Source organism: Neltuma alba, unplaced genomic scaffold (genome assembly GCF_004799145.2).
Source record: "Neltuma alba isolate B1F8T4 unplaced genomic scaffold, ASM479914v2 tig00012092_pilon, whole genome shotgun sequence".
NCBI classification, from domain to species: domain Eukaryota; kingdom Viridiplantae; phylum Streptophyta; class Magnoliopsida; order Fabales; family Fabaceae; genus Neltuma; species Neltuma alba.
This window is the reverse complement of record NW_021636649.1, coordinates 271,142-342,477: the sequence shown is the minus strand read 5'-3', so window position 1 is coordinate 342,477 and position 71,336 is coordinate 271,142. Positions and strand designations below refer to the sequence as shown.

General features: G+C 35.8%; 8 protein-coding genes across 9 annotated transcripts in view; 6 read left to right on the top strand and 2 right to left on the bottom strand.

The window, feature by feature from the left end:
- Positions 1-1,087: 1,087 nt before the first annotated feature.
- Positions 1,088-2,729, bottom strand: LOC114722393 (AT-hook motif nuclear-localized protein 23-like). Its single transcript, XM_028908422.1, has one exon. The coding sequence runs from the start codon at positions 2,329-2,331 to the stop codon at positions 1,510-1,512; it is 822 nt and encodes a 273-aa protein (XP_028764255.1). The 5' UTR covers positions 2,332-2,729; the 3' UTR covers positions 1,088-1,509.
- A 17,015-nt stretch (positions 2,730-19,744) lies between these two features.
- Positions 19,745-22,329, top strand: LOC114722415 (transcriptional regulator SUPERMAN). The gene is made up of 2 exons (XM_028908448.1): positions 19,745-19,781; positions 21,461-22,329. Exons 1-2 carry the CDS (start codon positions 19,745-19,747, stop codon positions 22,084-22,086), a joined length of 663 nt encoding a protein of 220 aa, XP_028764281.1. The 3' UTR covers positions 22,087-22,329.
- Positions 22,330-29,731: 7,402 nt separating this feature from the next.
- LOC114722425 (acetylornithine deacetylase) lies at positions 29,732-34,002 on the top strand. The gene is given in 11 exon segments (XM_028908459.1): positions 29,732-30,216; positions 30,219-30,328; positions 30,777-31,021; positions 31,176-31,284; positions 32,355-32,493; positions 32,583-32,640; positions 32,725-32,742; positions 32,898-33,020; positions 33,220-33,373; positions 33,467-33,500; positions 33,626-34,002. Coding segments are annotated over 11 exon segments (1,314 nt in total). The 5' UTR covers positions 29,732-29,996; the 3' UTR covers positions 33,730-34,002.
- A 504-nt stretch (positions 34,003-34,506) lies between these two features.
- Positions 34,507-37,722, bottom strand: LOC114722426 (uncharacterized). Its single transcript, XM_028908460.1, has 9 exons — positions 37,284-37,722; positions 36,821-36,972; positions 36,469-36,564; positions 36,320-36,382; positions 35,553-35,621; positions 35,322-35,424; positions 35,112-35,183; positions 34,909-34,997; positions 34,507-34,809 (listed from the first exon to the last, which is right to left on the bottom strand). The coding sequence occupies exons 1-9, from the start codon at positions 37,657-37,659 to the stop codon at positions 34,663-34,665; spliced, it is 1,167 nt and encodes a 388-aa protein (XP_028764293.1). The 5' UTR covers positions 37,660-37,722; the 3' UTR covers positions 34,507-34,662.
- Positions 37,723-41,080: 3,358 nt separating this feature from the next.
- On the top strand, positions 41,081-50,987 carry LOC114722423 (uncharacterized). Of its 2 annotated transcripts, none has more exons than XM_028908457.1 (12): positions 41,081-41,366; positions 43,563-44,055; positions 44,185-44,285; positions 44,379-44,657; positions 46,001-46,086; positions 46,600-47,456; positions 47,879-47,944; positions 48,071-48,620; positions 48,756-48,986; positions 49,061-49,185; positions 49,310-49,392; positions 50,173-50,987. In XM_028908457.1, the coding sequence occupies exons 1-12, from the start codon at positions 41,250-41,252 to the stop codon at positions 50,665-50,667; spliced, it is 3,483 nt and encodes a 1,160-aa protein (XP_028764290.1). In that variant the 5' UTR covers positions 41,081-41,249; the 3' UTR covers positions 50,668-50,987. The 2 variants fall into 2 exon arrangements, with proteins under 2 accessions (XP_028764290.1, XP_028764289.1); XM_028908456.1 differs by having other exon boundaries at positions 41,082-41,366; positions 48,035-48,620.
- Positions 50,988-51,197: 210 nt separating this feature from the next.
- LOC114722427 (COMPASS-like H3K4 histone methylase component WDR5A) lies at positions 51,198-54,145 on the top strand. The gene is made up of 2 exons (XM_028908461.1): positions 51,198-52,063; positions 53,473-54,145. Exons 1-2 carry the CDS (start codon positions 51,389-51,391, stop codon positions 53,764-53,766), a joined length of 969 nt encoding a protein of 322 aa, XP_028764294.1. The 5' UTR covers positions 51,198-51,388; the 3' UTR covers positions 53,767-54,145.
- Positions 54,146-61,257: 7,112 nt separating this feature from the next.
- Positions 61,258-63,554, top strand: LOC114722385 (transcription factor bHLH18-like). Its single transcript, XM_028908416.1, has 5 exons — positions 61,258-61,313; positions 61,608-61,682; positions 61,786-62,388; positions 62,497-62,868; positions 62,971-63,554. The coding sequence occupies exons 2-5, from the start codon at positions 61,650-61,652 to the stop codon at positions 63,043-63,045; spliced, it is 1,083 nt and encodes a 360-aa protein (XP_028764249.1). The 5' UTR covers positions 61,258-61,313; positions 61,608-61,649; the 3' UTR covers positions 63,046-63,554.
- Positions 63,555-71,307: 7,753 nt separating this feature from the next.
- The window catches only part of LOC114722403 (transcription factor bHLH18-like), a 2,072-nt gene continuing 2,043 nt past the window's right edge, over positions 71,308-71,336 (top strand). Inside the window, exon 1 of the mRNA XM_028908437.1 lies at positions 71,308-71,336. This exon is cut by the window's right edge and continues 14 nt beyond it. The gene's annotated coding sequence lies outside the window, so the exon portion shown is untranslated.

Here is a 71,336-nt window from a genome sequence, read left to right as displayed (position 1 = left end):
TTCAAGCCACCGAAAATCATTCAGATAAACCAACTTATCGTAATTTTAAATATAGAGTTATGTCTCCAGTGTCACTACATAATTCATTTCAGATTCGTTCACCACTCTATCTACAGATGACAGATATTTTTATGTATGTGTTTGGAGTCTGATCATGAGCAGATTAATTAACAGAATAATTCAACCAAATACCAACATTCTACTAGCTAATTAATAAGCAAACTGGACTACCAATAGAAGTTCGATAATTGATTCTGACCTGACGCTTTCCAAACAACATATTAATTTGACCTTGATTATCATAATTCAGTGTTTATTAGCTAGCACTGAACAGATATTGCTTCGTGGACAGGTGTGTGTTATATATATATAGCCACCAAAGAAAAAATGATGGGGTAGCTTAGCATTCAGCAGGAGATGTGTGTATATGATGTGTTTTGTGTGTGGCTCTAAAGATTTTTAAACAAGGTGTTATATTATTCCATTTTCGTTTCCTCGGACCTCTAAATATATGTATTCGGAAGAGAGCCAGCATATCAGCATCCCTGTTAATGGAAGAATTACTAGTTTGATGAAGAAGATATATATAGGCTGAAATAAACCCTTTTGCCAGTTCATATTCGTTTTCACTGTTTTATATATATATGGGACTCATAATAAAAGAACCCAGAAAAGGACCACACTCAGTTCTAAAATCCCTACACAAATATATACATATATATGTAGACACACACTTAACATAAACACATTTAATTATATAACCCATTATAATAACCTAGTGAAACTAGACCTTTCATGTCATCGTGAAGAAGGGGGAAATTATATTAGATTGTACTATTATATATAGAGAACAGAAACTTGTACTCCTGTAATGAATATGAAATGGGTAAGATAAACGAGGGGAAATCTAAGGAATCAAATAAAAATGGGTAACTTGCTACTCGTTATACTAATTATATTGAGGCTTTATGGCTATCAACAACTATAAGGAGTTGTTTAAAACGTGCAGCTAGCACTAGTGATCTGATGTGTGTGATGCGGGCAAAGCTGCAAGTACGCCTAAATTAAATCCTTAAACACCAATTTTAGAAGAAGAAACCCATTAGCAAATTAAACATGAGTAATAGCAGAGTTACAGGATGATAAACCCAAAAAAAAAACCAATGAGGAGAGACACTAATTAAGTAGAAGTACAAGTGTACAATGTAACTCAAACGCACCCGACGGACAAGTGAACTACATCAACAGCACAAGCACATATAAAGTGGAAAATAAAGACGAGAGGAAGATAGGGAGAAGGAGGAGGAGGAAGAAGAAGAAACACGGAGAAAGCTAAGGTCATATCTAAATCATAGCCCATGAATTTTCTGACCTCTTGAGCTATATAAAGGTATATATACGCATCCAATGCAGTTGGCCATTGCTTCAAGGAGACCAATTTGAGGTACGTATAAGATGAGAGAACTGTGTTGAGGTGAATTGAGGTTTGACCCGTGGATGAATTGGAGGTCAAAATGGAGGACGAGGGGCTGCGTTGCCGGCCCAGCCTTCCACGGGAACCTGCATATTAAGGGGCAAATTGAAGAAGGGTAGACCGGAGGATGGGTCCGAGAAAGTCGCCGCCGCCGCCGATCCTTGAGAAGCAGCCGCAGGTGGTTGCATCTGGAGTTGCTCCTCCTGCTCATCCAGCGGCAACCTCTCATACGCCACGTTCGTAAACGAAGACGCGATCACCATGACCGGTCCTGCTGCCATCAACTCTCCCACCACGCATCCTCCCACAACTTGCCCTTGCCCTCCCGCCAAGTACACAGTCAGGCTCGTCGCACCTGGCGGGGCCGGCGGTGGCAGGAACGACCCCGACAGTGACAATATCTCGAACCTTCCGTGAAGGGTGACCACGGCTCCTGCGGCAGCCGGCTGCCTCAAGGTCACATTGGTGACGGTGCCACTGCCGCTCAGAATACAGATCCCACGCTGTCGGCGACGTGCGTAGGTGGCGACGGAGTCAAAGACATCAGAGCCACTGGCGACTTCTAGAATATGAGCGCGGAGGGTGTTGGCGCTTTCTCTGGTGATGATGACGGGTGGTTTCGGCTTGTTCTTTGAACCAGGAGGACGGCCCCGTGGACGGCGAGCGACGATGTCGCCGGGACCTCCGGAGGCTGAGGCGAGCTCGAGGCCTTGGTGGGGACCATCTTCGGAAGAAAAGGGGGCAGCCCGATTGCCATCTTCTTCGGAATCGGGTTGGTGGGACTGCTGCTGAAGGTGCAAGTCGGGTCTGTGAAGATTTTGAACAAAGCGAGCAGTGCCTAAATCCAGACCAGCCATATACACATCAAAGAGGGAGACAGAAAAATTATTACAAGAAAATGAAAACAAGGGGGAATAATTAATTTTATTACGGATATATTAAATTCTATCTAGGATTAAGAAGGAGCAGTGTTTTTAAAAAAGAAGGATATAAAACCGATCTGAGCCGCTTTTGTTTATTTTAAGAGGAGTGGGAAAATTTTATGCGAAGAAAATGAGGAAGAAAGGAAAGCGAGAGAGGAAGGAGAGAGAAGGGAGGGGTGGGGGAAGTTGAAGAAGGTTGGAACTGAAAAAGAGACGAAGATTTAAGAAAAGATATAAAACAAGAACACAGGAGTGGCGGAGGATGGAGTGCAGAGAAAGAAAAGGAAGAAGAAGGTCAGACTCAGAGAGAGAAGGGAAGGGAATGGAAGGGGGGAGCGAGAGAGAATTAGAGAAGAGAAGACGGAGACAAATGACTCTGCGCTCTCTCTTTTTTTTTTTTTATGCAGCCAAAAGCTTTAGATAAGAGCACATTAAATAATGATTAGTTCTCGTTAACCAAGCATATTTATTATAATTATCGCCAAAATCTCTACCCCTTCCTCTTCCTACTTTTCCATCCCATCCTTAATCCAACAATCATAATTATAACCATTGTGTTCATTTTGTGCTTCAAAGTAGTATGACCTAATTATACAAATCAGCTAGACCTATCCGTTAAATTTATAATTAAAAAGATTGATGAACTGGTTGTGAAATCGATTTATTTGACCCTAAATTTTAACTTATAAACAATTAATTTATGTTTAAACATTCTTAATCCAAACAATAGAAAGGTGTCATATCTAACAGGAGAATGATGCATTTGTTTGAAAAGTTGTCTACTGGTCATTAATTACTGTAAGATTGTTAGAGAGATTAAAATCCCCATGCAAGCATCGTATAAAACTAAGGGGGGAAAAAGCTATAATATTCAAAGTTTGCGGACACTACTATTTATTATAGATTCTATATTTTATATGAATTATATATATAGTTGAATGATGTTATTGTAATATATTAAATAAGCCCCTGTTCGCAAACTTGATTCTAAATATAAAAGATATATACATGTAAAGTTTTTCATAATAATAAAAAACAAGTAAAAGAACAGGATAATTTGATATCGAAATAATAAAAATATATTTTTCATTTTTATTATTTGAAAAGGGCCTTAATGTTACTCTTCTGGTCCTTAATACAGTACCTAATTATTGAGTTAATTTTTGTCCTAAATATAAGACCCATTTCTCATATTTATCAATTTTCTCTAAATTACCTTTATGGATACTCCCTCAACCATAATCAAATATAAGAGGGAGAGGGGGTATTAAGAAAAATGATTATAGTCTTTTTGAAAAAAATGTGTCACTTTTCTTATAATTAACTAACTTACCTAACTTCCTTAATCTAATCAAATTAGTTAAATGAGTCTTATATTAAGGATCAGATAAGTATTATTCAGGTGGGCGCAGAACAGGGGATGAGCAAGTTGGGAGGGGTAATTACTGCGATGCGTGAAGCTTGCACTGAACGCGACGTTGAAATAAATTAATCACTCCTGAGCTCAACCTCAACCCCCCACGTCTATGAGTATTTTACTAACACATCTTTGGAAGGAGAAAAAGAAAACATACATATGAAAAAATATTATTTTCATTATACTACCGGAGCGCTCAAGGTTTTGGTTGAAATCTTGCTTTGTTTTTAATATCATTCACAGCTTTGTACCTCCCATCATACACATACAACTGTTCGGTGGTTAATATAGGAGTAGTTAGTTAAATATTCAATTTGATTATAAATATAAAATTTTAAATTATTTTATCTCAAATATTTATTCATTTTGCCTTCAAGTAATCTTTTATCAATTGTACATATTACGGAGTTTTCATGAAAGAGTAACTTCGGCGCACATTATTGTATGGAAGAGTATATATATTTATTATCAATAACAATTTAATTAATTTTTTTAATATCTGTAAATTAGTTATCTAAATTTTATATTAAAAATGGAAGGTATACATGCATGTTGACATGTTGACATGTAAGCATTTTTTAACGGATTAAGATATACATTGTCTAATTTAATTTATTCAGGCAGGTTCATTATTCTCGTCATGGAAATTGCTTCTGTTATGTCCTATAATGGTGTCTATCATGTTAGAATTTTTGCCTTTATATTATTTTAATTTCAATTTGTTTTGTGGGCAATGGGATCTTGCTAGATCTGGGACATTGCTTTGTTTTGTGACTTGTTCTTTATGGTTTGTCAAATACTACACAATATATATATGTGTATATATATATATATATAGTAATCTGTGTATGTCCACTCGGGCGGAGCCAAAAAAATATTATAAATTTGGGATTCACAACTTCATCTCACAAATATTGTTTAGTTTGAAACCAGTTCAGCTTTTCTATTAAATTTGTCAAAAATTTATATTTTTTAAAAAATATTATTATTAAATTTAAGAATAGTGACTACGTACTCATAGTATTTAATTGCAAATAGAGGCAAATCAGGAAAAAATAATGAATGCTTTAAATATTATCAAGCGAGATTTATATTTTAAATAAAAAGTAGAAAATATAAGTTGATATTCTGAACAACAGAGAGTACGCCAAGATGAATGAAAGCACTCTATAATAATATTAAGAAAAACGGCAAATAGAATCACTCTCAGCTGTCCCTCTGAGACGCTGGTATGAGATCTTTGTATAGATTCCAGTGCTTTTCTCCTGAATTATATAGTTGCCTACAAAGTCAAACGTAATTAAGAACGCATAAATAATTTGTTGGATCCAAAGATATAAGTATTTATTACTGGTTTTGTTGGACATCGTTGCTATTTAAGAAGTCAATATATACTACATGTGTGCCTATAATAAACAAGAAAGGAGCAAATAAGAAGAATAATAGTCGAAAACTAAAAATAAAACAAACTGGTGCTTTTAAAACAGCCGGAGAGGGAAAGAAAGATCGAGGAAAGTCACTGTTGTTCTGTTTTGTTGTCGGAGGAATACAAAATAATATATATAAAAAAAAAAGTAACATTATGATTGTATCCATTATAAGTAATAATCCAACAAGGATATCTTTTCCTTAACTATAAATAGACTGAGAGTTAAAAATTAAAAAAAAAAAAAAAGAGTTCTCTCAGCTCATGTTATTACATGTACGTACATTTTGAGAGAATCAAATTGAAAAAAGAATACCCAAGTGCCACTCTTCCTCAATATTTATATATGTGAATCAGTGTTGTGTCCTCAAGAGTTCAAAAAAAAAAAAACCCAGAGAAATTAAAGCAGATAAGTGATAATAATCAAAACTTTTATTTTATTAAATTTTAGGATGAGGATGGAGGTGGGGAGAGAGAGATATAATGACACAATAATTGAGTGACATGAAGGAGTGGGTGAGTGGGACAAAGGATTAAGGGAGATGCTTTTAATTTGCTGCTCTCTCGGTCCTATACCAAAAAATGTTTATTACCAAAATGTTATATACTTGATTAATTATAACTATTTACCATATATTTATAACTCAATCTGCATGATATCAATGCTATAATACTTTACATACATACGTATATATATGATGTTGATTATAAGTTGATTTATATTATATAAAGATCGATATAAATATAATTGTTTCGATATATAAATGCTGCATGTATTGAAATTAAAATATACATAATTAGGTTTGTATTTTAATTATTTTAATTTAAAATATATACTTTTCATAAGCTTACGGCCATCTTAACCAAGTATCCTAAACTATTTCAGTGATATGGATAAATTCAAATGTATGCCGTTACAAAAACTTAGCACTTAAAAGCCTAATGTTTGTAGGTTATTGATGGTTTGTTTGAGTTATTGATGGTTTATATATAGACAAACCCGGATTTAAGTTAATATACTGCCTCTACTCAGAGCTAGATAACTTCTTTTTTTTAACCTGAAGAGCTACATAACTAAATTAAAAATATTAAAAAAATTAGTTAACTAATTATTTATAATAAATACATGTTGTTTTTTCAAACTACCATATTTAGTCATATATGCATTGGGATAACTACCATTGGAGAGAATCCACACATTCATTTTGTTGAAAAAATTATAAATTTGAGAATCAAAATGGATTGAAATTTTATATTTAAAACTAAATTTAACTTTCTAACTCACTAGTATATTAAGGACAGAAGGTAATAATAACCAAATAGATATGTCTTCCCATTCTATTTTACAGCCAGCATCTCTTCAACTTTATTTATTTTTAAATATTACTACCTCCGGTCCTAATTAATTATAAGACCTCGTTTGACTTTTATTTTGATCCTAATTATAAGACCTCAATCCACTTTGTCTCTTATATTTATTCATTTTTTTCAAAGTAGTTCTTGTAATAATGGTAGTTCTAGCCAATATACTTGATTAGCAAGAATGTTTTAGGGAACACAACACCTATTTATTACAAATAACTAATTTAATTAGTTTTCTTAATTTATTCAAATTAGTTAACTAGCTCTTAGATTAAGAACTGGAGGTAGTAATTTGCAAAGAAGATGTGGCTTGCCTAACCCATGTATGAGCCACTAATTTAATCAACACACACAAATATAAAATATAGGGGTTAGAGAGAAGTCTCATACCACAAAGTCTCTTTAGGTATCAATTAGCTAGCCACTTTTTTCATACTTTGGTTGCAACCAAAAGTTGAATCTGCTTACCTCATTACTCCATTTAATCTGCGTATATAAATGAAAGTTCAACCATAAGTGTGCTTTACCCTGTGGAAGTGTTCAAATATTAAATTGAAAACTTCCAACTTTTCCTCCTTCTATGTTGTGTCACCAAAATTAACCAGACTTATTATAACATGGTTTGAGGCAGTACTGCTTTAATTAGTGGAGCACTGACTAGGTGATATATTAGTTAAGTGAATCTTAAATAATTTAATTCGCATGAAGTTACTAAGATAACTACTTTATGTGGCTGCCTCTGACTTATACTTTTGGGCTGCCGTCTTAATCTATCCAAGGAAATGAATTAAGTATGATGCACTGATTAATTAGTTTGTTGCTCTGATTAAATTATCAGATAAGCAATGGGGGGAACATGAATAAGTTTGGAACTTTGATAACATGGCTTCTTAGCTAGCAGTTTCGTAAAGGCAGACCAAAAAACAAATAGACATTAATTTGTGCCATCACCCATCAGGATTATTCTCTAGTTAGGTAGCAGTTTGATGTGTTTTGATACTATAGGACGCCTGGCAATTTCGGCCATTCCTTTTTATTAAACCCAAATATGGAAGATATGACCAATTTTTAGGGAGATTAATTATAGTATGAGAATTCAATAATAATCACCCCTTAGCTTCAAGGAGCACCTTATTTTGCTATATTCTTATAGTAAAATGTTATTGTAGCTCATTAATTTGTTCAAATCTTTGCGGAGGTATACCTTTTAATTAATTTGTTCAGGATTATATTTTTTAAAGAAAATTGTGATAATCAGTTCATATAGTCTCAATATTTAAAAGGTATGTTGCTTTTATTTCTTAGGTTAAACCAACTAACCCACACCAAATTGGTGGCAATTCCGGATAATCTCATCAGCAATTAGGCAGGTCCTTTACAGAGTGTACGAGGTTGTCAGAATAATATGGTGCGAGGAAATAAAAATCATAGTAGGCCCCGTGATAAGGATAAGTAGCCAGGAACGCGAGGTGTTTTTAATTAAAACACGGAATACAGAGGCTTAGAACACTAGCTAGAAATTTTGGAGATTAAATCAACTATAAATTTTATATTAATTTTTGTTTAGAAATACAAGAGATATTTGTCATGCATTCTTTTAAAAAAAAAAAAAAAAGAAGAGGAGTAGGCTTAGTTTTGTTCCCCCATAAGTCCATAACAGTGGTTTAAGGACTGACGAGAATAAACCATTATGGTTTTATGGTTTTCTTTTAAAGTTTCACAAAATTTGGAAAGAAGGGAGACATCACGTGCGGTGTGTGTTCATCTTGATCAGCGACCTCCACCGTCTGGCTGTATGTTAAGAGACGACACAGAATTTGAGAGGGATGGGTGGCTACTGGACGGCTCATCTGAAGTCTCTGGAATTGGGGGGCGCCTTTCTCTCATCACTCGCGCACAACATAACTGATTGGTAATTAGTAATCACTGCACGAGACAGCACGGATGTCATGTCATATGAAGACAAACCCACGAGGCCTCCCTCTTACCCTAACAAATCACCCATTTGTTACACAGCATATCCTGTTTGATACGAAATATTAAAAATAAAATATAAAAATTATGATAGTAACTGAGAAAAATTATTAAAATAATATTTAATATGAGTAATCACTTGTTACATAGGATTAGGCAAACTCATAGAAGTAAGATTAAAGACTACCACTTCCCTCTAAGGTATTTCTCAATCCCACATTTATGGGTTTGCCTAATCTCATCTAATAAGTAATTACTCATGTTAAATACTCTTTTAATGACTTTTCTCAATCTTAATCTCAATCTCTATCCCTAATTTTTAATATTTCTTATCAAACATGACCTAAATCTATACAACTTACACCTCACATCGCTTATTTGTGTAAAACAAACAACTGTTTTTGTACAATAATTAAAAATGAATTTCTATACCTCTCTTGCAATCAATATATATCGAGGACCATTATAGAAAATCAATGCTTTGCATCAATGCAAAAATTAATTTATTTTGAAAAAATAAGTTCAATTTTACCTTTTTACACCGGGAGGAATAAGTACAGCCTATGCATGCGCAGACTGTTTTTGTAACAAATGTAAATTAAATACTCCTCCGGTCTTTAATATAGGACCCAATTCTTGAGTTGGTTTTGGTCCTAAATATAAGACTCATTTCTCATATTTTTCAATTTTCTCTAAATTACCCCTATGGATACTCCCTCAACCATAATCAAGTAAAAGAGGGAGATGTGGTATTAAGAAAGATGATTATGGTGTTTTAGGAAAAATGTGTCATTTTTCTTATAATTAACTAATTTACCTAACTTCCTTAATCTAATCAAATTAGTTAAATGGGTCTTATATTAAGGACCGGAAGAGTAATTATTTATATCGTATGTTGTTTTAACCAGTGTAGATATTATTTTTAACACTGATTGCTAATGAAATCGATCAATATCAAGAGTCAACAATCTCATGTTTCATTTGTATAAATATTATCGATCTATCGGTTACACTTTTCACACAATCTCTACAGTAATACTGCTGAAATTCTAAGGTAGGAATGCTTTTATTACTGATGGCTTTATCTTCGTCTTCCTTTAATCCGTTTTGTTCATTTCTCCAGCCCTATGTATGGATAATTAATAAGTCAACGCAACCTCAATTCTATTCGCACCTTCCGCTTGTGATCACTTGATATTTTATATCTACAGGTGTGTGTACATCAATTGCTCTAACTTATTTTATCTCGTTGATTTAGTACGCGCAAACCTGGTGTCTAGTTATGCTTAGATTCATCTTTTTTTTTTTAAACAGAAGTTTATGTGAATTGGTTTCTATAACTCATAGGACCAGGGCTTACCTTTAGGTTCAAAGAGTGTTTAAAGATTACTTACTTCAAGATCATCACATAGGCAGCAAGATTTAAATTTACAACCTTGTGGGTTCTTCATCTTAATCCCATCGGCCACCCTATTGTTGAAATTAAATTTATATTTTTGTCCGTCTCTATTGGCGTACCCCTACAAAAAGGTTACCTTCTTTAATTTCCTTGGAATTCTTTCTTAAATAACAGCAAAATTAATCTCGAAGCTAAGTTGATCAATTCCCTGATCATCAACGATGTGCCTATATTAACCCTTTGGTAAGCTTCGTCTTTTCTGGTCAATTCATTCGACTTCATCATTTTGGCCGACATATATACGTACGTTGCCCTCTGCAACAAGAAACTCCAAGCATATCAACTCCGTTTCTTCACACACACACATATTATATTTTGCACCACTATATGCATTAACCATGGTCTAATTCATGCTTACATAATTCCTCCTTTTTTTAATTCCTGGCCACTATCACACCAAATATATAATAACTCTATATATATATATATATATATATATATCATGACCCAGAAATCATGGTTACCATCGTCTTTAATTGACCGGGGCGATAAACTATTAAATGCACATTTCGAGCTAGAGGACTATTATGTGACTCCAACATAACAATACAATCAACAACTAACGTAAGTTCATTATTATTTTATTAAAAGTTAACATCGGCTTTTGACATTAGCACTTAATTAATTCGGACACCAAACATCTGGTTAACTTAACCTCATAACACGCTCACATCCGAGGGCCCACCCATTCGCTTTAATCCATCTGCTTCAAAGTAAAATGTTTGATCATGTGATTATTTTAATTGATCTTATTTATGCATGTATTATAACGAAGACCCCGACTTTCAGGTTATTATCATTTGACTCGTCCCATATAAGATGAAACTTTTTGTTAATCAGCACCTTTCTATATAGTTCTGCGCCCAAAATATTATTATTTTAAAGTGCTAAAAGCACAGTTTTTTTAATTAAAAAAAAGGACATTTAAACCATAAAATATATGCAAAATTCAATTAATTAGTTAAATTAAATTAATTAATTACTTTCTCGTGGTTGCTCGGAGAAAATAATATGATATTATGATACCCCAATGGAATTCTATATCTGTATAGTTTAGAATGACTAGCTAGTTCCACACTGTCCACCATTGTCTTATTTGATTTTGAAATATTGGGGAACAGAAGCGCTTGTGGAAACTTAGAATATTTCCCACTCTCGGATCAATCATTGTATAATGATCTATTCCTTAAATAGACGGAAGTATCCAATGTGATTGCAATAATAAATAGAAAAACCTCATGCCTATATGCTGGGATCTCTACATGGCGAAAGTATTTTATGAAATTTGTTTTTAATTTGTCTATGTTGCTTCCAAATATAGTAGCTGCAATTTAATTAGTACCGCACCATAATATATTTTTACCTTTCATAAAAGCAGTTAATTATGACATTGATCATTGACGAAAAGGACGGATGGATTAAAGGTAAAAACTCACAGGTCAAATACATCAAGAATATTATGGGCTAATTAATTAAAGGTTAACCTATACTTTTACTCTTCTAACTTTATACAAGGTTTTAATTTAGTCCCTTAATTTTAAAAAGTACTTGTATACTTTTAGTCCTTTAAAATATTAATACAGAATGATGATATTCAGATTTTAAATGTTAATAAAACATTATCAAATGTTCTAATTTATATATTAATTTTAATTTTTAAAATAACTATATTTATTACAGAAGATTGTTATTTAACATTAACAATTTTAGGGTTAAAGGATTAAAATTAATATACTTTTTAAAGTTAAAAAACTAAACTGAAATTTCGTATAAAAATAAATAATCAAATGTATACTTAAATTTTAATTAAATATGAAACAATAACTAGTGGAATGAGCATCAGGGAAAGTAAAGCATAAAAATCCCCCCTCATTACCCACTCATACCCGAACTCAAAGGATTTTTATTTACTTTCCGTATATAATTTTAACTAGTTTGTCTTGTTCATGCTCTTCAAGTTAAGATTCATTACCTTATATCCAGAAGTAAATATTAGGTTACTATCTACTTGAGTTCTTACGAAAACGGCTGAGTGAAAATATTTATGTTATAATATTAAATCAATTAAAGCTTTCAACACATTGTTTTTCGGATCAGAAATGAAGTCAATTGAACGAGTTGGTGCAATCATTATACCGAGAGTTTCTAACTTAAATAACCGAAATAAAATAATATAAACCAGAAAGATATAAATAAAATAACCGCTATGGAACACTATATAACTGAAAGATAAAGGTGTGTTTCTTGTTAAGCTGCCAAAATCAAATCAGATGCATTGTTTAAACCCGTTTAGATAACCAAATTATAAAAGAGAGAACAAAAGAGGCAAAAAGTGATACTTTCGCTTCATAAAACTTGGTTGTTTCAAGGTGCTTGATCAATAAGCAAGATAAAAGGGATATGCCCTCTTTAGCAAAACCACATGGACCAAATGACTATCTCTATATAAAGCATCCAGCAATGCACTCTTAGTTCCAATCTTTTTTAAAACCGCATGACTATACTATTCATATTACAATTCAATTCACTGCTCCCTTTATCTCCTCGATTGACTACAATACTTCAGCCACTTGCTGATGTAGATTAATCAGTGCTTATATAATTATTATCGAGACTTGCCGGCACAATTTTAATTAGCTCCTTCCAAAAATCTGCCGTCTTATCATGAAACCTGTGTTTTTGCTTTCCCTTTCCCACTTTTTGGAATTTGGGAATTTCCTCCTGTCATCATAATATCTCTCTCCCCCTTCGTCCGACTCACTGAGAAGAAAAAATGGCGGCTAAGATGTGCGTGCAAGTGTTGGCATTGAAGAGGTTTGATTTGATTTTCGAGGATAGTTTCACAGATGGATGGGTATCTCTGAACTACATGAAGGGGTGGCCTTTTGAAGATGTAAAGTGTCATAAACTTCAGCGGCTAAATACATGGCTAGGTTAATCCAACCGAAGGGGCAAAGATACCTAGTATTGGTCGGAGAGGGGCAAAGAGAAAACCTAGCGCAAGGTAATATTAGCTGTACCAAGTTGTAAAAGGGCTTCAAATCCTGCAACCCAGCATCTCATTGACAAACACAGGGCCATTCTAGACCATCATTTCAAAGAAAAGGCAGCTTAGTTATGCTAAAGGCCACCTCGTGAACAAAATATATTTAATAGTCAACTTCGACAATTGCAAATTATGTGTTTCTTGTTCTTTTCGAGAAAGCCTACTGTTTAAAAAATTGGGTTTGTCTAAATACGCCCGTTCCAAGCATAGATTCTCCTTTTGTTTTTCAATTTATTTATTTTTAAATGAAAGCTCATTAATGAAAAAGGCTAAAGTTAAAGGAAAATCATGGGTTCCTTAATAGTGGACCATGTGGTGATAATGACCACATTGTCGTTTTATTATGTCTAGGGTGGTCTTTATCTTTTCCACTTGCAGGGTTCTTACAGCAATGGTTATCTGTTTGCACATGCATCTATACAAATTACCATATTTAATTTGATCACTTTAATTATGCTCAACAAACTCTCTGGTCCTTCTTATGCGGTGTTTTAGTTGCTCTCACACATAAAATATCAATCAATGATTACTCTCATGTAACAGTAAGAAAAAGAACTTGACATATAAATTTAAATTCCACACATAATAAAGAACATTACACAAATGAATCAGAACTTAGAAGATAAAGATTTGAGCACATAGAGATACTCATAAAATTACAAGTTGAGAGAGATGGTGAGCATGAAGTAAGGGGATATTGTCAGTTGTCACCCATCTGGGGGAACAATCTATAATTATAAGAGGTCCTAAAAAAGAGACAGGATAAATGGTTTGAAGCTTCAATTAAATAAAATAAAAGTTGTCACTGAACAAATTTCCTGGCTTCACATGCTGCTGCTCTTTCAGATTCATGCACCGCAATTCAACTTTGTGTGCCACTGACACTTCATTTCCTTAAACTTTTAGTCCAAATCTAAGAAACCCCATATCATTCATTTATATATATATAGTCTAAATACCCTTTTTGAATGTTTTGTTTCTCTTTTTAGGTTTGTGTATCTTTATTTTATGCTATTTTTCTTGCGATGAATTGGTTAAATTCTAGTACTTGTTTTGTGAAGTGTGTTGTTGTGTAATACATTGGAGAGGCCCATTGTTCACTGATACTCTCATATGCATGGCCTGTGAGACCTGTGAGTAGATCATGTGCAATCCAATTTTGACCAAAAGGAGCCACGTGATCACGTGCTCTTCCCGAAGCTCAAAAATCAAGGGGGCCTTATTCATCATTATCTTATTATTATTTACTACTTAATCATTTAATTCCTTCCACGCTCCCACGTGACGGACGCATGGCTCTATTCTATATTCTTATCTCTCCCCGATCCATTCTTCTTCTCCTCAATCCTCAAGTCCCCAACTTTTCTGAAACCAGACTTAGCCCAGAAAAAGTTTGAATCTGTTCACAATATTGGGCTATTATTCTTTTCACATATCTCTGTTTACTTTTCCCACTGCAACTCTCAACAGTTTTTCGAGCTTGGCAGAACTATTTTCTTCTTCATACCACCGTTTACGGGTTCTCTGAATCAAACAGTAACCTGCCCCATAAATGTGTGTGTACTATGATAAAAAAAACAAGTGTAGGTCGTATTAATTTATCATAATCGAATGAAAAAAAGTGGGTTTCATTTTTTTAATTTGGTCAACGAGATAAAGAAGTGGGTTGGAGGCAAATTGCGGAAGGAAGCATTCCTATTGGGCCGCAAGAATCCAAAGGCGGCCTATTTTTGTGATGTGAATGCAATACAAGTGGGGGGGTCGGTGCGGACCCAACAGCCAATAGTGGTTAGCACATTGCTGGAAGCACAACTTCTGCTCCAAAATTTACGTTTAGCGGTGATTTTGGGATGCTTTTGCAGACACACAACCTTTTCATGCAACCTAAAGCACATATACAAAATCTTGTAAAGTCAACTCTCACCTTGGCCAACACACTTAACCAAAAACTTATGCGCGACATGTGTGACCAAGTTGATAATTAATAAATACTAGAGCCATTCAAATTGGAATCATTAGGTCGAATAGGCACGGCCATGATCATTTTCGATCCAAGAGATGGAATGATCATACCTACTATGATTAGTTCGTCAAACGATTACTTGGTCGTTGTTTTGAACAAGCACCGATCTCTGATCTTATATCTAAGGGTTGGAAAATGCAAGATAATATCAAATCGGTGCCAGTTGCTCAGATAAGCCATCGGCGTTATCAGTTTCTTTCATCGTACGTCAGCTCTATATCCTAGTACAGTTTACCAACTAACATGTCTCTAGTTTGAGAAGATATATAATAATACACTCCTCCAGAGCTAGTTCAATTCCTCTTCTTGTTTTTCGACGTTGTTGTTGTTTTGAAATACACAGGCGGCAGAAGTCTCTCACATGACATTGTTGGGAGTAAACACCTCAAAAGCATCCTCATCCACGGTACGCACAGACTGCTGCGTAGGGTCAATCGAAGTCTTCCCTTCTCTGGGGAGTTGGAATCCGACAAAAATGCATGAATATCCAATAAAGACTCATCTCTCAGTTGCATATATATCTTAGTCAGTTCAGTTTTCAATTACATGGTATATGGAAGTGTCATGGAATAGATCGGTTAAGAAATCCAGAGGTTGGGCACAAATCACACACTCTTTTGTTTCTATTTATAAGTCACTTCCAACATATTTCATACAGATTAAGAAAAACCTTAAATTTTATTAATTCTCATTTAAAATCCAATAACTTTATAATTTTATCCCTATTTAATATATATTATACCTTGTGATAACAAAGTTAGCACAATAATACATGAAGGGTAAAATTGCACATCTATGTCAAAAGTTTCTCTCCCTACCCTATAAACAGAACAAAAAAAAAACTATTTTCTCTCTATCTTATAAATAGGACCACATGAGTATTTCAGGTTTACACCATTGAACATAAATCCAAGGGCTACGGGACCCATGCTCTGTGTGCCACCATCCAGTTCATAATGCATCCCCAGGTGTAGGTCATTGGCAATATACTCTCTTTACTCTCTGGCGTGAACTAATTATGCCGATCAAATCTTGTTTGAACACCAGCCATGGACAGAAGGCAAAGGAGTTCAACTTCCAAATGTTAAATCATTGTATGCAGAAAAGTGTACCAAACTAGCTACATTTTGCCATCCTCTTCATCAGATATAAGTTGAAAACTAATTAAACACTTCTAAATAAAACCCAAAAGATCAAATGCACATAGTTGAAGTCTCCAAGTAAAGCTTCACGGTGCTTATCTTTGCTTGGAATTGATTCACATGCTCTATATCTGCATATCAGAGTTTACTTAGATTAGAGGTTTAGACTTTGGACAACTTGCTGAAGAAATTTATGACAGTTTGGGGCTTTTTTCCGTTTAGAAACACTGATATTGGGAATAGCAAATATAATGCCTCATAATCTGCCCAAGAATTCACAACCATTGTGAAAAAAAACAGACATTAGCTAATGAAAGATTCGAGTATGTACCACCACATGAAGTTAAAAAATTCTCACAAAAAAATTTCAATCTGGATAGACCATTTTTGCTAGCAATTGTTGAACTATTTTGTGCTCGCAACAAATTTTGGCACAAGATCATTTCGCATGTCATTTTTTTTTATATCCGTTTGGCTGTTGCTCTGTCGGCATATCTGAGCACAAAAAGAAACATCTGCAGTAAGCAGATACTTCATGAGCCTTTTGTATTCAAGTAGCAGCGTAAAATGACTGCTAGTGTGTGCTGACTTCATATCCTTAGAACATTACTCCAAGCTTCAGCAGACATAAACAATACTTCTGGGATCGTACATAACCTGAAACCATGCCATTAAGCAACGCATGTTCAACGCTAACACCATACTTGGCAATAAATTAAATCATGCACTTATGGTTCAGAGTTTTATGAAAAGGAGTAGATTTCGTGAATCAAGCACTACAAAAAAACAGACTTTAGGTGATGATTTTCGGCAGCGACTTTTATAAGTCGCCGCTGAAAGTCAATTTTTTTGTAGTGAAGATACCTTACATTGGAAATGCAAGAAAATTTAGTTCTTCAAAATAGATTCAAAAACTCCCCTTGTCAGTTCTAAAAATTTGTTTTTTTCCCAATTTTTTCCTTAACCAGAATAAGGGTTGCCCCTACCTTCTCCTGGTAATCATCACATCCCCCATGCGATAGTTCTCTTCAGACTTAATAGATATAATTCACAGCAGCAAGTGAATCAAATAATTGACATTGGAGATCCCATAATCTAGGAATTGATTATTTCCTTTTCAAAACTCTACCCTATAGGGATAATGCTAGCTTCACCGTTATATTAGCTAGTAGACACCACAGCATTAATATGGACAATCTACCTCTTGGAAAGGAGACGAGATCGGCAGAACAAGAGGAAGAGTTGCAAACTTCCGGTTTCCCATTCAGAGTACTAGCAATTTCAACACAGAAAAATCAGCTCCTACAAAAAAGGAAAACTTTAAAAACAAATATAGCTATGTAGTTCAAAACGAAGCCAGGAACTAACAGAAAATGGTAAAGGGGGTTTTACAGCCCATGCAAACAAAAATATCAGCTTTTGTTTTCATTCAGCAGGTTAGTCATACGTGCACTTACCTTTGTCTGCAATCTGTAGTTTGCCTGTGGTGGAAAAGTGGAATATAAAGCTTGCAGAAATTAGAAATGAGATTTATAAGAACAGTTCCTCGGTTCGTTGTCTTTCAAGCGCTCATCAGAAGGTCATTTTAGAACGTTCACAATCACCCTGTTTCTCGCGGGTGCCTATAGTGAAAACAACTTAACTTCATTCTTCAATAAATAATAATGATAATGATGATGATATATCATATCATCCTCCTCCTCCTAAGCCGTAAAGTCCAAACTGGCTCCTAAAGCCCAAAATGAACCCAATGTCAATATAAGTCTTATATGTAGCCCAGTTTTTTGTTCCTCCAAGGCCTGCAACTGGGCGCATCTCACAGATTGTCTAATTGCTTCACTAATTTATTTGATGGACCCCTTTCCCCAAAAAAGTCATTACTTTTAATAGTTTTCTATCCAGTAATTAGGAGAAAACTATTATTTTTTAAAAAATCAATCTAATTTTTTAAAAAATTAATCCAGTCATTAAATTGTAAAAATGAGTGATTTATGACTTAAAAAATCTGATTACGGTTGGATCAAGCAAATTTTTTGAATTACAAATTTAAGCATGTGTACTAGCGCAGGTGTTCTAGTTATTATAAACCGTGTGAGAACAATACATGGAGATAAATGTTGTGAGCGAGTCTCGTCCAATCAGCTTGCAATCAGACACGCATATATTTGCACAGTTGATCAAGTTTCAGATTGTCCCCCTTAATTGTCTCACTCTTGTCATTTCTGGTTTTCGAGGGAGGAAGAGACAAAATAGAGGTTCGTTTACCAGTTTATTACGCAGGCGAAAGGAATTGTTTTGCTTCAGCAGGTGAGTATTTTTCTGTCTTTTACTATATTTTGAACATAGCTGCATTAAATGGCTTGCGTGTAACAATTAAGAAAGGGAGAACCCGAATACTCCTGGCCTAGTGGTGACTGGCTAGGTCACAAGTGAGGCGAGTCTCTACTCTTTGAGGGCAGGGGTTCGAATCCTCACTTGTTAAAAAGGGTACCGGGGAGGGCTTTACTTGTCATCCGGCCCGAATTCGGACTAGTCGATCGCTCGGGTATAACTGGCCCAAAGAGGCTGGGGTCCAGAAAAGGCGCGGTTGGATACCGGATGGTTTATACCAAAAAAAAAAACAATTAAGAAAGGGAGAATTACATCTCAGGAAGGAAAAATAATAATAAAAAAAAATCTCAGAAGCTCTTGTTTCTTATTTTAGAACTTGTCATTACAGGCTAATTAAGTTGTTATTAGGACTTTTTAGTAATTATTTTTTTTTGGATCTCATGGTAATTCTCCATTAAAAAACCTTTTTATATTACCGAGAACAATGATACATATAATTAGAGCTTAAAGTCAAACAATTGTATTTACACTACTCATTTTTCTTTATCTAGCTATACGATGACTCAGGTGTTCAACATCGCACGCACCTATATTTTTCTTTAATTAAATAATTTATTGAAGATTTGGGTAGATTTCATTGTCTGGTATATTATTTATAATTTATATATCACTTCTGATACATGCATACAACCTATAAAAGTTTATTAAAATTAGTAGATATCCTTAAAATTAACTATCTTTAAAAAATATTAATTAAATGCAATTATTACGTACTTACAAAATCTTGCCCATCATCTCTACCAATTCCTCTCTTTGTTGTCATGATTACTCAATAATATTCATAATAATAAGAGTATTGTTGAAAAATGCTTCCTTAATATTTTGCAAAATAACTTGCAGGAATATAAAAAGCTCAGGAAATATTACTTTTTTTTTTTTGCCAGCAGAAAAGATGAGTTATACACAGAGAAATAGAAATAGGGAAAATGTCTTTTCTTTCTCGATTGACACCATATGTACCTTCTTTTTTATACATTGTATTTTATTAATTTACACTAACCATGCTAACTATAAGACACTTGTGCATGATTTTTTTTTTCTGCCACCATGAATTGAAGAATGTACCTGCGATCGTAATTGCAAGACTTTATCTCATATCCGCTGGCTATGACTGGGACAGATATTGGCTTAATTAGTGATCTGATTCCAAACTTCGTTACCAACTAGACTTAGAGATAATGAAAAGGGAATAAAAGCTATATCCTAATTATTCACCGCTAGTAAAAAATCCATCTAATCACAGAGTAGATGTTTTTCTTGTTCAACGACTAGGATATACAATTTAACATTTAGATACTAACCTTGGCTTTCCAACAGAAGAGTAAGGTATTAATTAATTAACTGTAAGAACTCCGATGTCCTGGAACTTGATGGTGTGAGACCCCGGCGTATATATGACGACATGAACTATGATGGAACGAGGATGTATATATGGTTGTTCCTGTCTTGGTTTGTTCGTTGGCGAAGAATGCTATGTCATCCAACAGTATGTCTCTTGTTGCACGAGCTCACTTTTTTCGGTTCTGCTAGCTGTTGAAGGGAAAAGGCCAAAAGGAAGTAATTATTTTCGCACTTTCAATCCCTTGAACGCGATAGCTCCTCTCTGCAGGGGATTTGGCATCTCGACAAGAGGAAATAACTTGAGAGAGACTTGAAGGGCTAATTAAGCAACATTGTGAACCTAAATGCTCATAAAGAATCGAAGTTTCAAACTATAATTTGACTCACGGCCAACATCAACAAGAGGAGCATGTCATATGCCTGACACCTATATTTGTGTCGCAAAAGGAATATATTCGAGTTTGTTTATTTTTTGGTCGCTTCCTCTCCTGAGTAATTTACGAGGAAGATGTATTCGATTTTGGTTTCTTTAGTGATCTGTGGCTGTGTTTCTAAAGGCATAGTAGCCCTTGTGACCAAGGAACAGAAGACGATTCATCAACTCTGTATATGTGTTAATAATTATCTGTCCACTTTAAAACAACGTAGTCATGCGTTTTCTGTCAATCTGTCGCTTATTTCTTGTTTGTGCGTGGGGGAGGGGCGGAATGAATAAATATTGTTAAACAGCCAGTACGGGCACACGTCACTCACAACTCGCAGGTAACGTAACGTACGCCTGTGTACACCAATAAAAAAGGTTTTTGTTGTAAAGTATGTTGATCTCTGTGCTGCTCAATGCTGTAAAGTATAGTAATCCTAGAAAGATGAACTTGTGAGAGGTTAAAGTTACTTACAATTAAAATATGATTTTTATATCCCAGTTTTGCTGCTCAATGTGAATTAAATCAACATGTGTTTTAATCAATAATTAATAAGGCCACAGGACAAGGTAATTAAAAAAATGGGCTATTTTATCTCATCTGTACGGGGATTTTATATGCCCTGATATAATCTGTTTTTCATATTCTGCATTGTGAAGCGTCTTGAAAGAGCTGTGGAAAAGATAAAAGGGGGAAGAGATATTTATTATAACAAAGGGAGGCGTGGAAGCCAAAGAGAGGAATTGTCGGGGCATGTACAACACAGAGAGAGAGAGAGAGGCAAGCTCTCGCTGGTAGCGTCGTGTGGGGTAAAGCTATTAAAATGTCAAGCTTACTGAGATCTAACTGCTTAGCTTCATCAAGCTTTTGGGTGATGCACTCGGTGTTGTAAGTAGGGCTACATTTTGTCCTCACTTTCTCCCTTTCCTTCTAGACCATCCCTATTTAACCTTTCTCTCCAATTTCATCATCAGGTGTATCTATCTATCCATCTATCTCTATCTATCTAATCTTTCTATCTTCTATATCTTGAAAGTAAGTAACAGAACCATGGCTCCTCCAGAGATTGCCGTCGCGTCTATGACCCAAAACCCACCAAATCAGCCAAACCCTGACGCCTCTACCTCTTCCTCCTCCATGTGGAATCCTGAAGAAGATGACTCATGGGAGGTCAGAGCTTTTGCAGAAGATACACGAAACATCATGGGCACCACTTGGCCTCCCAGGTCCTACACCTGCACCTTCTGCAGAAGGGAGTTCCGTTCTGCCCAAGCTCTCGGCGGTCACATGAACGTCCACCGCCGCGACCGGGCTCGTCTGCACCAAGTCCACCCCAACTCTTCCTTCACAGTCCCAGCACAAGACCTTGTTCCTAATAATGGATTGCGCCTTCTCTATCGTTTACCCGCAGCCCCTAATAATCCCACCTTTGCCTTCAGTAACACTACTGGTCCTACTCTCACTGATCCGAATGCATGTGCAGAATCACCTTCCACACTGCTCTCCATCTCGCCTTATCCAGCGAACAAGTTGGATTTTTCGGTGCTACGATCTGGCTGTAATATTTCGTCTTACTCTAATCAGTCCAGTGCCAAAGTGGAACTGCCCGCCAACGACTCCTCCAATGTTGGCCACGAAGAGCTTGATCTAGAGCTCCGGTTAGGCCACAGGCCAACACCGACCTGACAAAGCCCAATAAATTTTTGATCGTCGAGTCGCGCGCCTGAGATAATACACGAAGAATGAGACAATTTATTATAAATTGAAATATATTGCTCCTTAATTTGCAGCGTGTGGAGAAGACTTGCTTCTGCCTGCCTCTCGTAGGCTTTTCTAGGTATTTTTTGATTCAATTTCTCATTTTTGTTGGCTGGATGGTTACCATTATTAGGCTGTGATTAATTATATTTGTTTCTTGCGAAAAGGTGCTTGTGGAAGAGATTAAATTTGGAGTAGAAGAAGAAGATGAAAACGGCTGAGGAAAGGAAATGGCACAATGTGTAAATTTTTAGGATTAAAAGAACGAAGAGGTGTGAGAAGTGTTAAGTTTTAAAAAACAATAATAAGAAAAGAAGATTAGGGTTTTGAAGCTAAGGATGGACTGATAATGGTTGCAGTGAGTGTCATTTTCCATTTCAGACGTCTCAGTACACATATATGCAAGTCGGTCTGAATATTCATTTCGGTGAGAGTTATATGCTTTCTAGCAAACCGGTAATTAGGTAAATCATGTGTGTTCACATCCTCTCCTTCAAAGGAATCACAACTCCACCATCTTTCGTTTCGCTTTCTTGCGGTTTATTTTCACTCGAGTATACATTTGCACCGGGCACAAGAGAGAAGAACATTTATGGCAGGCACGGAGAAGAATGAGTCTTTTATTTATTTACCTTTCCGACCGAAGAGCTAGAAAAGAAGGAGAAATTATCATCTAATTCATCATAATCCTTGGAGAACCGTTATTTTATTCATATTATAGGGTGGAGAAATTAACCCTTAATGATCTTATTACCTGTTGATCACTAATTAATATTATATATTAAGGATGTGAGCTATGCTAAGCTCTGGACTGAAATGCGGTTTCATAATTGGGCATGTTCTTGTAATCATACTGTAATTTATCTTTACCCATTTCCACAAACTTTCATCATTTCGCCTTCTGTTTTTGGTTTATAAGAAACAATAGTTTAAATGAATCAGGACTTTTTACTCTAAACCAAACATTTTGAAGTGATTGCCCTAACGTACTTTCATCTGTGATCTGAAACTTCCGACTGATCAGTCCATATACCATCTAATTCCTCTTTGCAACTAATCAACTTTGTAATGAATAATTCTTGAAACTCTGCATGATCGATGGTAGTCACGTAAAACATATACTACCTCCAATTCTTAATATAAAAGTTAGTTGACTAGTTTAAATAGATTAAAAAATTTAATTTAGTTAGTTATTTGTACTAAATATGTGTTTTTTAAAAATATCTTTGCTAGGTCAGAACTATCATTATTACAAAAACTACTATAAAAAAAAAAGTAGATAAATATAAGAGATAAAATAGATTTGAATTTTATATTTAGAACCAAAATAAAAATCAGGTAATGTTTTATATTAAAGATCGGAAGTAGTATCATACAGTACAACATGTATTTGATTTATAGTTCTTGTCCTTGGTTAATCTATGATATATTAATGTTCATGTCGAACTATGCAAGTGTGAGCACGAGAGAAGTTCTACACTAAATAGAACTTAGTTTATTAATAAGTAATTAACATATGATAAAGTGAAAAAAAACTCGTAAACTTGAATATTAAAGTTTTGATTTAAAATGTGATCTACTTTTCTGCTCATTGCCCATTTGAGTTCTCTCTACTTTTTGAGCGAGTCTTGATTGCGAAAGGAAGGGACTTAACATTTGTGGTATCTCAAGTCCCAATAGAAGTTAGCTAGACTCATAAGTAACATATAATAAACCAGTAAACTTAAGCGTAGGGGTTTTGAATTACTCATGTTTTATAAATCAGAAAGAAAAAAGCTTCTTTATCCCATTTATAACCTCATTAAATTTTTTATATGAATATAAAATTTTATTCTTTATTTTTATAAATTATTTTTAAAAAAAGTGTATATATTAATTAAATATGGGTAAAATTGAAAAGTTATTAAATTTTGAAATGGAGTTGACATTAAATCTTTTTTTAATTCCAGTAAAACATGTTGAATAAGATGATTTATAAATAAAATCATATAAGAAAAAGGGAGTATATCCTCCTCTGCTCATCATCCATTTGTTCTCTCTACACAGCGATGCGATGATCCCCATGTTTCTGTATTACACACTAACATTTTAGTTTTAGTATTGTGTGTGTAAATTGATGCTCAAACCGGTCCCCATCTCCAAAAAATTGAAAACAACGTATGTACAGTACTCACAGCAAACACTCAAGTAACTGCTGCTGAAAAGCCAAAATGGAATATTATCTCCTTGCAACATGTGCAATATGTGGAATCCAATACACATATACATGAGCAGGAAATTAATTCAATGGCGGGAGAATATGTAATTTCTTCCCAAATATCTACATTCAATTCAATTTCCATTAATTTTGTCTTTTTCTGTTCTGTTTTTGTTTAGTTTTTCATATGGCAGATATAACATGCAAGAATTTCTCTGTGGTATAGGCTAGCCTAAATAGTGTTGAGGATTCAAGCCTTCATTATAGAGTAACGTACGTTGGGAGGATTGTTTGTATAATAATTTTAGTGTGCATTTTTTACATGGAGATGGCGTATATGTAATTATGTGTATTTTAGTGGGGTGTTTCCGTACAGTATGATGGCGAGGTAATGGTGAGTTTTCAGATATAAGCAGCGGAGAATGCGTAAAGACGACGGGTTTCTTTCTCCGTTGGGCAGCAAAGCAACCAACCAAAACTGCAGTAAGTCGGCTAATGAGTTCTCCTTTTCTTCCACTAGGTAGGCCTGCACATGCAGATCTACTTCCCTTCAAAATTAACCTCTGCCACACATTGGCCCTTTCATTTTTCCATTTACTTCCATTATTTAATTAATCAATTATATTTCTCTCCATCCTTCTTTAACAATATCAGTCCAGCACATAATAAGAACAAAGGCTTTCTGTAGCCTTTCCTTCCTTCTTTTCTATCCCTCCGCTTTCTAAGCTTCATCTTTAGTTAGTTTAATTTACTGATAATTAGTCTGCAATTGCGCGAAGCTTTGGTTCATCATCATGAACACCAAATTATATATATATATATATATAACATAATATGGGGACCAATCCATGGTGCATATGCATGTGTTGCTGCTGCTGCTAGTTATTAATCCTCACTATTTGGTTGCTATCTTTATCTGCAAGATGCAGCAGGAAAACCCACGTTCGTTCGCAGCAATTACTAGTTCCTATTATCTATACGGCCTCTTGTGTGGTCCAAAGTCCAAGTAGCCACATAAGTAGAGTAAATTAAATCAATATTTCGAGGTTTCGTTTTATTCAGTTGATGTTTGTTTCGGTTGGTTGATGATGATGTCATTTTTTTTCCTTATCAACAAACGGCCTGCTGGAACTTGTTCAGGCCCTGCATATACATATGTGTATATATAGGCTCGAATGAGTATAGAACCAGAAATGCAGAAACCACTACCCATGCTGAGGCTAGTTCTCTTGATGATTTCCGGCTTTTTTTTTTTTTGGGTACGCCCGTTCGAGTTTGACCCAAATCAAGCCGAGATTAAGTTAACACACACCAAAATTAAAGGTTAGCTGAAAGAAAGTATTATAGTGAGAGCTAGTTTGATTTTCAGTTTGGTTTTAAATATAAGACTCCAATCCATTTTGTTTTTTATATTTATCTATTTTTTCTAAAGTAATCTTTGCAGTAATTGTACATGTTAAATATTCTATCAATTGGTAGTTGTAGCTAATACATATGATTAGCAAGGATATTCTAGAAAATTCAACTTATATTTGTTACAAATAACTAACTTAATAAACTTCTTAATCTATTCAAATTAGTCAACCAATTCTTATATTAAGAACTACAGGTAGTATTATTTAAGGGGGTAAAAAAACAATCGGAATAGAAAAATAACATGAGCATGCGCCTTGAGGAGTGGCTCCAAAGTAGCAGGGCAAAGGCAGTGTTAAATTTGCCTGTGGCACAAAACGCAGGCACGCTCATGATGTGTCTGTTCGACTGTTCCTATCACTATATATTTTGGACCACAGGACATTTACTATGTCCGACCTCACCAATATCGCAAATCCCAACTCAATGCACTCACCAATATCGTAGCAAATCCCAACTCAATGCACTCACCAATATCGTAGGAGAGCCTGCATATATTTCACACTCGTCTGTTGGGCTTCCCACCATTATTTTCAAATACCACTCTGTCCTTATTATAAGTTACTTGTATCCCAAACCCGTAAACTAAGAAATATATTAAATTAACCAGTTTCTTTTCATATTTACCCTTATGAAAAGTTGAGAGAGAGAGGGAGGGAGGGGATGGATTGTATAGGAAATGAAAAGTTGAGAGAGAGATTAATTAATTTTTTATTAAATTAATAGGGATAAAATTGAAAAAAATCGTTAATTATATTACAGGTGACTTATATTTTGAAATAAATTTTTAGGGTACAAGTGACATATAATAAGAAACAGAGTAGTAAATAATTATTTGTATATAAATTACTACTCTCATACTCAAGCTCCTGCATATTCCAGGAAAATATATTTTTTTAAGGAAAACATATATGTGGGGTTTAAAATATATGTTAATCAATTATTCAAATAAAGATGAGTTAATAACCATGTTAATAAAAAGTAAATAAATGATAAAATAACAATGTGCACCTATTTCACTTTTATCCGGTGTATTGTATTTGATTGATTTCGCAATTCAATTTTCCCCCCTGAAAAACCCAATCCTCTTTGAAAGAGAACTTTCGAATTGACCTGTGAATTTACATCTAGATAGTGCTCCCGATTAAGCAAATTCTCTCTTCCCACCATTAAACCGACCGGTTCAAAGTACAGGACCAACTAAAAATCGTAATCTCTTATAATCAGCGACCACGAAAAGGATGGTTATGTGCATACACATCAGCTTGTGAGGTTATTAGGTAAATCTATTCGTTAAATAACACCCATAACATTCTAATTTGAAATATTAACATGTTTTGTGTGGAAGATGGATTCTATTGTCTTCTCATTACATTTATCATCCCCTCACCTCATTACGTTGTAACTGAAGTATCTTGTATTATAATTTGAGAAGTGAGTGCAAAGAAATTCCGACACTTTCTCGTTCAAAGTATAATTTATAACGTGGATGCACGATACAATTATATTGACGTTAAATTATGAATGTGAAAAATTCTGCAAGACATTCTGGGTAATGCACCAAAAACAAAATGGATTTGTTGATTAGAAATCTTGAATTTATCAGATAGTAGAGGCCGCAGGGCGCAGAGCCCATATATATATAAAGCGTACGGCATGAGTGGAAGAAAAAGGTGAGTTCGATGGTTAGCTGAAAAGAGAAAAACGAAAGACGAATATAAGAGGTAGAGTGATAGAGTTTCTGACAGATATGCATTTCACAGCTACCTGTCAAACAGAACAAAAGGCAAGTTGATGAAGATCTAATCCAATCCAAATATACGAAAAAGTTTAATTGGTGGGCTGAGAAGGCGGGTACGATTAAAGAGAGAAGAGGGACTTAGTGGGTTTGGTCAAACGTGGTAGTTTGAGCAGAGGGAATTAGGGCCTAGGCGTCCGAAATAGAAAGAGTAAAATGAGAGAGCAGTGATTAGGGTTTGGGGAGAGTGCTGTAAGTAAAACCTTTTATCACTGAGGAGTGAGTGGCAGGGAGAGATTCTGTATCTTTGTTACGAATAATGATGTAGGAAGGGTGTCTTGAGTCATGAGTCTGGATCAAGCATATGTATGAGCAGAGCAGAGCGCAGAGGGAGAGAGAGGGTTGTGGTGGAGCCCAGAGGAGGCATGGGAGGACAGGGAAGCCAGCTAAGGGGAGCACACACATTTATATGTAGCCTCTGAGATCTGCATCACTATTCACTACTTCAACTCTCCCCTCTGTGCTCTGTCCTTGGTCCCCTTCCCCCTCCCCTCTCTCTCCTCCTCACAGCCATGAATTCAGTGTCCACATTCGCCTCTCTCTCTCTCTAGCCTCCATTTTCGTTTTCTGCTAACAATAACCCTACACAAACGTACTGCTATACATTAATCGGGAGACAAGCCTCAGCTAGCGGCTATCCTCCACTCTCTCTCTCTCTCTCTATATATATATTCATTATGATATGTGTCTATAATATGGGCCTGCGTCCTTGTTTTATTAGGGTAACCTGACAGGGCTGAGTAATATATGGACACAATGGAGAGACCAAGATTCGGACAGTTGAGGGGTTAGAGAGTGAGGGGCCGGTATGGCAATGGCATGACGGGATTGAGGTATAGTCAAGGTCACTCGTCTTATCTCCCCCAGTCACCAATCACTAATCATTACCCCTTTTCTCTTATCTCTTTATCTCATACTTTTGCTAGTAACAGCACCCCCCTCCCTCTTGTTTCCTTTTTTTTTCCCCCTTGGGGACCAATTGTCATCTTTTGTACTCAAACCTTTAATTTTTCTATCAAACCGTTGATCTAATTAAAGTTGTCATGCCTAGAACGCCATTGTTGCCAGCCAGTTCCCCGGCGTCCATCATATGCTCTTTGGGCTGGGTTTGTAAGCCTGATGGGCTTTGCCATGGAAGGCCCATGTCCGCCCAGGACAGCACGTACACGTTCACATTCACGTAATGTAGTAACAGAGGCTGGGCGTTATTAAATTGCTGGCTGACCCGAAAGAAAGACGAAGGTAACTAAAGATGCTCGTGACTTCAGGCAGGGAAATGAGATGAAAATGATGCGATATATAGAATGATAGCTTCGTTCCCAGTGCTTGGAGGAATAAGATGATTCTCACCCTCCCCACTCGCATATGATGGCTTTTCCTCCAAGCAACCTGTGCGCACCGATCTTCGCCATGTCTTGTTATCTCTTGTATTAAGCTATCCCAAAGGAATCCAAGAACTGGATTATTCCCACTGAACCAAGTTTAGCGGTTCCGTGGAAATAAATATTATTATTAGATGACATGAGCAAGGGAGATGATTTACACTAAGTTTTAAGAGAAAAGCCAGCTTGAATAAAAAATGCAGTCAAGTACTATAGCTTAGTTTCCAACACTAGGAGGAATAAAGTGAGACTCCAATGCGATAAGATGGACTTCGTTTCTTCCAAAGTGCATTATTCTTGCTGCTAATCACCCTAAAGTAGCCTGATGCCATTACCCTCTTTCCTCTTACCGACACGATCGAAGTTATTCGCCCCAAAAGAATCCAGTAACTGGACGGTTAACCTCTTTTCCCGTTTTCCCATCAAACGACGTTTTACTGTTTCCAGGAGAACAGAATTAAAGAGTATTATCCCCCCATATATGTCTTTTTAGAAATATTATACATACATATATTTATCCAATTGGTAAATGCCTTTTCCTGCGGCCCTTTGTTTGAGTGTTCATGTGGGGGGAGAAATCATCCATACATCTATATATTATACAAAATTGATACGGTTATCCATAATCTATAAACAAATCATGCGTACATATATTTTCAAGAAAATATAGTCTTTTATCTGAAGAAAATAATATAAAGAGTAGCATACGTAAATGTCGCAGTCGCTGTAGGCTTTGGTGGATCATTATGCGAAGGGAGAGGACAACTGAGACCATACCTCATTATCAAAACGACACCATTTTGCTAGTAGCGACGGCGCAGAGGACGGAAATCGAAGTGGAAAATAGGATCGCTGGTCAAATGACCCCAAGGAAACCAAAATCTTTTATCAGTAAGTGAGGCCGGGAGAGTAGCGAGTGCCAAACACAGTCCAGTAGATTCGCTGTATCCCGTATTGATCGGCGTTCTGTTTATATATTAGCCTGCTCAATCAGTAGCCAAGGATTTATCTGTGTTTTCTGCTGATAGTGACTATCTGTCTGGTTACCATGGCGTCCGGGTCAATCGTGAAAGCAAAATTAGGGGACCTGAGCAGGGATTCGTTCGTGCCCCTTCTGACAAAGCTAATAGGGGAATCCAAATTCGTGCAGAACAACCCACCAGAACTCATCCCAGAAGAAGACAGAGTGGTCAAACACGTCTTGGATGTTCTTCTTCCTTTGAGCACCAAAACAGGCGGCGGACCCCTGCTCATCAATCACGTTACTTATTCCCCGGCAGAGGCAACCTTATTATCGAGTACCCTGGAACTGAACCCGGCAAAATTCTCTCTTTCGTGGGATGCCACATGGACGTCGTCACTGCTAATTCCAACGAATGGGTATCTCCCTTGACTTCTTCTCTTGACTTCGTGTCCAGTTTTGAATTGCCGGTCCCTGCATCAGAAGCCCCGTCGCTTTTTTAATAATGTATGAAACACAATCTATCACAGTTTTGCAATGCAGGAAATGCCTTAAATTAGCCTCAAATCTTGATTTTTTGCGAATTTCAGAATAATTCGGTTGGGTTTTCTGTTGTGTCTATCGTCATTGTTATTGTTCCCTGTCATATCGATTTCGTTGTTTCGTCCTACGATTGCCTTCATAAGAAACTCGCTGAATGTCTCCACATTCAAAATTTAAGATCTCGTGGGTCATTTATGCTTACTCGAAATTATGTACCATTTCACAAGTTTAGTTCTATGCAGCAGCACAAAAGGAAAAAAGACAGTATATATATTTGGCAATACACAGGATTTCAATCTCCGTGACTGAACATGTCGACTGCAGGATTTTGATCCATTCACACTGAGTATCGATGGGGATAAACTTCGGGGTCGTGGAACTACTGATTGCTTGGGACATGTTGCCCTTGTGACTGAACTGATGAGGAAGCTTGGGCAAGAAAAGCCAAATTTGAAATCAACCGTTGTTGCTGTATTTATTGCCAATGAAGAGAATTCTGCCATATCTGGGGTTGGTATAGATGCACTTGTGAAAGACGGCCTTCTTAACAAATTGAAAGAAGGACCTCTGTAAGTGCTTATTGTCTCGTGTATGTGCATATATAACTCAATAAGAAACCTTGAGATGTTCTGAGTTTACTGAACCCCCTTTTGTTAGTTACTTAAAGTTCCAATTCCAACAATATTATATTTACCAGTTTAATTTCGTGGGCTTCACGCTCAGGTTTTGGATTGACACAGCAGATAAACAACCTTGCATAGGCACTGGAGGTATGATACCGTGGAAACTTCATGTCACGGGAAAACTCTTTCACAGTGGATTGGCTCATAAGGTAGGCTATTGCATTCTTGTCTAGGTTCATGTTCTTTATCTGCCGAGTTTAAACAATATAGCTTACGTTCAATTATACTTTATATTTTAGCGCATGGTAATTTTTTTCCATGATAAAGTCAAAATTACTGATTTTTGTTCGAGGTTTTTATAGAATTATAAGCACGTTGATATTGAGAGATGCCCTTCCCCCCTCCTCCCTCCAAATTCTTCAATGAAAAATCAATACATAGTAATGATTATTTTTATCTCATTGATCCTCATATATAAGTAGATTTATTAAAATTTGCCATTCCGTAAACATTGGATGGGTACGTGAACCCAATATGACAGTGGCACCTATAAGTGGCATGAAGTTGTTAAATCTGCATGGCAAGCAGACTTAGATGAAGAGAATTTTGATTCTTTTTTGGCAAATTTCACTTGATTAACTTAAAGCACCTGTCTATTGCTGCCCATAGAATTTGGTAGTCATGATTTTATTTTTTGGGGTCATGATAGAATTTGTGTGTTTGGATCCTAGATTGATTTATCACTCAGGGAGAAAGACACAACATGATTAGGCTTCATCTTGAGCTTGATTTTGTCAAACAAATTCAGTTTGTTGAAGTAGGGGTTGATATTGTTCATAGCAATTCCAATATAAGGAAAACCTTCCTTTTAAATACTATGATCACCAGAAGGATCGACTTAAAGACTTATGAGGTCAATGTATCATCTATGCTGTTTGAAAGAGCTAATAAAGTTCTACTTACCATCAAAGCAACTTATTCAGTCTAATTGTCAAGAAATAGTACAGGCTGATTCAATGGCTATCTTGACAAGTTGAAATCAAAATAAATTTTAATATTTTATGGTTCCCTTTCACTTTTCCATTTTGTCAAGGGGTGTTTGATTTCTCCCAAATGTACTTTTTAAAAGTACTTTCACGCAAGTGGAGATAAAACATCTCTTAATTACTTATTTCGTATATCATAAAATTACTTTTAAAATCATAGTTTAGTTTCCACCCAAACATCCCCGAGAATGTTGTACCACTCAACTTATTAAGACTTTATTGTTTATGTGGAGGCCATAAATCCATTGGAGCTAGCAATGGAAGCACTAAAGGAGATCCAGTCGCGATTTTACAGAGACTTCCCACCACATCCTCAGGAACAGGTCTATGGATTTGCAACTCCTTCAACCATGAAACCAACCCAGTGGAGTTGTAAGTTGTGAGCCCCATGCAACTAGTATAATACATTTTCCATGCTTAATAAAAGCCGGCAATATTCATAATCATATTTGCTATTGCAGATCCTGGAGGTGGAATCAATCAAATTCCAGGTGAATGTACCATTTCAGGAGATGTCAGGTTTGTTCTTCCCCCTTGGGTTTACATAACTCATTTGGTTAGGAATAATGTCACATGACAGATATTTTTTTGTTGGTTCTGTAGGTTAACTCCATTCTACAAGTAAGAAGCGTGCTACCTTGTGGCTAAGCTAACTGTCATCTAGAACCCCTGGTTTCCATTCATTGCTATTTTCTGACTTCAACCCGTGCACTGCACAAGTATCTGTCTAGTTATTTTCTGAATTTTCATATTCAATCCTCTGATACTGGTTTCAGTGTGAAGGATGTGATGAATAAGCTACAAGAATATGTGGATGATATTAATGACAATATAGAGAAGCTAGAAACGCGGGGTCCAGTTTCAAAATATGTGGTTGCAGAGGAAAACTTGAGGGGAAGGTGAGACACTGGGTACACTCCATCATTTACCGAAGGAATCTGCTCAGCTTAGATCTTTGTTATACTTCTAATTTACAATCTCTTTCTATGATAGTATACGGTCCCTTGATTATTAACGGGTCACTTGATCTGGTTATGAATTGTTTAAACTTCCAAAGAATATTGGTAAAGAATAAGATTTCCTTGCCCCCTTTTACAGCCTAACTCTGACTTTTGACGATGCTATGTCTGGAGTTGCTTGCAATCTTGATTCCAGAGGTTTTCGTGTATTATGTAAAGCTACTGAGGAAGTAGTTGGGCACGTAAAGCCTTATTCAATTACTGGGAGTTTGCCACTAATTCGAGAATTGCAGGTAAAGGGAAAAAACATTTTTTGGTTTATTTTCCATGCAAAGCTGTTCGCTTTCTTGCATCCTTTACTTATCCCCTATTCTTTGTCTGTACAGGAAGAAGGTTTCGATGTGCAAACTGCTGGCTACGGTATGATAATTTAACGAAGACGGAAATTAAAGTTTTTCTGTCCATTTGAATTTCATGCTTATTGAATATGAAAAAAATTAGAGTTGCCGTAAGATTTTATCAGGTGCTTTTGAAAATGGGTGCAGGTCTAATGGCAACATATCATGCCAAGAATGAGTACTGTCTCTTTGAAGATATGTTGCAGGGCTATCGGGTGTTTGTGAGCATCATTGCTCAGTTGGAAGATTGAGAATTCTGGCGGAATCCCTAATAACTGTTGCAAACTTGTTCTATTACTTATATTGTTATTGGTGTGGTCCTGAGGGTCTGTGTGTGAGCGTGGAAGGTAGATTTTTAGCCGGCCAATTAAAAAAAACAAAAAAAGAATTTGAATTGACTGACCTTCCTGCGATTTTCTCTGCCCTTCTTGTCCCTTACAAGTTAAGGTGGAGAACGTTCTGATTACTTAAATGTCACTCAGATGAGTATTATTTTCCTACTATTAACTAGCTGTTTTGGAAAACACTATAACTACCTTTTTTTTTTTTTGGGAGTATATGACTCAAAGTATCTCAAAGGATTTTAAACTTGAAATTAATCTCTATCCGGTTTAAAGCGTTAGGGTTAAGCTCTCCTAGTAAATACGTTTTTTGGAATTTGAATTTATGTTTTTCTCTCTACGAGATAAAACTACTTATCATCTAATTAATAGTTTGTTAATAACACTATAAATAGTTTTAAAATATTTTTTACGCAAGTCAAAATAAAATTTTTTCACAATTTATTTTATGCACTATAAAATAACTTTTGAAAAGCAAATCCAAATTTCTTCATAATTGTTATACATCTTCAAAATTTACGTGCAGAGCCAAGCACTTGTCTTATATTTGGAGTCTGATATGTTAAGATTGGTTCGGAGAATTAGGCAAAAAGTAACAAGTGCACCAGCAAATTTTTCCTCTCCGCATTTTCTATTTTTCTTAACATTTTTCTGCCATCCTTCTTTTACTCACCACGTACCATAATCTTCCTTGAATTAACTTGAACTGCTATAATTAATTAATAATTACATCAATCATACCAATGTCTCTATATGATTAACGACTCTTATACATTATGTACAAATTTTTAGCCAAATAGATGTCACTTCAAAATTCAATTACACTTGATTATCAAAATTTGCTCATACTTTCTCTCTTTCTTCCAATTGGAGCTGTTGAAGTCTTTGACGCAGTCGACGTCGGTGGTGATGGATCTTCATGAGGCCATGTCCCAATATAACGGTAGAGTATATACCGTGTGTTATAATGGGCGCAAGAATATTATTTGTCTGTCACGGTTGGCAGTAAAAATAAAAAGCCACATCAGTTTCATCCTTTGGAAACTCGAATACGCAAGGACTAAGGTTGTTACGTGGTTTATGGATTACCTGGACCCATTCCAAACCCAAGTAGAGGGCCAAGAGTCCTTCCAGAAGTGGGGAATAGATCTTCCTCATTTGTCTTTTCTCGTACCAAGCTGCAACGCCACAGACACGTCATTATAAATCCCTCCTGTGCCAACTACGAGTCAATCGTAAAGATAAAAGGACCAAATTTAACTTTTTCAGCCAAGAGTAGGCCAGAATTGAACCTTCAAAAAGCTTTTTCAAGTCCTGACGGTTGGAGCGGGGTTGTAAAACTGGAGAAACAATGTAATGGGGATCTACAAGAAAGATAGTGAACAGAAAAGAGAGAAAAACCTTAGTGGAAACAATTACTCGACAAGGTCGAGGCAAAGGTACAAAACTACAAACAAATTTGAAGAAAAGGGAAAAATGTTGTGAAGGCTTGAAAAATGAACCTTTGGGAGAGGCGGCCATGAAATAGAGGGAACCGGTGAGTACGGCAGTAAGTACAGCAGCATATGCCTGAGCAAATGGAACAAATGCTGGTAGCATTCCTGTCTGTATTTTGCAAATAAATCTCCAGTTAATCACTGGGAGGGGGGACATGTGGCTTCAAATATTAATAATTTAAGCAGTGACAAAGAAATTATCAAAAAAAAAAAATAGAGAGGCAGGGAGACACATACCAGAGATGCCATTCCTCGAGCACCAGCCATGAGATTACTGCCTCGTAGAAATATATCAGCCAATGCTCCCTGAGGATTATATTTTCAAGTTGAGATATAGCATTTCAGAGGAAAATACTATTATTATTAGCCCCTGCTTTGAACTCTCTTGCTGGTAATATTCTGAACAGGTTGGGAGCCAAACTAAAATGCAAGTTTTTCATCAATTTTGAGATACAGAATTGCAGAGAACAAGCAGAAACTAAGTTCTCTCTTTTGAATAGCTGCTTTTAAAAAAAGAAGGAAGATAAGCAGTGGCTCCCAATGTCAGATTTTTTTAAAGCACGTTAATGGTTGATCATGTGAAATCTCATCAATCGGAATAGGCAAGTGTTAAGATCACAATTTCAGAAAACCAGCCAAAAAAAAAAAAAAAGGAACAGCGGCATGACTGATGATTATGTAGACTTCTAAACTATTTAGAGTCTTGTTCTATTATTCTCCCAAGCAAAATCCACTTAAACTTGGTGAACTGTACAACGTCTTGTTCTATTATTCTCCCAAGCAAAATCCACTTGAACTTGGCGAACTGTCCAACATACTTTTAACAACCATAATTTCCCCCTATTTTAGACAGTATGTGATATCATTCATCTTGTTGTGAATTAACACATGATCTAGATTACACATGGCTCATATCCAAAACCTATGATTTTAATTTTTAGTTTATGCTTAAAAATGTTTCTTTGAGAAGATATGATACAAGGCAAAGGAGCTCCTGAACAAACCTGAACAGCAGCCCTGTAGAAGAGCTCCTCTCCCACTGAACTTGCAGCAACCATCAATATAAACTACAAAGTACAGTGATCTAAGCTGACTTTGATCATTGCATAAGAATGAAGAGTTATTCCAAATCACACAAGTTTCAGAAAATCACCTGCCAAGGGGACATCCCATAAAAAAAATTCCAGAGTTCCTCATCCTCCACATCTCTGATGGCTTGGGCATGGGGTGAAAGCTTCACAACTTCATCCTATAACTAACTATTGTCAGTTAATTAATTCATACACTTGTTATATCTAACAGAACAGACAGGCTGAACAGAACAGAGGCAAGCCATAGGCTTCCCACTTTTAATGAGGATGTCCACTACATGCCACTATCATCTCAAGGAACAACAAAAATATCATTTGACAAGCATACGACGCATCTCCAGTCAGCCCAGAAAAGGGTAGATCAAATCAAATAAGATAGAAAAACACAAGCTTGCTGTAAAAAACTGCACTTACATCAAGTATAAACAGAAGAGCCATGATTGGTGGCACAGCATAACCGAGCCCTTGCAAAATGCAATCTGAAGACAGATGAAAGCCCCCCATAGCGTCAATACCAGTGATCGAGCATATAAATCCTCCAGCCACAGCCATGGCACCGTATATCCCTAACATGAGTAAACTCCCCGAACATCAATCAAGTAAACTCTGAATAGGAAAATAGAGTGAAGGAGGTAGGAGCTTGAAAGGAAAAACTAAAGCATATATGGTATAAAGGCGTGAACTAGATAAAGTCACATCATTCCTAAAGAAAACACGATTATTTCCTTTACTGTACAATACAATCTTTATCCTGGACTTCCCCAAAAAACTAGTTTGGCAAAATTTCCCGGTTCGGCATAAGTAATGAACCAAAAAGGCACGCTTTCTAATTCTGAGTCATCAACAAGGAGCTACAGCAACATCCGAAGTAACTCACCGATGCCATAGGTGAGCCTGACAAGAGCACCAATCTTATCCCAAACGGGTAAGTCAGCATCCTTAATAGCGGGATTGACTGAGGAAACCTCCACAGAGGGGTTGGCAAAGGGAGGCGGGGTCTCTACGGGGTGGATCCTCTCAGAGGTGGTGGGCTCAGCAGAAGCCTTGATGGATCGGACGGTGAGTAAGGGTCCTCCATGAATAGCCTTGGTCTTGAGCTTGGGTTGAAAATAGCAAAGATTGGAGCAGTGATAACAGAGAAGAGGTGAAGACGATGAAGTTGGAGGGCTGTGGGTGAGGGTGAGAGGGAGCTCCATAACCCGAAGAGGAGTCCCTTTGAAGGCAATGGCAAATGGAGGACCGATTGAGCACATGACACTACCTTGCCGGATCAAATCAAAGCCAACATCATACCTTGGTTTCCTTCCTCCCCTATTAGTCACCTTGGCTCTTTCTTCAGTTTGGATTTGGATAGCCTCCTTTTTGTTTTTTTTTTCGGTCAATTAAAAATCGAGTAAATTTTGAAATCTTATTTGAATGTGTGAGGAGTACGTGTTTTAAGGAACTTTTCTTAAAAGCTAGATTTTATTTCACTTGGCCCCAAAAAAAGTATTCCTCCATGTTAAATATTACTATTTACTATCCCCTGTCTTATTTATAAGATTTTATTTGTAAATTATAAATAAGATCTTATAATTAGGATCAGTGATAATAGATTATAAAATGGATATTAAATTTTGAATCGGAAGAGTAATAATCCTATGGCTTGTTTTTTTTGGATTTTTCCATCCGGTATCCCAGGACAATAGGCATCTTTCAGCCATGACAGCGGCCCCAAACTAATCCGGATCGAAGGCTTACAAGGAACCTTTCGGTCGGCGCCCTCTGGCCCCTAAGGGTGCTGCATTCCCACGGCTCGAACTCGAGACTCGTGGTTAAGCTAGGACAGCTCCAGCCAGCTGACCTAACCCCTCGGGGTTATAATCCTATGGCTTGTTTTAAATAAACATTGATTATGATTGTCAAGTCGGGGGACGTGCAATCTCAGTGCGCATAGTTTTGTTGGCATGCCATCTATGAGGCGTGGGAGTGTAACCCACCTTATATTTCATGTTATCAATATTTCCTCAACTTACAGGTATGAAAAATGAGAAAAAAGAATGAGGGATTTGGAATAAATAATTTGATTGAAAAAATCTTAAAAATTACTCATCTGATCTTAAATATAAAACCTTTATACACACTAGTATAAAGATCTTATATTTAAGATAGGAAAAGTATAACCATTTAAAAAGTAAGTACTAAAACATAAAATTAAGAGTGCTATAACACTACTTGGAGCCAAAATCTTGTCGGCTCAGTGGCATTGCCCTTCACCTAAAAGTGACGACTAATAGCAAGCCCAGTTTGATTCCACCACTCTCCTGCCGGGTGTTACCTTGCCATCCAAATAAATAAATAAATAAATAAAATATATTTTGAACGTTGTTGTGGCTTCGACCATATCCTTTCAAGTCAGAGCAGTCAACTCGTGACTCGTGAGTCGCGAGGATGTTAGTGAAACCAATCCTGCTCATTTTCTATAAATTTCTCTATATTATATGCTAATAGATTGATTTTGTTTCTCTATAGATATCTCTGATTCCTTGGCTTGTTCCACCCAAGAAATTATTTTTATCTTATCTTTTAACATCAAGAAAATGAATAAGATGCGCGCGTACATGTGTTTATATTTTTCTTATCTGTCAAATATATTAGCGGATGGATAGAATGGTTAAGGAACTTAGGCTGGATAAAACATGGCTCGAGGTTTATATGTGAACATTTAAGCAGATGAGTAGGGCAAAGGGCCAAAACCAGAACATATAAAGTTCATAAATTAGAATCATGACGAAGGCCTTACACCTGCTTCTGCTTAATTGGTGTTTGGTTTTTAAAGGATCTAAAAATTAAACATGAAGTTTATCTATATCTATCTGCATATATTCACCCAATTCTTGAAGAATGAATGATCCATCCCTTGCATAATTAAGACGGAAGTGTTACATCATAACCCTGATAATTGGTCCGGCCAGCCAGAATCTCCTCTACGAGCGAGTAGGCTTCGAGCCAATGCATCGCTGCATTTTCTTTAACGTACAGGTGATAGCTGCCAGCTCCAAATGGTAATTTCAGTATTGTGGATTTCATTACGTGCACGATGCAGCAGGTAAAAACACACATGAATATTTCCTTACATCTATCTCTCGCAATCGCATGATTTTCAAGTAGCCCTCGGGTTTACTCGTGCAAGTTTCAATTTCATCAGCAATTTGTATGTGCATGTTGGTGAACAGGCCAATGCATTGTCCCCATAAAACTGTTCCTGAGTCAGTCTGCATCGACTCGACGCACTTGTGCCCATGCATCCATTAATGCCAACTGAGAGGAAAAAGTAAACAGAATCAGAGCTCGTTATGTGTGGTATTGGATCATAATACTATCGGGCTCAGCTTGAGATAATTAGTCATTTTGTTGTGGTTCTGAGTGTATATATATGTATATATAGTTATATATAAATAGTCTTTCTGTATATATTTGCTGTAGGCCCAGTCATTCAAATGATAAAAGTTTTTTTTTTTTGTCTGACTTCGACTAAGGGGTGTTTAGATAGAAACCAAACCATGGTTTCAGAAGTGCTTTTACGAATTACGAAGTAAATATGTGAGGAGGTTATCTCGTTTTGCGGAAAAGTGATTCTGAAACCTTAATTTTGATTTTGCCAAACACCCCCTAAAATGTCTTGATCCCCCGTGTCAAAGTATATTTACTTGTTTGACACGGGGGTGGATTGCTTCCTCAGGTTACGATATTAAATAAGTCGTCAATAATTAAACTGTGGAATGGAAAGCTTGTGGTTGTGGTGGGTTGGTTGTTATATGTGGAAAAGAAAGCAGAGGACGGCACGTTTATGAGGGTTCCAAAACTCGCACGCTTGGCTTGGATGGCACTTGGGAGGGGCCCACAAAATCTGCTGCGTGCGGCTCGCTGGACATGTTTGGTTCAATGGAGGGGGTTTTTAAGGTGACCGGAAACGAGAGGAGGTTATTTTAAGTATTATTTGGTCGGAGGGAAAAAGAAGAAAGGAAATGTTTCTTATTTGATTCAGAAAAGGGGAGAAAAAGAACTAATTTTAAGTTCATAAATATGTCTTTATTTCTTTATTATTTTATTTCTATATTTATATCAAAATTATTATTTTCTAATTCATAAATATAAAAAACAAGTTATCTCATATGTATAAAAATATTTACATATCACAAAAAATATATACTTATCATATTATATTAAGAAAAATACTACAATCATTATAAAAATATTATATCGTATTATCAAATATCATTTAAAAGAGTCTTTACTAAAAAAGATAAACTTAAAATTTAAAAAGAAAAGCAGCTAAAAGAGTTAAAAAAATGTTTTTATTACAAAAGATAAACTTGAAATATTTAAAAACTAATATGAATAATTTAGTCAAAAATAAAATATAATAATTTTTTTTGCAAGAAGCTCTAAATTAAAAAAAAAAAAAAGGGCATTAAACGACAAAATCCCTTCTCATTTTTTCGAACCAAACAGAATTTCTTATTTTCTTCCTCCCTCTCCTTCCACAACCTTCCAACCAAACGTACGTAGAAGAGCTGGCCCTTCCCGCACGCGACACCATCCAAGGATACATGAAGAATAAAATACGGAGGAGAGCCACGTCAGAAAAAATCTGCAGGCTTTGAGTCAAGAAGTAATCCGAGTCCGAAAATAAAATAATGAGTAGGCTCTAACTGGCAGTGACGACGAAAAGCTTTTAACTCTCAAATACACAGACGCTGCTCTGGAGAAGGCAAGTATGGTCCTTGGACTCATTCCCTGGTCGTTGTGGGCTGTGCACACTATATGACTAAGTAAAGCTTCTGCTTTCCGCTCCTCTGCCATGTGCACCGCTCCGTTGGTTCATGGGTCGACATCGGGGGAGGCAATGGGGAAGGTAAATTTAAGGACTTTGGAACAGCTCTGTGATGGTGGTGAGGCAGAGTCGGTATTAATACAGGCACGTACTCTCTGTATTCCTTCTGTTTCCTCTTTTTGATCCCCATTTTAGTCTATACATCTATGGTGGTTCCGGCTTCTATCTTTTGATTTCTCTAGTTTTATGTAGTTTGATCGTTCTTCTATAATTCAGTTTTGTTGCTTCCGTCGGAATCTGTGGTCTTGTTCTTGTTTTCACTGGCTGACTATTGTTGGGATTTTACAAAAGGCATCTTTGCGATTTTCTGTTTATTTTTTTACCCTGAGGTTCGTGCACGTTGTTATTTGCTCTGGTCCGTGCTTCCGAAAATTTCTTCGGATACGCATTCGTTCGAGAAAATTTATTGCATTTTTTAGGTGTCAGGTTAGAATTGTCATTTTCCCGCTTTTTTTTCCCCAGTAACAGGGTGATAAAGTTGAAGGGCATTGCTGCGTATCCTCAGTCATCAGATAGTGGCTGAGGAGGGTGAATCGGTGAAGCAGAGAAACTAACAGTAGGGCTTATCTTTATTACTGCATTCCTGAAGTTTGAGCGTGCTGCTTGCATCACATCGATTCCCCAGCCTTGCTATCCTGATTAGGAAAAAAAAAAAACTTTAACGTTGAAAATAGCGATTCAATAATTGTAGATCCACATGTTCATTCTTTAAGGATTCATAACTTCTTATCTTTTGTGTGGATCGATTGTTTGCGTTGATGATTAAGATCCACAAATATGTAAGAGATTGATGGCATATTTACCCAACAAATGCATGCCCCTGAACTTAGAAGTAAAATGGATCTATTACATAGAAGAAGACAAAAAGGATGAGAGGGCTTAAAAATTAAAATGCAGTGAAAAAAGACTCTGTCACACATTTAGAGTTACTTGGATGAAGTCTGAGTTATATATAGCATGCTCATATAGCTGAAAACGTGAGAAATTCTACATCTTCTTGTATTGTTAATCATTCATTCAGGACAGCTAAATCTTCTTTAATTGCAAACAACACAATTGCTACTCATTTATCTGCAGATTACTGTTTGACATAGAAGCACACTATATGCCACACGAATTTATGGTTTATATCAGTGTTTCTGATAAATTACCACAACAACTTGATACTTGATGCTGAATTGTAGTATTTTCTTAGGTCAAAAAGAAACCAAAAGATGGTTTGCATCGCCTAAAATATTGAAAAGCAAGATGAATCTTCATCCTTTAGTATCGTTAGTGAAAACCAAGTGAGTTATTGTAGCATGTTTGATGCAATTACAAATAATACATTTTTTTTTCCTAAAGAAAAAATAAAATTAAGTAGTCCATTTCTTCTAATGGGATGATTATACCACCAAGTCACTTTGGAGCACTGATCATTTTGAATTTGTCAAGGCAATTGTGTTGTCTTATTTTGAGGGAATAAGTTTTGGTTGGGGGGCATTGAGAAAGGGAATCCTTTCAATTACCTTAGTTTAGTCCCGGAAAATTAATAACAAAGGGCATTGAATTCTATTACATATTTGGTAATTGTTTTTAGATGCCTTTTCAAGTGGATTGTGTCATATATATATATATATATATATATATGTATTTCTTCAAAACTCTAAGTGAATATGCCAAAATAGATATTGACTGAGTCTACTATGTAGAAGCATCTGACAAGCATTTGGTTTGAAATTTGGAATACATTTATAATTTGTATTTTCACCCTCTGTTTATCTTTTATCTTAGTTTTTTGAGATAAATAATTGTGATAGCATATCCCTCTCCTAATACCTGTTCTACTGTTTTCAATATTTTTAACATTGGATCTTCAAGATGAAGCATCTATAATCAAACATCAAGATTTTTTATTTTATGTATTCTAACTATAGTGTGCTGGAGGAATTTCCGATAATTGTTGAGTGTCAGCATTTTTATGTAGCATTGTTGATTACATTGCACTATTGAAGTTATATCTTGATTCAATACCGAGTGCTACATCAATGATGTCATTTGTCACAAAACATGACTCATATGAAAAATTCAATCTTTTGTCTTGTCAGTTGAGTTTTGATCAATCTCTTAGCTTTTATGTTCTATTTGATTTTTTTTAATTTATTTTCACTATTGTTAGGATATTGGCATTCCTAAGATTTCACTTTTGGCTCTTTGAATATTACTATGTCATTTTGGATAATTTTCCTAATATATTATTATCTTGATTAATTACCATGCTGTTGCTTTCTCTCTTTTCAGCCTTATAATTTTCAAATGGAAGAGAAATCCCAAAAATGCAATCTGTGTGCCACACGGTGTTCATCATACATGCATTTTGAACGAGTGGGAGCGATAATGGGCATGAGGACTCGCAACTTTACCAATAAAGCCTCTCAAGAGGAGAAACCTAATCAGAAATCTCCCAATGATGGCATTTTGCTCCCTCGTTCATTGAATTGTGCACGCGAGTGTGGGAGGCATATAAGCAGTGAGGCGAGTAACATCTTTAGTGTCTCTAGTCACGAATCAATCTCTGAAATTGCCGAAAGTCAAGCCACTGTTGGGGTTTCTGATCCTTGTGAAGATAGCAGAAAATCCCTATCAGTTGGAGAATCTAGTGACACTCCCCATGGATCGATCAAATTTGATAATGATATATTCTCAAATCACGTTGAGAAGCATAAAGGGTTTGATATCCTGGTCAATAATGTCTCATGCATCAGAGGATCAGACAGCACATATTTGACAATAGGTAATTTTTGAAGATCATGCTTAAGAGTGTGTCTCACAATTCAACATCAGTTGGTTACTTTTATCTAGTTGAGGAGGATGTGAATGATAGACTGTTTTTCTTTTTTTTTTTTTTTTGGCCTCTTTGTAGATGAGAATGAAAATCACGACGATATTCAAAACTTCATTCAACATCCTCCACTGAAAGGAGTAGTTTATCCGAGTTTCTTTACTCGTGCTATCCCACAAAAGGTGCACAACTCATAAATCTATTGTAATTGTGAGGTATATATATTTTTTTGAAATATATGAAGTTTGATGTTGATTCCAATTATTGAATTTCAGGGAGAGTGTTTTGAGTGCTTAGGTGAACAAGAGGGGTCAACACCAGCAAGAGTAGCCATATCTGGGTTTAATGGCCAGATTGATGGTGTTTACAGTTACTGTACATTTTGGAAAGACCATCTTCATTTGAATACTGAAGATTCAGATATTGAAACAGAACTTCATTTATACTTCAAGAAGCATTTCGAGAAGTGTCCTGCTGTGATTGAAAACACCAGTATGAAAGGGCAATGTCAGCCTGAGGACATCATGGATTCATCAAACTTAACGGAGGAAGAGGTATGTGATATTGCCTTCTCAACACTAAGAGTTATTTTGTGTCTCAAAATCCAAAAAATGCACCTATCCATGCTGTTCACGCTGAATGTAAGGATTGTGATGGAAACTTTGTAGTATGGGATACCAGGTCCTACATTAAGTATAATGGGATGCTTAATGGAATATTTAAGCAGGTTGGTTCTCCCACATCAATAGCTAGTTTTGGGGTAGGGTTCCCCATCCCAATTAGGTGCCTATCAATGCCAAAATGGTAGAACCTGAACATAAATACTGGATCAAATCACAATAATCACACTTTGTGAGCTGTTTATCCTTCCTCTTGTTATTAGTCCCTCCAACGCTAAGCCCTTCTCTACTTGAGTTGGATTGTGTGCTTTTAGGAGATTTCCCTCCTGTTTCAAATCACCTTGCTTAGCTTCAGCCTTGAACTCTTGAATATTGCTGTTAAGCGCTTCTTGCATCCTCTTGGCTCTAGTAATTGGTTCTTGCAAACTGTGCAACATGCCAGACTTGTGACCTTGATTTACATCACCATGATTATATATGACAGAAAGGAAAATGGTATAACCCAATAAATCTTTGTTGAGAACCGAGTTCAAGAGGGTTGGAAGTCAGTTTCAAAGAATCAACTAAGATACAAATCATAGCCCAAAGTCCTAAACTCCATTATTTAGAACAGTATAATCTATTCAATATTTGAATCCGATGTTGGTAGATTCTAAATAGCATAAATCTCATTTCGCCCATAGCTTCATCAAAGCGGCTAAATAACCCTGAATTGGTCAATGAAAAGAAGCTTAATCATTTGCAATCTCTCAAACCATGTGATGTCTTTCATCAATGATCTTCTTTATGTTAATTGCATAATAAGAAATAAGTTTACTTGGAATCAGTTAAATTTTTCATTTTTTTCAAGATTATAAAGGAGATATACTTAAAACGGAGTGCTGATTAATAAGGAAATCAATTGATTGGTGAATGGCGATGGATTGTTTATGGAAAAATAGAGAGAGAGAAACAGGTGCAGTTCAGAATACACCACATTTATTAGTGGTGAATGTCTTATATTACCACAGTGCAGTAACTCTGTCCAACTGTTCAATTCGTCTTCTTTAGTTGATCTTATGTTTTGTTCTTAATCTATAAATATGTTTCCAGCTCAATATCCTGAGCAGTAAGTTCAGAAAGTTTAATGTGAAATTAAAAAGCTTGAATTGCAGTACATATTAGCTAAGACAGGTTGGGGATGAGATAAGAATAAAATTTTGTAAATTTTGGCTTCAACATATTTCCTCATTTCAGGTTGAATATTTATTGCCCTTTTGGATGCCCCTTGCTAACAGGTTAGAGTTTGTGATATCTGTGGGGATGTGGGACTGGAGGAGTTACTTGCAATTTGCAGCAAGTGTACTGATGGGGCAGAACACATGTAAGAATATAATTTTGTGCATCTTGTACTTTTTAGGCTTAATTTTGCTTTTTCGTCCCTCTGGCCTTCCAGAAGAGGATTCACTCCCAATTGTTTCAACTTGGCAAACTTACTCTTCTATTTAGGAATAAATTGGTAAATGGAAGCAAGTTATTGCCCCTGGTAATTTTTGTTTTTAAATTACTTTAATAATAATTAGAGGGGCTTTTATGATTAAGGAGGTGTTTGAATGGAAACCAAATCATAGTTTTAAAAGTGATTTTATGATATACGAAATAAATGTGTGGAGGAGTTTGTCTCGATTTGCAAAAAGTGCTTTTTAAAAACACTTTTAGGTGTTCCCAAACACCCCCTAAATTGAAACAAAAGGGACTAAATTGTGTGAGTTTTCTTTCTTTTTCAAGGAAAAAAGAAAGAAAATAATAGTATTATGCCATCTGTTTGCCTTTATGTGTCATTCCATGCTTTCTGGGAACTGAAATTTTGGCGTTATGTATTTCTTTCATTCAACAGTTACTGTATGCGCATTAAGCTAGACAAAGTTCCTAAAGGTGACTGGACATGTGAAGAGTGCATTGTGAGGACAGATGCTAAGAAACCAGCACACGATAAAGTCAAGGAGACAACTGGAAAATTGACAGGGCTTCCACAATGCCAAAGATTTGGAAGTGCAGTAAATATTGAATGTAGGAGTAGTTTGAAAATCAAATCCAGATCTCCATGTGCAGGTGGAAAGGGAACAAATGATGTAAATTCTGTATCTCTGTTACCAGCAAAGAGACATGGAGCCCTTTCACAAGCGCAGTCTGTGAAAAAAGCAAAGACCACCCTCACTGCGCTCCAAAGGTCATCCAAACCCTGCAATAACTCTCTACTTCATCGGGACACCTCATTCAAGAACTTAAAGAAGGAATTGAAAGAAACCAAGGAAATTACTTCTGTGCTTCAAGTATCTTGCAATGCTTCGGAGAAAGGTAAGGTTCCTAATGCTCGCGGTGTTAAGAGGTGTGTGGAAGCTTTAGAGGCAGAGTCAGACAGACAAACAAGGGATCTTGAAACAGAAGTTATATCCCCCAAAAAATCCAATACAAACAAGCCTTTGCTTCAAAGGGACACCTCGTTCAACTTGAAGAGGGGGCAGATCAAAGCATCCAAACAAATTAGTTCTGAGCCCCAAATATCTTGCAACGCTCAGGAGAAGGCAGAGGTTCCTAGTGCTACTGGTGACAAGAGCCATGTAGAATTGTTAGAGGCTGAGTCAGATAAAATGAAAAGGGATCTTGAAACAAGAGTTAAATCTCCCAAAGAATCCAAAACAATCAACAACCCTGCACTTCATAGTGGCTCCTCGTTCAAGGACCTAAAGAAAGGTAAAATGAAACCATCCAAAGAAATGACTTCCGTGCTCCAAATATCTTGCAATGCCCAAAGGAAAGCAAATGTTCCTAGTGCTAGTGGCGATGATAAAAGAAGAAATATTGTAAAAAATGTTATATCCTCTAAAGCATCCCATCCAATCAACCACTGTATGCTTACAAAGGAGGCTTCATTTGAAAATTTGAAGTAGTGATTGCTCAAAATGTTTCTTCGCTGAAAAAATCTTCCTATGGAGCACAAGAGAAAGCACAGTTATCCTCTATTCTAGGTGATAAATCACCAAGGTTCGTGCTCACGGTCTGAGATATTGCAAGACGAATGTAGGGCGCGTGCACACACACGAGGCAGAAAATTTACTGTTTTCCATAATTAATTCTGAGATAAAATATTGTTAAACTTGAAGCTCTCTTTGCAGGCTCTCTGTTGAAGTCAAGATCATCGAACGTTGCAGATTTGAAATTGAAAGGACAGCTGCCAAAGAGTATTTTTTTTATGCAGACATTCCTCCCCCCCCCCCCCCTCTTTGTTGAATTTGAGATAGATTTTGTTAAGATTAGAAGTTTCTTTGCAGGCTCTCTATTGAAGTCAAGGTCATCTAATGCTGCAGATTTGAAATTGAAAGGAGAATTGACAAAGGGCGGTTCTTTGCAAAAGCTGACAGTTGTGAGAAACCCAAATATCCAAGATAAAAAAGGCCAAAAGGATTCAAGACTGTTGTCTAAATCTCTGTCATTTAACAATGTTAGGTCTGATAAATTAAACACTCCTAGTTCTGAGGTTCTCCTACCTAATGCTGATCACTCTGAGGTCTTGAAGAAATTAGACCAGTCAAAAGAGACACAGATGGTTAAGCAGAAACGTGCGTCCGGGTTACAAAACCCTTTATTGGGCTCAACAGTTTCTGATCCTGGTGTCACTACATTGAGAAGTAAAAAGGAATCTTTGCCTTCTGATGATGCTTTCATTTCAGAATCAAGCAGTCATAAACATGCTTCTGTAAAAAGTTGTGGACTACTGGATAACAGTTTAGATCCAAGCAGCAACATCACTCATAAACCAGCTTCTGATGAAGGGTCCTACCGCAGAAATTTGCCCCAATTTGATGCAGCATTTTTTTCTCAAGCTGGTGTTATACCAGAGCCTGACTGCATATGGCTGTATGACTATTATTCTTTCTTTTCAGTCCAACAACATCATTTTTTTTTTCACAGGATCAAGACTATTTAGTTTCCTTTCTTTAAAGGCCTGTCATTTTTAAACTCTCGTGTAAAGATGTCTGATATATCATGCAGGGGTAAATTTCAGTTGTACAGTAGGGAGGGACTTGAAAGCTTTTGTGATGGAATTCAAGCACATCTGTCAACTTTTGCATCACCTGAAGTTCTTGAAGCAGTAGACAAGCTTCCTGAGATCATTATACTGGAGCAATTACCTCGCTTGAGGACATGGCCAGTTCAATTTGTTGAACGTCAGGCCACAAAAGAAAATATCACGCTCTACTTTTTTGCGACAGATCTTGATAGGTTTGTTTAATTCTTTGTTTTTTTTTTAATTAACATGCTCACTCGTGTCCACTTATAAGTATAGTTCCCTTCAGCTATAGGACGCACTATAGTAGATTATTGGAGGGCATGACGAAGAATGATTTGGCTCTAAGAGGAAATTTGGATGGTGTTGAACTATTAATTTTTCCTTCCAGCCTTCTGCCTGAGGAAACCCACCGTAAGAAATGACCAGCTCAGAAAGTTTACATTTCAGCTCTTTTAACATTTATCTCTCTAATTTTTAGATTCAGATGCTTATAGTGCTTACATTCATCTCTCTATTTTCCCCCCTCGTTTGGCAGGCTGGAATAATTTGTTATTCTTATGGGGAGTATTCAGAGGGCTGAAGGTTGGCAACTCAGTGCGACTCTCAAATTCTCTGAAGGTATTAACTTTTGTGAGCTTGCCTTCATTGTGATATTTAAGCTGCTACGGAGATATGATGTATTCCTCCTTCCATGGCTTAGTTGGAATTTGATAGAATTTAAAGTCGTATACTTGAAATAGCATATGGTTGAAGTTCCAACGTTTTGTCTAGATTATGGTGGGTGTTGGTTGTTTATTCCATGAATGTATTGAAAATTATAATCGATATGCTTCTTCAACGAACTTGTGGATCATTCAACTTGTCATAGGGTAAGCCTGACACTAATCATCAGTGAGGGAATAATTTGGGGATGGACATTTTAATAATTTGTTATTCTTATGGGGAGTATTCAGAGGGCTGAAGGTTGGCAACTCAGCGCGACTCTCAAATTCTCTGAAGGTATTAACTTTTGTGAGCTTGCCTTCATTGTGATATTTAAGCTGCTACGGAGATATGATGTATTCCTCCTTCCCATGGCTTAGTTGGAATTTTGATAGAATTTAAAGTCGTATACTTGAAATAGCATATGGTTGAAGTTCCAACGTTTTGTCTAGATTATGTGTGGGTGTTGGTTGTTTATTCCATGAATGTGTTACGGAGTGACTCCCCCTTTTTTCATTCACCCTGTGTTCTGATGAAAATTATAATCGATATGCTTCTTCAACGAACTTGTGGATCATTCAACTTGTCATAGGGTAAGCCTGACAATAATCATCAGTGAGGGAATAATTTGGGGATGGACATTTTACGTCATTATTCATCATGCATTGCGCTTATTGCATAGCCTTCTTGTTGCAGGAAAAGAATAGATACAGCGAGAGGACTCTTCCGTTAGATCTCAATGCTTATCCACAAGATGGAGAAGACACAGAAGGAGTTGATGAAGGCAGCAAGTGCTGGAGTATTAAGAATTCTCCGGGTGAAATTTATACATCTGACAGTCCGGGCACGAAGTCTTCAGGAGGCGGAATGTTCCTTGGAAGAGATGGTTATAGCTCGCATTTAACTGGTGTGATGCAAGCAAATGACAAAAGAGAAATCAAACCACCAGACGTGGATCTTGATCTTTCGCTTTGGCCTAAAGGTGATGGTGTTGGGCTGTCAACTGGGGTTGGGGACGATAGAAATGACGAAGAGGTGCATGAGGAACCAACAATGGATGGCATGGGGGCGTCGCTTTCAGGATCCCATGCGCAAAATTTGGAGACAGGGGAAGAGACGAAGGAACTCCTGATTGAGCGGCAAGCTGCGGATACTTTGATCTTACTCTCGAAGGGATTTGGAAAGATTTAGCCTTTGAATGGTTGGATTGTGAATAGTGAATAATGGTAGTACTCGAATATGCAATAACCCTTGTATAGAGCATACCATAGTTAAGCTTCATAAAGTTCAATAGTTATAGTGACAACACCCCGTTAGATCCTTGAATGTACATGCAATAAACTAAGCGTCGCTTCCTGTTTCGGACTTTCAGTATAAGCAAACCCTTTGTTGACTTCTCATAGTTGTCCATTGATGCGTCTTGGTGTTGTGTTTATCAGTATTACGTACTTGCGTTTTGGTCGTATGAACGGTTAATCTGTGCTACAAGTGCTGACATGTCTATTTGAGCATTAAACTGTGCCTTTGCTTGGAGCCCCCACATTCCATTCCTAGCATGTGTTGGGTCAAAATCAGAGAGTAATTTGTTACCTTGAAATTTATCAGCTAGTATTTTTTGTCATTTTTCCTAAGAAAATGCTAAATAAAACAAAGAGAGAAAGGAAAATGAAAGAGTGGGGAAATAAAGGAAGAAAGAAATGGATAAGAAACCGCGCACGTGCTCACAGCTTCTCTGAGCAGATGTTTGACCATTTGACTCAACAAGTCAAAGGGATTAAAGAAATTGGCTGCGAGTATTGAAGGTAAAATCGTTTGGAGCCTGAGTCCGGCGCCCAAGCTCCTCTGCCTGATCACCGGCGACTCCTTATAAAGTTGTTAAATCATCAATAGATTGAAACCCAGAAGAAAGGAAATGTCGACGGAATCATTGGAATCCTTCACGCACGCCCTACACGCTCTCACAACCCTATCTTACCACAAGCACGCCATCTCCGCCGTTAAATTCTCATCCAACGGCCGTCTCCTGGCGTCTTCATCCGCCGACAAGACCCTCCGCACTTATGGCTTCACCAATTCCGACTCAGATTCCGAAAGCCTGAATCTGTCACCTATGCAAGAGTATCAAGGCCACCATCTGGGCGTATCTGATTTGGCCTTCTCTTCTGACTCTCGCTTCCTCGCCTCCGCCTCCGACGACAAGACCCTGTGCTTATGGGATGTTCCTACTGGTTCACTTATCAAAACTTTCCATGGCCACACTAACTACGTCTTCTGTGTTAATTTCAATCCTCAGTCCAACACCATCGTCTCTGGTTCCTTCGATGAGACTGTTCGAGTTTGGGATGTTAAGTCTGGAAAGTGTTTGAGGGTCCTCCCTGCTCACTCCGACCCCGTTACTGGCGTGGACTTTAATCGCGATGGTTCTCTTATTGTTTCCGGCAGCTACGATGGGCTCTGCCGGATTTGGGATGCCACAACTGGGCATTGTGTGAAGACTTTGATCGATGATGAGAATCCCCCCGTTTCGTTCGTCAAGTTCTCGCCCAATGGGAAATTTATCCTCGTTGGCACTTTGGACAATACTATGGTAATTCAGTCGAATTCACTTGCTTCTTTGTCGTATTTAATTCGCATGATTAGCTTTTCGGTCACAATATGCTTCTTTTGTGGTTCATATATGGCCCTTTTCCTGTATTTATTATCGGCTTCGGGGACATGGATCATATAGAACAAGTATTATGAACTGATAGCACTTACCTGTGGAAATTTGTTTTGTCATGTCTTGAAACTTCTAGTCCAAGAAAGTAGCTCTGAAAGATTAGTCAAATCCAGATTTTGAGCTCAACTAATGTTTGGGGTTCGGTGAGAAAAAATAGGAAGAAGAAGCAATGTTTCTGAGCGATTTGCTTGCAACGTTAGACTGCAAAGATTAGTGGTAAATTGTTCGGCTCAGAAAACAGTATAGCTGTTTAATACTCTTGATTTCTATATTCTAAAATACGAATGGCTTGTTTGATTTTTATGACATTCATTTACCATTTGGTTTTTGGACAAGAACAAAGCAGTATGTTGTAATAAAACTAGAAAGACTCTGCTGTGGTACAGAAAAGTTGGCGGTTTTCTTCAAATTGACTCTTTCACCTGTATGTTGGAAATGCAGATGTATACTTGAGCACTAAAGGTTCTTGTGAACTTGGGCATAAAAATTCTTATGCTGGAGTCTGAAACTCCCAAACTCCGCCTAGATTTTGGATTCTTATGGCCGAATATCATAAGTTCTCAAACACGTAAAGGCAAAATGAATTGATTCTCATGTTGGGTTATTCTAATGGTATCTACTGCTGTAATTGCATTCCGCCAATTGGATATCTTAATGGGAAAATTGTAATAAGGTCCCACCTAAGAGAATTAAATACAAAAAAGCTTCTTGAAATTATCAAATTATTCTGAAATCTCAAAAGACCTCATTACAAGAGATTTTATTTGTTTAATCACTAAAATGTCCTTATCTTTTTTTAAAATATGCATTGACAATTGAAAGTGTGGTCATTAACAACTTAAGGTATAACGATTAACAACTATCACTGCAAATATTAATAACTCATACATTACATTTTTATGATATGCTGAGAAAATGTTATTAATACCTACCGCGATATTTGTTAATTATTACATCTTAAGTTGTTAACGATTGCTTTTTCAGTTGTCAATGCATAGTTAAAAAAAAAAGTAAGGGCGATTTGGCAATTAAACAAATAAAATCTCTTACAATGAGGTTTCTTGGGATTTCAAAATAATTTGATAATTTTAAAGAACTTTTTTGTATTTAATTCTTTTATGTGGGACTTTATTGCAATTTTTCCTATTTTAATCTCTTCCCTTGAATAGCGAAATTTGAAAGCTTAATTGGCTCGGATGTTTAAGAATCATTACGTAGTTTTGAACTTTCGTGATATGGGCTTATGTTCATATGTTGTAATCTTTCCCTATCTGCAGAGGCTTTGGAACTATTCGACTGGGAAGTGTCTGAAGACGTATACGGGTCATGTTAATTCAAAGTATTGCATTTCGTCCTCCTTTTCTGTTACAGATGGGAAGTATGTAGTAGGTGGTTCCGAAGATGGTTGTATACACTTGTGGGAACTACAGACAAGGAAAATAGTACAAAAATTGGAAGGTCACTCGGATACTGTTATATCTGTCTCCTGTCACCCTACAAAAAGCATGATTGCTTCTGGTGCTCTTGGCGATGATAAAACTGTGAAGATTTGGACTCAACAGAAAGAATGATCTTGTTTGTATTGTAGAAAATGCTCGATGGTTCCGGGGTGAAGAAGAGGATCTGAGCAGTGAAGAAACCGGTCCCACTTTGTTCCAAGAGGGTAGCAATCGTAGTATTTTAAAGGAGATCTGTGGGGATCTCAATTTGTCTTCTTGTATTAAAATGTTAATGAGATGACTGTTGGTTGGGAATATAGGTCGAGGCATATGCATGAAGCCGAAGCTTTAGCATTTGTATGGATTTCTATGCCTTCCATATAGGAAGATTGGCGTATAATCACTTGTTTCTCTACAGACCACAGCTGCCCAAGATGACTTCTTGTGCAAGTTACGTACTCTTGAAATGATCATTTACCTGTTTATGCGCAAGCAACAGTTAAGACAGTCAGGGATGTTCCAAATCCATCCAAGTAAGGGGAATAAAAAGGTTGTCTTGGTTGCTAGTTATGCTAAACCAATTAAGTTGGTTTGGTTCGAACTCATGCTCAAATTTTATATGTATCTGTTCTGCGTGAAGTTTTAGGAAGAGAGTAGCAATACAAGTAACAAAAGAATTAAGACTATTGTTTACAAGAAATATGTAGGAAAGATTGGAAGAAGAGAGGTTGGAACATTGTGAGGCAAATAAAAAATAGTTCTGCAAACATAATTTTGGTGCTAGGAGAAAATTTCATAACTAGAAAAAGGAAAAACCCGACCAGTACAACACGCATTATTCTCATCCTCACCTGTACACTGAGGACGCAGACACTGACAATAACTTGAACACTTTTGTCTGAGCTAGGAGCATGCATATCCATTGTCCAATTTTTCAATGGGGGTTGCTTGTTTGCTGCTTCCGCTCCTTCTTTCTCCCCTCACAACGTGCTATTCCTATATTTTCTGTAATTAGCCTCATGTGCGAACATAAAAAAGATAGAAAAAAGCTATAATCCATTCTATTTATTTTATGATAACTCTAAATAATTGAGACATCCATTTCTCTGGTAAAATTATCCAAAAAAATAAAACTGTATATACTTTGCCCATCGATTTCATTCCATCACACTTTTCTTAAAATCATAAATCCCTAAAAAATATGCATGTTGGAGGCGTTGATAAAGTTGGGCCTTGAAGTTCGCAAGGGTCAGGCCCGTACAAAACTTGAGAAAATACAGTATAGTTGAATTTTTAATTAGTAATAGTGGGAAGAAAACTTGGGCCACAGCTTCGAAAAGAGTGGACGTATGTCAACGTTTATATCTGATCCTAATTATAAGATTCAGTTGACTAATTTAAAGAGATTAAAAAAGTAAATTGAATTAATTATTTGTCCTAAATAGGTGTTGTCTTTCCTAAAATATTTTTGCTAATCAAGTGTATTGACTAGAACTATCATTGTTAGAAGAGTTACTTTGAAAAAAAATGTATAAATATGAGAGACAAAGTGAATTGGGATCTTATATTTAAGACTAAAATAAAAGTCAAATAGGGTCTTATAATAAGGACTAGAGGTAGTATATAACATTATACTGCCTCCGGTTCTAATTATAAGATCCGGTTGACTAATTTAGAGAGATTAAGAAACTTGGTTAAGTTAGTTATTTGTAATGAATAGGTGTTGTTTTTCCTAAAATATAATTACTGATCAAGTTTGTTATCTAAACCTACTATTGTTAGAAAGATTACTTTGGAAAAAAATACATAAACATAAGAAACAAAGTAGATTGGGGTCTTATATTTAGGATCAAAATAAAAGTCAAACAAAATCTTATATTAAGAATTGGAAGTAGTATTACATAAATAAAGGCAACAGATTTTTTTTTTTAAGAAAAAAAGGTAAGCTTGGGCAGTATTTAATACTTCCTCCCTTTTTTATGATAAACATTTAACTAAATCGTGTGAATTAAAAAATTAGTTAAAAAACTAAATTTGTAAAATTGCAAGTTTTCTCTTCAACGATATTTTTATTTATAAGGGAAAGAGAATATAAAAAAGAGAATAAGAAAGTTATTCAAATACAAAAATAATAAATTGAAAAATAAGATAATAAACATATTAAGTATTAAAATAAGTAATTAGTGGAGGTAAAATAAAAAACTAACTAAAAAATTATACATTTTACAATTTTTTTTTTATAAATAGAAACAAAATAAATATGACAGTTATTTCCTGTAAACCTAAGAATACAAAGTGGGGAATGGTTGTTTGGATTATGATTGAGTAAAAGTAAGTTGGTTATAAAATGACCAAAATAGATATGAGTTTTAATAAATAATGAAACATGATTAAAAAAATAATTTCACATAATACAATGAAATTAAAATAATTTAATATGAAGAAGTCATAAAAAATATTTTAAATATAAAGTGAAACATGAAAAATAAAAGTATATTTAGGAGCATATTTAAAAATAAAATATATTTCTAACTTATTCATTACTTTCAACTAATTTTAACTGATTTTTATTATCTACAAATTAGTTATTTGAGGCTTATAATAAGAACCAAAAGAGGTAATAAATTTCTTAACTTTTTCTCTCTCCATATTTCAAAAGCTATAAGCCATAAGCTATAAGTCATAATAAGCTGTTAATTTTAGCTTATAGCTTATTGTAGCTTTTCAGACAAAAGCCCGATTGCAGAAAAGCTGATCCAAACGGACCAAATTGTGTCAATCGAGCTTATAGAGCTTATAAGCTACTTATAAGCTCAAAATAAGTGATGCCAAAACAGGCACATAACAGAGTGCGCTTTCGCTGCCGTCAAGTTGAAAGTGCCTTTATCGCGGGTGGCAGCCACCTATTTGTGTTGTGACTAACAGAGAGTTTATTAATAGAATATTACATCTACTTTTTAATATAAAAATTAGTTAACTAATTTGATTAGATTAAAAATTTTTATTAAGTTAGTTATTTGTAATAAATATGTGTTGCGTTTTTTAAAATATCTTTACTAATCATATGTATTAGCTAGTAATGTTTAATATGTGTAATTGTTACAAGTACTACTTTAAAAGACAATAAATAAATATGAGAGACAAAATATATTAGAGTATTATTTAAAAGTTAGAACCAAGTTAAAAATCACACTAACTCTTATATTAAAAAACAACATATGATAATATGAGTGCAATCCAATGGATGCAATAAAACTCAATAATGGCAACTCATGTCACTACAAATATGCAAATTAAAGCATGGGTTTATCTTGGAAAAAAATCATGAAAATGCATTAGCTACAACTTAATTAGTCCCTTCAATTTTTAGCACAAGAGCATGTTTTAGTCATAAATATAAACAAAAATACTTATATTGAATTTCTTAAATTTATTGTTTTTGTTATTACAGATATAGAAATAGGGCCATCGCAACACCCATCAAAAGAGTAGTTCCCCAACCGGGAACTACTTTACCATATTTCAAATTCAAAAGTTTCAATAAATTATCTATAATAGTTTGTTTTGGACCAGATCTAGAACTACTCTTAACAGTTATTGTAGCCATAAATCTTATTTTTTATTCATTGAGATCTATTGACCTTGTATACCATTCCGTTATAATAAATGATCTTATCCTAGATCTATTTGTAGTTTATTTTTTTCACGTGAATTTATAATTTAATAATAATATTCTAAAAAAATGACACATAAGCATAGTTAATTAGAGAATTTATTATAATGATATAAAAAAACGAGAGAATCATAATCAGGTTTAAGAAAAAGGAATTAAATATCTTAAAATCTATCGATGAGAAAAGAGTAAATAACAATAAATTTCAGAGTAAAAAATGACAACATATTCAAAGTAATTACTTGTCACTAAAAAAATTTTATATTAATTTTTTTAAAACATCTTAATAATTCTCCCTGAACAAAAATTCACTAAAGTATTGTGAAGATATAAATCATAATTCACAATACAGTGAATACACCTTAGAATTTTCGGCCAAAAAAAAAAACAATACACCTTAGAAAACAACTGATACTGGTGAGAGGAGGGATCTCGAAGCTTGGGGATTGACGCAGACGCGGTGGCATTGGCAGGCACACGTGACCGTTAATGGAATACTCCCACGTTTGTTGCTGACAAAGCCCCGAGTTTTGGGCCTGACGTAAGAGCTGAGGTCTTTTTTCCCCTCCCCTGGCCTTTCTGTTTTTTTTGGCCACTTTTGTCTTTTCTTTTCTCTTTGGTAATCTCTTACCCTCTCTCTTACCGCCCACTTTTGAATGTGCTCTGTGAAGCTTCCTTCTTTCCCCCATTATTACGTGTTCCCACCCTCACAAAATTTAAAATAAACCACAAAACACTACTTACAAGCCATTGGCAATTTATACGTGTGTGTGTGTGCTTACCTTGAACTCTACTAAATATTTTCAGGCCGAAAAAGAAACTCTATCCAACAAATGTAAAACATATATATATCTGACTTGATTGATCGATAACATTAGTGTAGAACATAAAATTAGTCGTTAATTATATTATTCACGTTCTTTTAGTTTTAATAATAACGCAAACCCTAATACACGACTGATTTACCTTATTTTTATTGAAAATCTAAGCCAAAAAAAAATCATGTCCAACCAATATTCGCCCTTTTATAAATTAACTACTTATATATGGAAATATAGGGTCTGTTTAGAATAACTTATAAATAGCTTTTCAATTGTTATTTACGGAGTACAAAGTAAATATGTGAGAAAAGTTTTGTCTCGATTTATGTAAAACATGCTTATAAGTTATTTCAATCGTAATGACAAATAAGGATATAGCTGTTTCGAAATTTTGGTTATGTTGTCAATAATTTTATTATGTAGAATTATCTTTTTTTTTTGGTAATTTCCTAAGTGCAGTAATATTTTAGTCAAGAAAAGACAAAGTTAAAGAAAATACAATTCATTCCGGTCATTAACAACGCTTATCACGTGATTCCTTTCCCTCACTATATGTCAACTTCCCCTACACACCCTTTGACTTTTCATTGAAAGCCCCTCCTTCGCCTTCCGCTTCCCTCTTTTCTTCTCTCTTTTATATATTTCTCTCATTATTTAAACTCAACACACCAACACCTTATTTCGGCTTATCCTAAACCCCCTCCTTATTTGTTTTCAAAATCGCTGTCTTTTAGCACTACATGATTTGATAATCTGATGACTGATTTCATTTTGAAAAACTCTATTCAACTCTTAGTTTTATTTTCTATCGATTTCTTTTAATAACAAGTATGAAATTTGAAGACGAGTTTGAACATGTCAAATGATTGACATATATATGCTGTCATCGCACCAACTATTTCGTAGTTATAGGCATATAGTTGCAAAAAAAAAAAAGAAGAAGCTATATATGCATATATACATATCCTCTAATAGGGATAGTCTCTCCACATCATTTGGGAAAAAAAAAAAAAAGCTTTTTCAGGTGGGAACGAGACCGGCCGGCGGGGGGGGGGAATCGGATATGATGCCCTCTAAGTATTTAATATACTGTGCTTATATAATTATTATGAGTTTGAGCAACTTCGGCGGGATGGATGATCTAAACGCCATGTCATGATGGTATCATCCATGGACCCCGTGGATCATTAAACCACAGACTTACTTAATTATTGTGGTAAATATACTGTTCACACTTGCATTACACAATACGATGTGTCATCAAATTAAAACTTAGCCTTGTGAACAACATAGTAAAAGATTAAAAAGATATAATGTGGACAAGATATAAGAATGAGAAGGAGAAGTTAGAGAGAGTATTAGCGGAAGGTGGTTTTATACTTCACAGAGAAGAGCAGCGGCATGATCATAAAGAAAAAGGGAGAGGAATAATTTGTGGAGATGTGAATAAAGACGGGGATAGATGGAGCATCATCGTACTAGTATGGACGTGGCCGAAACAATATGACAGCCTACTTCCGGTTCTAATTATAAAATTTCATTTATAAACAACAAAGTCTTATAATTAGGACTGACGATAAGATTAATTAAGGAGGACCAGGGCACACATTTTGAGGTACAGCAACTTAACGCACGAATTCCCGTTTCATGGGAGGGTGAAGAGCATCCACGACCTTTTTTCCCAGCTTCCCAGTCGTCTCTACGTACGCGGTGTCCTGGTCAAAGTATCTCCAATTTAAGCTCTCATTATAAAGAGAATAATTTTTGTTTTTTAAGAAAAGGAAGGAATTGAGCCCAACTGAGATGATGAGTCAGCCTCCAATGCGCCATATTCGGTCAACCTGTCTCTCCAATCCGTTTCCCACTCTCCTCAGTCAGAAGTAGCTAGCCTTCCGCACCATCACACGCTTTTCACGTGTTGGTTTTCACATCTGCACCAACATAGACTACTTATATATTTTTAATTAAAAAAAATCCAGCAGACAAAAACAAGAAACCCTATATTCAAGTTCAAGTTGCCTGGACATATCCCCTCTCAAAATATCATCTGTTGCTTAATTATTTATACTAGTAAGCCACAAATCAAGCTCACGCTTAGTAGTTCTAGCTAATAGTGTATTTAATGATCGGTATTCAAAATTCATATTTTTCAGTGTTAATTAATCACGGCTTATGCTCATCTAGCCAGGCACGAGATTTATACTTCCCGAGAACTTTAATCGGTTACCAAAACGGACACCCAAAGCATGATCCGGATTAAACAATATTAAATTTTACTGCCCCGTTATATCAAGCTTGCTTACTTTTACGGAATTGCTCTGGGTCAAAAATATAGGTTGAATTACACTGTATGTATGCGCACCGGTGTGATTTTTAATTATTAGAGTATGGTCCATAATATAAACAGTACTTATGTTGACATTTTAGCCACAAAGAATAGTGTTGAGATGATTTTTGTTTGGATTATTCATTTGGGTGCCATAAACAAACGGACTTGGATTATCTCCACTGCCTTCCCATCCTCTACCTTTCTTTTCTCTTCACAACCATTTGATCAAAATTCCAATGGTTCAGATTTAACATCTTATAAAAATAATATTATTAAAAAATAAAAAATAAATTTAAACTGTTAAAATCTGGTCTTAACAGTTTACAATTGTAATAAAAAAAAAAAAATTTGCTTTATAATAACAGTCTGTAGTTATGAACTGTTCAGATTAGATTTTAACAATTTAAATTTATTTATCTATTTTTTATCATAATATTTATTTTTATAAAATGTTATAACATATTAAATCTGGACCATTAGAGTTTTGATCTAATGGTTGTGAAGAGAAAAGAAGGGTGGTAGAGGGGAAGAGGATGGAAAGAGTAGTGGAGAGAATCCAATTCCATAAACAAACCAGAGAAAAGGAGAGGACAATAAAAGAGAGAGAGAACCCACAATTTGACTAGAGAAGTGAATCGCCGAGAGTGCAAGGGGGACCGAGTTGGAATAGCGACGGCCAAGAGAGATATAAACTGGATACCATTTTCACATGTGGTTGATACAATATGTGTGTGAAGCGTGTACGATACCCCTATATAACCCCTTCTCCAAATTTATTTCTTCCCATCTGTACAAATCTTGGAAAATTAGAACAAACTCTTCATTCCATCTTGTTCCTCAGCCCTCTTCCTTGAAGGTAAGCGCAAGCTTGTCGTCCCTCTCTATTTTACTTCGCTTCGGTTAACTGTTTTTCTTCAACGTTTCCCTAAGCTGAGTTTTGAAACTTAATTACACAATCTTCTTGCTCCGGATCGATCTTCTCTTTTCCCAGCATGAAATGGATCTAGTCTCTGAAACTTGTCTCTCCTCATATCCAATGAAAATTTAAGATACGCCTTCCTCGTATAAATAATTAAGGACCTGGCGAATGAGATGCCCTGACAATATATCTGTGCGCTAAGATCAGTTTTTACCACTGTTGCTTTTTCAGTGTCGCGTATCTCAATTGGAAGGAAAGTTAAGGGAGATTAAAATGGAGATTTCATCCAAGTACTTCGCAGAGCTGGTAATTAAGCATCATAGCTCTAGGCATTGAACTTCTGTAGTTAATTTATGAATATGCGTGGTTCGATCTGTAACTAATCAAGTTTTGAAATTAAACATGACAGGATCCGAGCATGTTCGAGCAGTACCCAGTGGATTGTATGGCGTACGACGTTGATGACTTTCAGGATTTGTCGGGATGCGGCGACAGCTATTCATGTTTCGACTCCAAAAGAAGCCGTGATGAATGGCTCCCAGTGGAGAGTCCTGAACCTTTCGCCCAACAAAGACCAACCAAACAACTCAAGAGCACCAACAACACCAGCTGGGCCTCTTGCACCACCACAACAATGGCTGACCCCATCGCCCCTTCCAACAATTCTGCTTCTAATTCCACCTCCCAAATCATTTCTTTTGACAACTCCAATTCTTCCCCAGACGTCGCTTCTCACCAATTTCACAGCTTGGATTCTAGTCCTGTTGTCAAGCCTAAAAACGAGACTATTTTCTCCGCTGACCACTTGGATTTCATTGCTCCATTCTCCATTTCTCAGCCCACCTATGACCACAAATCTGATTCCTTTTTTCTCCCACATGAGAAAAAAACTGCCACCATTACCAGAAATCCCATCCAAGCTCAGGATCACGTCATGGCCGAAAGAAAACGAAGGGAGAAGCTCAGCCAGCGGTTTATTGCTCTTTCCGCCATTCTTCCTGGTCTCAAAAAGGTACTTTAACTGTCATTTTAACTAATTATCACTCTATCTTTTGATCTTGTCCTTTTGTCTAGAATCTAATCAACACCTTCTTACATTCATCAATACATATATGTGCAGATGGATAAGGCTTCAGTCCTAGGAGATGCGATCAACTATGTGAAGCAACTGCAAGAGCGCGTGAAGATTCTGGAGGAACAGGTAGCCAAGAAAGCAGTGGAAACAGCGGTGTTTGTGAACAGGTCTGTTGCCTATGCCGACAATGATGGCTCCTCCTCCGGTGAAAATTCCAACGGCTGCTACGCCCAGCCACTGCCCGAAATCGAAGCGAGAGTTTCGGGCAAGGAGGTACTCATCAGAATCCACTGCGACAAACTCTATGGATCTGCCGCCACCATACTCTCCCAGTTACAACATCTCCATCTCACTGTCCAGAGCAGCAGCTTCTTGCCCTTCGGGGATGCCACTCTTGATGTTACTATTGTTGCTCAGGTAAATTAATCTTTAAATGATATTAATTTATTTCAAAATTCCGTCAACTCACCAACACTTGTTATATTTAATTAATGTATAAGTTGCGTTAATTTGTCGCAGATGAACAAGGAAGAGTGCGTGACAGCAAAGGATATAATAAGAAGCCTAAGGCAGGGACTGAGGCACTTAAATTAATGTGTGTTCGTGCTTTGTCGTACAGTAATATTGGCCGATGTGATGAGGAATAACAGGTGTTAATAATAATAATTTTTACCGCGGCGCTTTCTCCTTTCCTTTTTTTTCGTCCATCTGGATTCTGGAGGAATTAGAGGCCTGCGTGATTAGTATCGCTTACAGTCTATCAGTTAACGTTGGTTTGTCTGATGGGAAGCTTAATTTGAAGGGTGATGCCACGAAGGGTTTTCGTTCTTGTTTTTGCGTAGCTCACTGGTTCGCTACGTTTATCCTACCCGAAATGGCTTGTCTCTTCAATTTGTTTGGTACTTTTGGGACCATGGATTTTTGAGAGGACGTGAATACTCAATTACACCTCTTTCCTTGGAGAAAAAGGTGTAGTTTGACAGACGATAGCAAGCAATTCACTTTATTTCAATATCTCCAAAGTCATTCTATGTATCAGTACAATAGTCCTCAAATCAAGCAGTATACTTGTGTTTCTGATAGATCAATGACACTTTGTTATTTCCCGAGAAAAATATGAAGAGCATATCTGGTCGTAAGTTTTATTTTAAGATATCCTGGATCGACAACATCCAGATACGAGCATAAACGAGTTTAAGAAATTAAATTAGCCTTCACATGAAGGAGTGTGACCATTGGGGGGTCTCAATTATTATGCGGCCAGCGCGTGTCAAGGGATCGGAATTAATCTTTTTTAAGCAAGTACAAGTTTTTTTTTTTAATTAGAGATAATCCTATCTGGAACACTGTTAAATACTGAATGTAGACATTCCTTAAGGTAGGAATTCAAATCCTGGTTTAAGGAGACCCAACCTCATTGTTACGGATCAGCATAAGTTGAATTAACTTCATTCTTGTTACTGCTTGGTGCTACAATTTAATATTGCGAAAAACTTAGTACACATCATGATCTGTTGGCCAGGCTCGTAATCTATTTAAAAAAAAAAAAAAAGACAAAAGCTTTCGTCGTTCTTCTAGACCAATCTTTTTCATTATTAATTTATTGAAGATGATATTCTTTCATGTGCTTAATAATGAAATAATTTAACTAGGATGCATTGTGGATAATATTAAATTATCTATATCTATATATCCAGCGTTAAAATATAAATAATTAATTATTGGGGTTAAGTTAAAGTTCGTTGACACGTTCAGATATACTCGAAACTTTTGCTGGAGGCAACAAAGCAAAGAATTCATGTGACATGTGGCTCAGATTTGTTAAAAGCATAATAAAGAGCTCTGTTTGGTGATGTTCCTTTTCTTTTGTTTTCTGTTTCGCCAACTTGCTACTGATGTCGCTCGTGATCACGATAGCAAAATAAACGCACATATATTGTTAAAGCCACCGTAACCCAAAGCCAGCATCCTCAACCAAAAATGTTTTACTCCTCCAGTTCTAAATATAAAACCCTTATACTAGTGTATATAAAGGTCTTATATTTAGGACCGGAAGAGTATTTTATATATGTCCCTTTGTTTTTTATGGATATTAAGAGAGTTTGAATCCTCGTTTGATCTATAGTTTCACTGATATGTTGATACTACCTCTGATTTTTAATGTAAGAGTTAATTTGACTTTTAATTTAGTTCTAAATATAAAACTCCAATCCAATTTATTTATCATATTTATCTATTTTTTAAGGTAATCTTTGTAGTAATTCTATATGATGAAATTTTCATTAAATAGTAGTTCTAGTTGATATTTTAGGAATACTAACTTAACTAATAATTTTTTTAATTTACTCAAATTAATTAACTAGCTCTTATATTAAGAACTAGAGGTAGTATATACTTGCATATGACACTCGTCAACTGGTCCTTTTGTCGTGGTCGGTGATTGATTTTTTAATAACGCTGTTCCAAATTTTTGATTCAAACAATTTTTCGTATTCCGTTCTCATTTTCCCACAAGACGTACGCCATTTTTGAAGATGATGGATACTTGATGATGACAAATAATCGTCTCTCGACCATTACTTTGTGATGTAAAATATATTACTGAGATTTGGTTAGTTTGTTAAAATTCATGAAATTATAATTACACGCAAAATAATTGTACACTGTACTGTCTATATATGTCTGTGTATATGTATATTTCTTTATTTGTATGTATAAGACAGAATTTATAAATATACCGGATATTAGTACTTTGTATAAAAGTAATTCATGTATTTCAGAGTATCAATGCCTTTATTTATATACTCATTGCTACTTATTATAAAGATTATAAATATCTGTTAATATAATTTTATATAAACTAAGGAATTCAGTTAAAATTTTAAAACGCCTTTTAGAGTTTTATAATTAACGTCCACAAAACTCAATATTAGGGGGACAATAAGTTACTCCTCTTTTTGGCCAAAAAAAAAAAGAGCTACTTCTCTAATCCTATTTATAGGGTAGAGAAGATATTTTTTAGTCCTATTGATAAGGCACTAAGAGAATTTTTTTGTATAGATGTATAATTTTACCTTCATTTATTATTGTGTTGACTTTGTTTATATGAGGTATAATGTATATTAAATAGGAATGAAGTTAGAAAGTTATTGAATTTTAAATGAGAGTTAATGAAATTTAAAAAAAATTTCTATGTGAAACATATTAAATATAATTTATAAATAGGAAAAGAGGAGCATTGATTAACTAAGAGATTGTGTAGTTGGTTCATGAGTATTAAATAAAGCGTATCTAGAAAATTGTTTTGGACAATTCAGAAAATACTATATGATAAGGCCCACGAACAAGTATTTTATGATATATATTTGTGGGAATATTTGTCAAACAATTCAAGCGATAGACATTGATATGTTTATCCACCTGTCAATTACATAGGAGACAACCTGTGTGCGCGCGCGCGTCATTGATAAATATTATTAATATTTTTTAAACTAATTTAAAAATATCTATTGAATTAAATTAATGGAAAAATTTATTAACATTAAATACTAAAGAAACAACACATAAACATTAAATTATACTAATAACAAAAGAAATAGAAACCGTCTTAAGATCAACGAGAAAAATTATCGAAAGCAATACAATATAGGTATTAACTAGCTATTAAAACCATAGTCTTCTATTTTTATTAAATAAATTTCTTTCACCTCATTTGGTGTAGCCATGGAATTACCCGCGATATTTTTATATCTGAACAATTAACTAAAATTATTTTCTTAATTATCACATTGTCTATTTTTTAAAAAAAAATTATGGTATATGACCATTGTTCTTTAATATGAGAGCTAGTTGACTAATTTAAATAGACTAAAAAAATTAGTTAAGTCAGTTATTCATAATAAATAGGTATTGTCTTTCTAATATACCATTGTTAATTATATGTATTAACTATAACTATTATTTATAAAAATTTTAACATGTGCAACTATTGTAATTGAAAGGAGCTAATTTGGAAAAAAAAAGGATAATGTGAAAGACAAAATAAATTTGAACCTTATATTTAGTATCAAATTGAATGTTAAACTAACTCTTATATTAATAAATAAAAATAGTACTACATCTGATCTTTAATATAAGACCTTATTTGATTTTTATTTTGGTCATAAATATAAAACTCCAATCTACTTTGTCTCTTATATTTATGTATTTTTTTCTAAGGTAACCTTTCTAATAATAATAGTTCTAGCCAATATACTTGATTAGCAATGATATTTTAGGAAAGACAATACATATTTATTACAAATAACTAAGTTAACTTCTTTCTTTAATCTCGTCAAATTAGTCAACTAGCTCTTATAATTAGGACCAGAAGTAGTATTTAACTAAGAGTTATATAATACACCGACAAAATTTTAGGCCAAATAATTGTTTCAAGGGCTTGGAAACAAGTGAAACCTTTTGGAGGGGGCGAACAAACATTGTAGGGGGACAATTCAAGTATTTTAGAGATAGCAAGTGAAATTTCCAGGGTTCCTATATGTAATTTTCTCTAGTTTAGCTTTGTGGGGGCAATTGCCCCCTAACTCTTAACACACAGACACAGTACAGATTCCTCAGTTGACAAATGCGTATGTTATTTGGACAATTTTACAAATGACAAGCGACAGATAGGGACAGTCCAACAATAATTGAAGTAATTTAGTGCAAGTGTCTTTAATGATATCTAGTTAATTTATAGAATACTGTGGGTGAGTTTTGCTTTTCCTTTTTGATGGTCCTGACATGGTTTTATTACTCCACCTAATTGAAGTTGATTTATCTCCCACCCTGTCTCCTACCTCGAATCCTAGTGACCAGGGAAATGCGAGTTTTAAACTAATGTCAATCCTTTTAAAATCATACGTTCATTATCCCTTTGATTTCCATCCCATTCTAATTTGGCGTTACCGTCTTTTTCTGTACTGATGAGTTTCTCATCATTAATTGTTCAAGTACAGAGAAAATTAAGAACACCCAACTGGCGGGAGATCTTCAATTAAAAATGCAGTAGCTAATAAGGCTGACTTAAAAAAAAGACTCCGTTTGCATCCGTAACGGTATTTCCATTCATAAACCCTAGAGACTCTTTTTTCCCCCCACAATACATGCAGTACGTGCAGTATTACTGCCTTAACTGGACGTGTGGGTGTCTGCATTTCACAACTGGAATTTTGAAATTTACGACATAAAGCCCTATATTTACAACTTGAAGTTTCTCATTAATTTACATTAATCTTCTTATAAAGTTCTCAAGTGTCCTTCTCCTATGTATTTAAGAATCAAGAATTTGTGCGAATGCAGTTGTATAAATGGAATATCTTACTGCAACAACTCTTCATTAGCTCACTGTTGATTGGGGGGCATCTATATATATGGCGAAGCTGAGGACCACAAATTTGACTTGTTGGCTTGCTGTGAATGATAATACCTGGCGATTCTCTGTAAGCCCCAAAGTCATTGTCCCAGTGTCGTCGTAAAGGTTCACACCAGCAAAGATTAATGGAGGTTGACGGGTCAACAACATTGCCTAGGCCCCTTCTCTTCCTGGTTACTTAGAAACTACCACCCTGCTGGAATATACCATCACTGATGTAACTTTCCCAGGAGTTTCGAAATGTTTGCTTGGACCTCATATATTTTGGGTCCAGAGAAACAGTTCTATACTTATTCTAGGGCCCGAAGCTCGTGGGAAGTGAAAGCTTCTTCTTTACCTCCGCCTTTATTCTGGCTCCAAATTACACAATATTTTGCCGCCTTTTCCCAACACACTTGCATCTCTTCAATGGGGATGCTGTCCTCGAACCGAACCCTCCTTTCTGAATCAGCAAAGACTTTACGTTGTTTTTCGTTTTGCTGAGGAAATACTCTCGATGGTTCTGGATAAATCAGACGTCAGCTTGAAATCCCCATACAAGAGGGCAGGCCTCAGTGTCAGCATCCAGATCCAGAAGGGCGCTCTGAACTATTCATAAATTCTATTTGTAAAATGAGAGGCAAAATGTGTCACATGTTTTGGCAGCATCTGAGTGATATTATCCGGGGAGTTTTATATAATATAATTATTACTTCACAGGCACACACACACACACACACACTCATGGAGATGTAGTTGTCAAGGCCACTTGCAGATTTATATAAGCATGACGTTCCGGAGTGAATCAGGCAAAATCTATAACTATGGATGTGTCGTGCCAACAAATTGACGGTCGAAGTTGGAAAACGTTACAAAAGACATGGATGGTTGTGTTTGTACAAGTCGTTTCAAATTTTATAAATAGAATGTTCCGCAGAATGAGATCTGATGAAAGATATGCCGCAGTTATCTAAAGCCAAATAGAGGAAGTGGACTTTTGTTTTATGCGGGAGTGGGGCAACGATGTGTGAACTAAAAAGATTCTTTGGCACGTCCTAATTAAGACTGGCATATATCGTCCCCAACAGAAGCTGAACATAAAATCTGGCCAGTTCACTGCAAATTAGATTGATGACAGACTGTACGTGAAATATTAGGATGGAAACTACAGCTTCCGAAAAGAATGGATATGGATGTCAACGTTCATGTGTAATGTAATATTAAATAAACAAGGCAACAGAATAAAGGTAAGAGGAGTGGGCAGTAGTATTATTTTAAGCTCAAGTTGCACATGATGAATGGAGGAAAGGGGGAGGAAACAGAAGAGAGTTGGCAGTAGCCCAGCGCCCAAACAACGAATTCAATTCCCTAGCGTTGAAAAGTGCCATTTAATTTCCTCCCACCACAAATTAAAGCAAAAGTACAATAAAAGTTGATTATATTTACAGTTATGACGGTGGAAGCCAGTTATTTCTGGCGTGTCTAACCGCAAAGAGCTGGATATGATCCCCCACTGGAAGTATTTAAATGTGTACTGTGTTTATAGATGGTATTGTTAATTGTTTATGAGCTGCAGCAACTTATTGGGTGGATATGGATGATGTAAAGGAAATGTCGTGATGCCATGTGGTGTCATGCATGGATCCCATTGATCATTAAACTACTGAAATGAAAATGGGATGCCCTCTCCACGGTGAGCTCTGATGATTTCAGGTCAAAAGGGCACCGGAAATTACCACAATACATTAATTCTATCAATTGTTTTTTCTCTTAATTAACAAAGGATATATATGAATCATATATATATAATAGCAGGGAAAAAGGTCCCTCAAAGGCATCGCAAGGAATAATGGTAGAGCAGTGGGTGCTTGACCGCCGTACCATGCATGGATGAATATGCATCCTCGAGTCGTACGCGTTTAGGTCCTACGCCCACTTCTATGTATAATTCTTACATTTACGTACACCTGCGGACTGCACTTGTTCTTTTCAGAAAAAATATTACGAGATCCCAAAGGAAAAAAGAAAAAAAGGTACAACAATTAAACAACACAAAATGGCAAACTTTAGCAGAGGAAATAACAACAAATTCATACTATTTTTTGAAACTTTTTAGTTATTGAATTCATTCGCTAAGATCAAATAGTTAGTTTTTCATTATTTTATTTCAATTTTTTTTAAAAAAAAGCCATTCATGCAAATGATTTCTTCTTTGGATGGACTTTTCTTTTTTCAATCATTTACACCACCCCCGGTTGCCACTATACCCCACCACCCTTTTAGAAAGTGGTTTGTGAAATAGTTTTTAAAAAATGAAAAATGGGAACGAAATCAAACAAACTCCATCTTATTATTATTGCTGTTAATTGGCCTGGTGGCAAGGGGAGGGAACAGAATCTTTATGAATTCCCGTTTAATGGGAGGGTGAAGGGCATCCACAATTTTCTACCACCGCACTCTCCCTGTTCTGGTCAAACCATCTTGAATTGAATGGAGGCATTAATAAATTACTCATAAAAGAGAATAATTTTTTTAAAAAAATAAAATAAAAGTAGGGGGCAATAGAGGCATTTAAAATAAGTCAGTCTGGCTGGGTGTTTCCAGAGCTCCGCATATTCGGTCAGCTCGTCCCTCCAATCCCATTCCCACTCCCCCTTTCTTTGAACTTCCAACCAGCTTCCTCTCCATCCCACGTCTTTCACGTGTTCCCTCTCACAACGCCACCAACGACACCAACGTACACTACCTCTTTTTTTTTTTTTGGAATCCTATATGGATTCAAACGATCGCTTCCCTGCAAAGCCACAGTTCAAGTTCATGGTTGCCAAGATCGTACTTCTACCTGTTATTAAATTTTTTATTGTAGCCATTCAAGATTTCATAACTTTTTTTTTTGAATTACATCTTATGTTCATGTAGGCACGATATTTATATTTTCCAATAACAGCTTTTAATTCAGTCGGTTATGTACCAAAATGGACGCCAAAAGCATGATCGGGATTGAATAATTTAAAATTTTACTCGCTCTCTTTTTTCAACCAAACTTTCTTTTACGGAATTGCCCTGGGTCAACAATATTGGTTCCATTCGACTATAGATATCTAGTATTATTATTAGAATATGGCCCGTGATATAAACAGTTATGTTGACGTTTTAGCCCCCAAAAAATAGTTTTGTCCTGATCTTTGTTTGGACTATTCATTCGAATGCCAACAAACAAAACACAGAGGGGGGGGGGGGAGAAAAGAAAGAAAGAAAGAACCCATAATTTGACTAAAGTAAAGAACTGAATTGAGGAGAGTGCAAGAGAGGGAATGGAACAGAGCCGGCCAAAAGAGAGATGATTTGGATACCATTTTCACACGTGGTTGATATGATATGCGTATGAAGCGTGTGCGGTACGCCCTATATAGCCCCTTCTCCAAATTCATATCTTCCCCATCCGAAGAAATCTTAGGAAAAAGAAAATCTTCATTCGATCTTGTTCCTCTTG

Bases quoted from the DNA above. Each gene is read 5' to 3' on its own strand.
- LOC114722393 (XM_028908422.1), bottom strand. From the start codon at position 2,331: ATGGCTGGTCTGGATTTAGGCACTGCTCGCTTTGTTCAAAATCTTCAC.
- LOC114722415 (XM_028908448.1), top strand. From the start codon at position 19,745: ATGACTGGGACAGATATTGGCTTAATTAGTGATCTGA. The intron at 19,782-21,460 runs TTCCAAACTTCG...CCATGGCTCCTC, and splicing joins TGGCTTAATTAGTGATCTGA to CAGAGATTGCCGTCGCGTCT.
- LOC114722426 (XM_028908460.1), bottom strand. From the start codon at position 37,659: ATGTGCTCAATCGGTCCTCCATTTGCCATTGCCTTCAAAGGGACTCCT. The intron at 36,565-36,820 runs GTAAGTGCAGTT...AGTTAGTTATAG, and splicing joins CTCTTCTGTTTATACTTGAT to GATGAAGTTGTGAAGCTTTC. The intron at 35,184-35,321 runs GTTCATTTTTCA...TCTTTCTTGTAG, and splicing joins CATGGCCGCCTCTCCCAAAG to ATCCCCATTACATTGTTTCT.
- LOC114722423 (XM_028908456.1), top strand. From the start codon at position 41,250: ATGTGCACCGCTCCGTTGGTTCATGGGTCGACATCGGGGGAGGCAATG. The intron at 44,658-46,000 runs GTATGTGATATT...CCTTGCTAACAG, and splicing joins CAAACTTAACGGAGGAAGAG to GTTAGAGTTTGTGATATCTG. The intron at 49,393-50,172 runs GTATTAACTTTT...TTCTTGTTGCAG, and splicing joins GACTCTCAAATTCTCTGAAG to GAAAAGAATAGATACAGCGA.
- LOC114722427 (XM_028908461.1), top strand. From the start codon at position 51,389: ATGTCGACGGAATCATTGGAATCCTTCACGCACGCCCTACACGCTCTC. The intron at 52,064-53,472 runs GTAATTCAGTCG...CCCTATCTGCAG, and splicing joins GCACTTTGGACAATACTATG to AGGCTTTGGAACTATTCGAC.
- LOC114722385 (XM_028908416.1), top strand. From the start codon at position 61,650: ATGGAGATTTCATCCAAGTACTTCGCAGAGCTG. The intron at 61,683-61,785 runs GTAATTAAGCAT...TAAACATGACAG, and splicing joins CCAAGTACTTCGCAGAGCTG to GATCCGAGCATGTTCGAGCA. The intron at 62,389-62,496 runs GTACTTTAACTG...ATATATGTGCAG, and splicing joins TTCTTCCTGGTCTCAAAAAG to ATGGATAAGGCTTCAGTCCT.